Source organism: Carassius auratus, chromosome 13 (assembly GCF_003368295.1).
Source record: "Carassius auratus strain Wakin chromosome 13, ASM336829v1, whole genome shotgun sequence".
NCBI lineage: Eukaryota > Metazoa > Chordata > Actinopteri > Cypriniformes > Cyprinidae > Carassius > Carassius auratus.
Window position 1 is genome coordinate 16,769,915 of NC_039255.1, and position 72,089 is coordinate 16,842,003.

General features: G+C 39.1%; 1 protein-coding gene and 3 long non-coding RNA genes across 4 annotated transcripts; all 4 read right to left on the reverse strand.

Annotated features, from left to right (window-relative positions):
• Positions 1-8,912: 8,912 nt before the first annotated feature.
• LOC113113271 (NACHT, LRR and PYD domains-containing protein 12-like) lies at positions 8,913-57,225 on the reverse strand. Its single transcript, XM_026279413.1, has 8 exons — positions 57,143-57,225; positions 56,427-57,003; positions 43,093-44,285; positions 31,859-32,032; positions 27,681-27,854; positions 18,550-18,723; positions 16,581-16,745; positions 8,913-9,090 (listed from the first exon to the last, which is right to left on the reverse strand). The coding sequence occupies exons 2-8, from the start codon at positions 56,601-56,603 to the stop codon at positions 8,913-8,915; spliced, it is 2,235 nt and encodes a 744-aa protein (XP_026135198.1). The 5' UTR covers positions 56,604-57,003; positions 57,143-57,225.
• Positions 44,886-45,527, reverse strand: LOC113112881 (uncharacterized). Its single transcript, XR_003293505.1, has 3 exons — positions 45,410-45,527; positions 45,004-45,117; positions 44,886-44,896 (listed from the first exon to the last, which is right to left on the reverse strand). It is a non-coding gene; the product is annotated as an uncharacterized LOC113112881 (long non-coding RNA).
• On the reverse strand, positions 46,913-50,228 carry LOC113112883 (uncharacterized). The gene is made up of 3 exons (XR_003293507.1): positions 49,956-50,228; positions 47,140-47,235; positions 46,913-47,022 (listed from the first exon to the last, which is right to left on the reverse strand). It is a non-coding gene; the product is annotated as an uncharacterized LOC113112883 (long non-coding RNA).
• Positions 57,226-59,760: 2,535 nt separating the features above from the next.
• On the reverse strand, positions 59,761-62,145 carry LOC113112873 (uncharacterized). Its single transcript, XR_003293498.1, has 3 exons — positions 61,945-62,145; positions 59,987-60,089; positions 59,761-59,874 (listed from the first exon to the last, which is right to left on the reverse strand). It is a non-coding gene; the product is annotated as an uncharacterized LOC113112873 (long non-coding RNA).
• Between the last annotated feature and the right edge of the window lie 9,944 nt (positions 62,146-72,089).

Sequence of the window (72,089 nt, forward strand, 5' to 3'; positions counted from 1 at the left end):
AATTACGTTCAGTATTCAAACTGACATTCAGTTCTTTTTGCGTACTTGCTATAGAGTAACATGCAAGGTTGTGAAATATATATTATTTAATTTTGTACTCGAGGATTATGTTCGGTTATATATTGTTCCTATCTCAATTGAGAATTTTGTTTACTCAGATTTAAGAAGTGTAAGATTTGTTTTTGGGGTTTAATTGAGTTTAAATTTAACTCTTTTTCTGTTGTATCTTTAAATGTAAGGGGTTTACGTGATGCTGTAAAGAGGAAAGCTGTTTTTTTGTTCTGTAAAAGCAGTGAGTCTGATATCCTTCTTCAGGTAAATGTAAAATTTTGGAAAAATCAGTGGGGTAACAATATATATTGTAGCCACGGCTCTAATCACTCAGCTGGAGTTTTAATTCTTTTACACAAATTTAAAGGGCAAATACTTGGGGTAAGGTCATCTGACAAAGGGAGATGGATTATTTTGTCGCTTAAACAGGATAACTCAAACTTTGTTATTTGCAATATTTATGGTTGTAATTCTCGATCGGATAATAGGTCTCTCTTTGCTCAGATAACCTCTGAATTAAAAGAAACACTTGTTAAATACCCTGACTCTTTTGTGATTCTAGGTGGTGATTTTAATGAGTGTGTTGATGGCACTTTGAACAGATTTCCTCCTAGAGGTAACAATGGTCTTCATCTTAATAGCAATATTTTATTATTATGTGCAGAATTTTCTTTTTTTTCTTTTTTTGTTAAAAGGCAGGCACATTAATAATAACTTAAGACTTGTTTTAGATTTATTGGATTATGCTGACTTTGTGAAATCTGATGCTATCATACTTTTCTTAGACTTTTATAAGGCCTTTGACACCATTGAGCATTAATTTCTTCTGCAATCTCTTAAATTGTTTGGTTTCGGGTCTTCATTTGTTAATATAATTGAAATGTTTTATAAAGGAATTACCAGCTCTTTCATAGTTAATATGTTCACCTCACAAAGATTTTTTATAAGACGTGGTGTCCGACGGGGTTGCCCGATTTCCCCTTTTTTATTTGTTTTGGTTACTGAATTATTATCATTAAGTATTATGCATAATTTAAAAAAAAATTCCCCCTATCTTTGATAGGGAAGTTAAAATCTATCAGCTAGCTGATGACACCATTTAAAAAAAAAAAAAAAGATAAAAGTCAACTTTCTATAGCCATTCAGATAATTAAGCAATTCTCGTGTGCTTCTGGGTTAAAGCTAAATTTATCCAAATGTGAGGCCTTAAAATGTAATTATATGCATAATAAACTCCCAGTTAAATTAGCTAATTTTCATCAACAGGCACTTCTTGCGTGGACGTTGTGTTACGTTCACAACTTCTCACCGCATAAAACTCTCTTGTGGAATAATATGGATATAACTTGTAGGAACAAGTCTCTTTTTTCACTAATTGGTTTAACTGTCACGGATCCGCCAGGTCCTACCACACACATTCCTCATTTCTCAAGATCACATTCACCTGAATTCTGATTTACCACACCTGGCACTCCCAATCAAGACAGCACCATAAATATCAGACACTCTCACTCAGCCACCGTCCGGTCTCGTCTCTACTGGCATACTCTAATGCTTGCGACTTCTCCTGACCCATATCTATTTCTGTTTACACAGAACCGCTTGACCTTCATCTTCCTCGAGGAATCCACCATTGGCAAACCATCCATTGTGTGCACTGGACTCATATCCGTGATCGACTACCATTCATCTCACCTTCACTCTACTTTAAACATCACTTCAATAAACTTGTCATCTGTATTGCAGTTCTGTCTCCGTAGTCCTCTGTCCCTGACAGAAGACCGGACCAACACCGAAGATGTCTCAACAAGACACATTTCAACAACTTGTGGACACGCTACGGGCAGAACTGCTACAAACACTGTCCACATCAACTACCAACCAGGCTACCGCTACCGCAGTCCCAATGGCCAATCCTAAACCGTATTCTGGTGAGGCGAATGAGTGCAAAGGATTCCTTTTGCAATGTGAACTTATTTTTGAGATGCAACCTAACCGTTTCCCCACAGACCGCAGCAAAATAGCATTTATGCTTTCTTTACTTACCGGAAAGGCGCTACAGTGGGCTGTTTCAATCCGGGAACAGAATGGACCAGTTCTCCTCTCCTATCGCGCTTTTCATGAACATTTTCTGGAGGTATTTGGATATTCCGAAAGTGATAATTCAGTCTGTGATGAGCTGTATCATATTCAACAGGGGAAAACTTCGGCGGCAGAGTACTCGCTTCGATTCCGCACGCTAGCGGCTGCTAGTGGATGGGATGAACGGGCGCTCATTACCACCTACCGAAACGGTTTAAATGCAGAACTTCGTCTCCAATTATCAGCGTTTGATGATACCATCGGATTAGAACGATTCATCCAGAGAGCCATCCGCACTGAAAATAGAATGGTATCTTGCCGAACATCTCAACCTGCACTCACTCGCCCACCAGAACCGCTGTCTCCAGGACCAGAACCCATGCAGTTGGATTCCACCCGCATTCCACTGTCAGAGCGTCAACGTCGCATCACACAGGGACTCTGCCTATATTGTGCTAACCATGAACATCATATTACTGATTGTCCTGTCCGCCCATCACGAACCCTGGTGAGTACGATTCAACCAGAAAAGCACATTTATACACCCCTGTCTGCTAAAGTTAAACTGTCTCTTCACCGTATGTCGGTTATAGTCACGGCCCTCCTTGACTCAGGTTCGGCGGGTAATTTCATCTCCGCAAAACTCTGCAAACAATTTAACATCAAGAAGGAACCCATCACACCGAAACTAAGAGCACAATCCATCACTGGAACACCACTCAACCGGTCATACATCAAACATAAAACTTGTGAGTTCACTCTGACAGTGGGTGTCCTGCATCGAGAAACCATCAAACTACTGGTCCTGGAGAATTCCACCGCCGACGTAATTTTGGGAAGACCATGGTTAATGGAACATCACCCGGAGCTCTCTTGGGACACTGGAGAGGTGAAACGTTGGGGTGATAACTGCTTCCCACATTGCTTCCCTGACAGACCTCAACCCCATGCACGTCCAGTTAGTGTTAAACTTCACAGCACAACCATTGAAAGTCCTAAAGAAACTGTCTCTGTACAAATCCCTCAGGAGTACTCAGATTACAAGGATGTCTTCTGTCCCAAGAGAGCTTCACGGTTACCACCTCACCGGCCTTGGGACTGCGCGATTGACCTCCTTCCGGGTGAACCAGTGCCTAAAGGTAAAATCTATTCCCTCACTCTTCCAGAACAAGAAGCCATGAATAAATACATCTCCGAAGCCTTGGAACAAGGGTACATACGTCCATCGACATCCCCTGCTGCTTCTTCATTCTTCTTTGTGACGAAGAAGGATGGAGGTCTCCGCCCCTGTATAGACTATCGCAAACTTAACAACATCACCCGTAAGTTCCGGTATCCCCTTCCTCTCGTCCCATCAGCACTAGAACAGCTCCGTGGAGCAAGTATCTTCACAAAACTAGACTTACGTAGTGCATACAATTTGATCCGAATAAGAGCTGGAGATGAATGGAAAACTGCTTTTGTAACTCCTACTGGCCACTGGGAATATCTCGTAATGCCATATGGTCTAGTCAATGCTCCTTCAGTCTTCCAGGATTTCATGCACACAATATTCAGAGACTTGCTAAATGATTCAGTGATAGTGTACATCGATGATATCCTCATCTACTCTAAAGACTTTGAGACCCATGTGTTACAGGTTCGAGAAGTGCTGGAAAGATTAAGAGAACACTCACTCTTTGCCAAAGCAGAAAAATGCGAATTCCACAAATCTGAGATCAAGTTCCTTGGATACGATGTCTCCAACCACGGAGTGAGTATGGACGAGAGGAAGGTGGCAACAATCAAGACCTGGCCGAAACCCTCCACAGTCAAAGAGCTACAAAAATTTCTAGGATTTGCCAACTTCTACAGAAGGTTCATTCCGAATTACAGCGTGATTGTGGCTCCACTCACATCTGCTTTAAAGGGTGCTTCCAAACAGTTGAAATGGAGCGAAGAGGCTGAACAAGCATTCACTCAACTCAAATCCGCTTTCTGTCAAGCCCCCATACTTGTTCACCCAGACCCCAACAAACCATTCACCGTGGAGGTAGATGCATCTTCTACAGGGGTAGGAGCCGTCCTTTCCCAGCGGCAGGGGACCCCAGCTCGTCTCCATCCTTGTGCCTACTATTCTCACAAGTTCAACACGGCGGAGAAAAATTACAATATCGGCGACCGTGAACTACTGGCCATCAAATTGGCCTTAGAAGAATGGCGACATTGGCTCGAGGGTTCTCGCCACCCCTTTACAGTATTAACGGATCACAAAAACCTCCAGTACCTCCGAGAAGCAAAAAGACTGAACCCTCGACAAGCCAGGTGGGCCCTTTTCTTTACACGTTTCAATTTCACCATCTCATACCGTCCAGGGTCAAAAAATTGTAAAGCTGACGCACTGTCCAGAATTTTCTCACCAGAAGAAGATACCTCACCGCCTGAAACCATCCTTCCTGAGAAAATCTTTGTTTGCCCTATTGAGTGGCACGAAGACGACATCATCCCTGACACTGCCACCACTCCGCCGGGTTGCCCAGCAGGATTGACGTATGTACCCTTACAACACCGCACACCTCTCATCACCAAGGCCCACACCTCTCTGGGTACTGGTCATCCCGGCACACAGCAAACCCTCTCGCTGCTGAAACATCGCTTCTGGTGGCCCAACATGGCTGAAGACATCAGAAGGTTCGTGAGGGGGTGCAAGGACTGTGCCATGGCTAAAACACCCAAACATCTTCCTCATGGTAAATTACGACCTCTTCCTGTTCCACAACGACCATGGTCACATCTTGGAGTGGACTTTGCTACAGACCTCCCTGCATCACAAGGTAACACTTGCATTTTAGTTATAGTAGATCGATTTTCCAAAATGCTGAGACTGATACCTTTGAAAGGTTTACCCACAGCTATGGAAACTGCGGAATGTCTTTTCCAACACGTCTTCAGATACTTTGGCATCCCAGAGAATATAGTTTCGGACAGAGGAACACAATTTACCTCCAGAGTATGGAAAGCGTTCTTCAAACTCCTTGATGTGACTGTGAGTTTATCATCTGGGTATCATCCTCAAACAAACGGACAAACAGAACGCAAAGTCCAAGAGGTTTGTCGCTTCCTCCGAACCTTCTGCCACAGCCACCAGAACTCTTGGAGCCAGTTTTTACCATGGGCCGAGTACGCACAGAATTCCTTACGACAACTCACCACAGGTCTCACCCCTTTCCAGTGCGTACTCGGTTACCAACCACCCATGTTTCCATGGACCGAAGAACCATGTGAAGTCCCTTCCGTCCAGCACTGGTTCCAAGAGAGCGAGAGGGTCTGGGACTCAGCACACCATCATCTCCAAGCAGCCATCCGACGCCATCAACAACAGGCTGATGCCAGGCGAGCCCCAACGCCCAATTTCAAGGTTGGGGACAAGGTTTGGCTCTCCACACGATACATCCGTCTCCGTTTACCTTGTAAAAAGCTGAGTCCCAAATACATTGGACCATTTAAAATCATCAAGGAGGTCAATCCGGTAGCCTTTCAATTACGTCTCCCACCCCAAAACAGGATTCACCCAGTCTTCCACACATCCCAGTTAAAACCTTATTACTCACCTGTCTCTTCTGTTCCCCCCACAGGACCTGGTGAAGAGGCCCCCCCTCTGGATGAGGACAATAACATCTACACGGTCAAAGAAATCCTGGACTCCAGACGTCGAGGTGGGCGACTAGAATACCTTGTAGATTGGGAGGGATTTGGACCTGAAGAACGAGCCTGGGTACCTCGAGATGACATCTTGGATCCCGAACTTCTAAGGGTGGGGGGCTACTGTCACGGATCCGCCAGGTCCTACCACACACATTCCTCATTTCCCAAGATCACATTCACCTGAATTCTGATTTACCACACCTGGCACTCCCAATCAAGACAGCACCATAAATATCAGACACTCTCACTCAGCCACCGTCCGGTCTCGTCTCTACTGGCATACTCTAATGCTTGCGACTTCTCCTGACCCATATCTATTTCTGTTTACACAGAACCGCTTGACCTTCATCTTCCTCGAGGAATCCACCATTGGCAAACCATCCATTGTGTGCACTGGACTCATATCCGTGATCGACTACCATTCATCTCACCTTCACTCTACTTTAAACATCACTTCAATAAACTTGTCATCTGTATTGCAGTTCTGTCTCCGTAGTCCTCTGTCCCTGACATTAACAGAGGTTTAATTTATATTTTTTCTTTATTTGACAATTTTGGCAATGTCTTGTCTATGAACGCTTCATGACTGTCCATAACTTTTCTATTCCTTTCAAATAATATAATTATGTTCTTAGAGCTATTCCCTCAGGTTTAATGCATCTGACTCTGACAACAAATCTGACTCACTGCTCACATCTTTTTGTTTAACTAACAATAAAAAATGTGTCAGGTTTTTGGATTTATATGAAAAATGTATTTCTATTGACTGATTAAGCTTAGATTGCTTTCCTTCATTGGTTTAAAATTTGTATTTATTTATTTTATTATTATTATTATTATTATTATTTTCCTCTCTCTCTCTCTCTTGATTGTAAGCTATTTAACCCTTTTTTGTGTTTTATTTTTCCTCTTCTCCTATATCTTCATTTGTTAATGTTCTCCTGAAGGTGATTGTATATTTTCATCCAATTTCTTGAATAAAAAAAAAATAATAATCAGGCGGGGTTTAGCCACTTTTCAGGTAGGGAGGGGGAGCGTAGTTCTTGGTCATTATCAGCAGCAGGGTGCGGTGTCTGTCAAAAAAGTCGCTAGATTTGTCGCTAGTCACTTTTTTGGAAAAAAAGCAGGGGGGCAGGGTTTCATATTTTTTGAAGCACGTCTGGGCACCGCCATTGGCTAGCGGACCCCCACCTGCTGTTAGCATTCCATTTACTCCCATTCATTTTGGCGTCACTTTGACAGTGAATAACTTTACATCTGAGGCGTTAAAAGACTCCATTTGTCAATTCATTATTTCTAAAGAAACACGAAAATGTATAAAAGGCTCCATTACCTTGTATTTTACATTATGGTCCCGTAGAAGCAGTTTTTGTAAAAAATAGGCTAACGATTGCGTCATAACCAGCGACTCTCTGTTGCACAGTAGAGAAATTACCTTATGGACAGGAGGAGAAGCTCGCAGTGATTAGAAGACTTACAATTGTCAGACAGGTTGCTCACGTGACATCTACGTCATCAAGCTCAGTTTGAGTCTGTGCATTACGCTCGACTCCCAGGAAGTGCGAGCTTCTAATTGACTTCACTTGTCTCCATTGAATCTAATGGGGTCGCTGTGTCCATTTCTTTTACTGTCTATGGAAAAAAGGGGGCTAAGGGGGTCTGAAAAGTCGCTAAATCTAGTGACAAAGTCACAAAGTTGGCAACACTGATTAGACAACGTGAAAGGGGGCGTGTACTGTTTCAAGATACGCAATGGAGTAGACCAAACTAAACGGAGGGAGGGCAAATCACATGCAAACAAAACACACTCCTTGTCATCTCTAAAAAAGAGATGTCATATTATGATTTCCGTTATTTAAAAATATATTTGTGTACCGGGTGGGTCGGCCCACATTGGCCAGCGGCCCACCGGGAAAAGTCCTGGTGCTCCAGATGGCCAGTCCGCCCCTGGCTGATCTGACTACAGAATCGCCCTGTAGTGTTGTGTCACTTCCCTTAAATGCTCAGACCAGACAACAAAGAAATCTTCAAATCAGATGTAAAAACATAAAAGTCCTTTTGGTTCTTTAGGTTCCTGTGGTCACATTAGTGTCACACCTGGTTGGAGATCAATTCTCAAAGACCCCTAAAGGGGTGCAGCAGAACACAATTCTACAAAAGTTCTCAATCTTTCTTATAATACAAATGACTATTGTGAAATTAAGACCAATGTACTAATTGCAAAGATACCTTTAAAATTATACTAAACATGAAGTGGAAAAAACAACAGTTTTTATGACAGAAATATAAATATATATTTAAAAAAACTGGAGCAGAAATAAAATTATGTAATTATAATGTTAGTTTATAACTAACTTTATAACTAACAGACCAGATCACCTGTGCTCAATCAAACACAACAAGGGAGACTGATATAGAGGCAATTGTCAGATTTTGTGCCTTTGCCTTGGACAAGAATATTTTGTTCTGGAGGCTGACCCCACGCTCTGCTGCCACACTGGAGCACACACCAACTGGACGCAGTGGGGATTACAGTTACAAATTACAATAGTTCACCCTTAGTGTAATCTTTCAAAATGGTGGACAGCCTTCAGATTTTGCCATTATGGCTAAAAAAGCCCAATCAATTTAACCAATCATCCCAAAAAGAATCTGCAGTTTCAGGACCTCTGTTCGCTATCACCAAGTCACATTCTTTTGTAACCGTTTCTGGTATGGATGTTTGACTGAAAATCCTAAAATAAAAAACACAGTCATTTAAATCAGACATTCAACTGAAGTAATAAAAGTTTTAAATATGTCTTAGCTAATTGAGCACAGATCAATTATGAATGAGCCAAATTTCTCTGTGCATCACATTTGTAAAAAAGAAAAAAAAAAAGATGAAAATTAATGATTTCTTAATGGAATCCTAAAATTAGCACAAACCAAGCTGAAAGTCAATACCTGTCTATATTAATTTGCATGCCTTTGTTTGGAATAACTACCAATTCTACTAATGTTAATGTACAGTACATTAGGCGTACACCTAGATAAATGTTCTGCTTTATTAATTTAGAATGAAAACATTAGTATTTATTTGAAATTATTTGTACTTACAGCAATTTCTTTAGTTTATAATGTGAAGAATTCATTAGAGCCGTGAGCAGTTCACATCCTGAATCTCCTTGTTTGTTGTTAGACAGATCCATTTCTCTCAGGTGTGAGGGGTTAGATCTCAGAGCTAAAGCCAGAGCAGCACAACCTTCATCTGTGATGCCACAATCTCTCAACCTGTAAAGTACAATGACACAGTTGTTATGGACAGGGATGCATCGCACTGCTGCTGCTAGTTGGCACTGAAAATACTAGTCAACTAGTCAGTTAATATTGTATCCAATTACATGTTTCAAATAACTTAAACTAATATTTACTTTGTATGGAAACTAAATTGTTAGTTACTGAAGCATTAAAATATGCTGTCCTCTACAGGTTCTTGTCCGTGTTGTGTGTGTTCCGTGTGCTCTTTCTCTCTCTTTCTCTCATGCTTGCACACACGAGATAAGAAAAAGAGAAAGAAAATAAACTCATAGGCTTATGTACCTGACAATTGTCAAATTGATGTGGTCAGTTAATGACTCTTAAAATAAGGTGGATAGGGCTTATCAGTTTCTATATCTATATAAATGTGAAGCCTTCATTAAATTAAAGTGTGCAGAATGCTAGATACATTTCCAAAATAACTGTCTTGGCTCTATGTTGTTCATTGAAATTGTGTTATCGCCTTTCTGGAAAGACATTTCTATTCAATGTTGCACTGCCGAGCAAAGTGAATCTGAATTATCCAAAATATAAATTACAGAACGTTTAGCAAACACTTAGGACTAAAAAAAAAAAAAGTCTGGCTAAACCTGGATAAACCAAGCTCTACACTCGAAGCACTGCGCAATTGAAACAAGTTGTTGTTTGATGTTTCTCATATGCAACACAAATGGCAGCTGTTGTACATCTGTTGTACAATGCCGTGGTCACGACAGTGTGATTGCTCAAAAAATTTAGTAGCAATTATAATAGTAAATATAACCAAAACAGGTTATTATTTTTTATATGTACAAAAAAAAAAATATAAGGAAAACTAGCCCACTCGATTTTCGGCGGCCTCAGCTTTGCACCCGACACTGACTCAGAAAGCACTAGTTTATTAATTCACGAGTTCACGCTTACATTTAATTAGCTGAGGTATGGTATGTGTATTTGGTGTGCTGTCCAGGGAAGGGCTCTGAGCTCGGGAATGGCCCGAACCTAGACTACCCCCCCTTCCCCGTCTATTTATAAAGTGAACTTGAAGTGAGGAGATGGGGTGGAGGAGGGATGCTGATAAATCGTCAATGGATAGAGATAAGTCTGCGATATTTATACTATGATATTGATTACTTGATTGTGGTCCACCTGTGTTGATTAGGCTAAGTAACTGACGTGCTTCTTCCGAATCTTGTTAATAAAACATCATTAAATAATAAGTGATTCTTACTCTTCGCCCCCGACACGTTCATATCAATTTGCCGGTGCTTTGAGGCAATTGCTTTATACATGGAATGCCTATATATTAAAGTATGGTTACTATAATATATTAATCAACTTAATATAACGTGCGACTAATTGACTAGAAAAATCTTTAGTAGAGGGCAGGCCAACTTAGCAGAAGGAAGGGCTCCATTTTTAAAATAAGTTTTAAGAAAAGTGTGACAAAGTGTGAAAATCAGGTCATTATTGTACTGCACAAGTTATTCATGCGTAAGGAGTCAACCTTTTAATTTATTTATTACCCTAATTAGATTATGAAGAATAATTTGTTGATCTTGTCCCACCTGTCCCACCTGTCCCACCTGCAAATTACGCCTATGAATGAACTTGAGTTCCTTACCTGATGAATAAAAAATGAATTCAAACTGAATATGAAGAGATATGAAGACTGAAAAACATTAGATAATATATTTCTGAAGTTTAAGAACACATGGTGTGACCAGTACAATGAAGTATCTGAAAATGCAGATTTTTCTTTACTATACTATAACATTACATAAATACTGATAAGTATTAATATTAATAAGTAGTAAATAAATTGTGATAAATGGAGATGTTGAAGTGCCTTGTAGGTAATTTATGAGTGAACCTGTTAAATTAGCCTATTGAAGAGACCAGACATGAGCTACTCCCACAACTATGCCTACAGTGACAAGTATTTATTACAATAAAGGGAAATATGAGCAATATGAAATGCCTAAAATAGTCCAACAGACAACAAAGGCAACAAAATAAAGGCTCTATTTGGAATTTATTTGTACATGTTAGCCAGCTAGCTAGTTAGTCTAATTAGCATACCCATACCTTGCATTTCAATTTTGTGCATAGGTACAGTGGAAAATGATATACTTATACTTAAATATTTCATTTTATGAATCCTAGATTATAGTCCTAGTCATGGTATTTTTCAAAAGACAATTAGACACTTTTTGGTGAACTAAAGCATGCAGTATGTAACTGATATTAAAACAAAATTAAAGAAGCTTAAATTTATTTTAAAGAAAATAAAGTAAAATTAAATAAGCAGTTAACTCAAGCAAAAACATTCCATGGTGTCAGTGTTGCTGGTTAAGATGTTCAAAAAAGGCTATTTCAAAATACTACATAAACATCACGGGCAAATACACAGCCGTTAACTTGTGATTTTATCCCCATATTGAGATTTTTTTCTGCTCCTCTTATTTGCCCTGCATTCTGCCTTGTGCCCCTGATCATTTTTTTTGAAATTATATTTTAAGAGCATTTATGATAATATATTATAATCATGTCATGAAGCAGAAAGTTTTTAAATTAGTCCAACCTTGTCAAATTTTATGAATTTTCGTTGATGTCAATTTTTTTAATTTTATTTTAACATTATTTTAATCAGTTTGATTATTGATCCTTGCTAAAATTATGTTAACTGTCAGATATTATTTTGCTTTATATATGGGTATAGGAGCGCACAAATACAAAAAAACAAAAACAAAGAAAGAAAACTGTCCCCCAGTAATTTTGCGCCCTAGGGAACTGTCTATGGCTTCTATGCCACAGGCTCTGCATTATTGTTTTGTTCAAAAAGCTGAATGAAAAAAAAAAATCTTGCTTGCTTGTTCATATAATGGTATAGGTGGTGTCAAATTTTTATCTTTAAACTATAACAAAATTAACAATTTGTCTAACTCTCGCATGCTTTTTAAAACATTTTTCTCGCTCTTTTGTCCTCCTCCTCCCCCTCCTGCATCAGCTCTAATAGCTGATGACTTTGCCATGTTTTTCATTAATAAAATTTAAAACATCAGTACACAATTTTCCACAACACAATCCGTCAAGCACATCTTACCAGCAAACATACACTCATTCACATCAATCTCTTCACTCTCTGAGGCAGAAGTCTCCAAACTCACCTGTTCTAATCATCCTACTACTTGCCCGCTTTATCCTATTTCATCTCATCTCCTTCAAGCCATTTCTCCTGCAGTTGTACCTGCACTCACTCACATCATTTACACATCCCTCCACACTGTTTTTTTTTTCCCTCATCATTCAGACAGGCTCGTATAACTCCAAAACCCACCCTCAACCCATCTCTTTTAGAGAAATACAGACCAATTTTCCTTTTTTCCTTTCATTGCAAAAACACTTGAACAAGCTGTGTTCAACCAAGTCCTCTGCCTTTCTCACACAGAACAACCAGGAACCACACTTCAGTGGTTTGAGTTTTACCTATCTGATAGGTCTTTCAAAGTATCTCGGAGAGGTGAGGTGTCCACGTCGCAACATCTAACTACTGGGGTGCCTCAGGGCTCAGTTCTTGGACTACTTCTCTTCTCTGTCTACACGGCATCATTAGGTTCTATCTTTCAGAAACATGGCTTTTCATACCACTGCTATGCTGATGACACTCAACTCTACCTCTCATTCCATCCTGTTGATCCGACAGTAGCTGCTAGCATCTCAGTTGGTGTAACAGACATTTCTTGCTGGATGAAGGACCATCACCTTCGACTCAACCTTGCCAAGCAGTACTCTATGCACTAGTGCTGCAACGACTCGTCGACGTCATCGATTACATCGACTACAAAAATATGTAGACATGCGTGAAATGCGTCGACGCGTCACACTGTTTGTTTACATCTCACGTAATGGCATACTGGGAATGGAGAAAGTTGCACTCTATTACAAAAACAGAGACCACGGTTATCAAAAGTATGGGAATACTTTAAACAGAGGACAAATAAAATGGCCCTTTGTTCCCTTCACAAAACCGATATGGTGTACCACAGCACCTCAGAGGAAAACATCTTGGTGCTCTCTGGTGTTACGGTTTAACTGGTTACCGTGTGATCTGGTGACCAACTTCCTGGTTCAGGTCTGATATTCTTGCGCTTGCGGCATTGAGATGTTTTTAACTCGATGCGGTGCGGACACGCCTGGAAAAAACGAGCGCATCGCGACCACGTCGCTTCCATTATGAACGCGCTTATCGCGCGCCTACATAGGAAATGATGAACTTGAGCGCGCAAAAGACGTGATGTGTGAACAAAAAGACAGCGCGATGCTAGACAACAGTCACAAACCACCGAGCTACCCCGAATCAGCTCCAGATCTCTGGAAACCATGCTAAACCATAGCAGAACCCTGACTACATTTTATGGTTTGTGATGCTAAAGAACATTTCATGACATCTCAGACAACTGTACATGTATGGCTACTGTGGTTTAATTATAAACGCTATCATAAACTCATACTTACAATAGTAAAATAATTTTCTTTGCCTCATTATTTTATACTGTAAAAACTTCAACCACATAAGTTGAAAATTAATAAAGGTTGAAATATTATAAAGGTATAAAAATAATTGTTTATATTAACCTATATTAAAGGTTAAAAATAATTGTTAGATTAGTCGACTAATTGAAAAAATAATCGTTAGATTAGTCGACAGAAAAAATAATCGTTAGTTGCAGCGCTACTATGTACAGCTTGGCAATATAATCGCCATTGGCTAGTACATTTTCAGTTTACTCACCAGACTGATATACTATATTTCACACACACACACACACATATACTGTATATATATATATGATTCCAGTCAGCTTATCTTTGTAAGGTGGCACAACTTCTTAAATCTTAGCTTCTTAATCAGTCAGTCAAGCATTATATTATGGTATTAAGCACTATTTAATTAGAACATTAGTGATTAGAACTAAAACTTGGTAATCATGTATGAATGCATATTTTTCATTTTAACTGAACCTAAGATTGGTAGTGATGTTTAAAATATTGCTGGTCATTTAGGGTTTCTGTAAAAAAAAGTAATAGATCATAATTATTAAAAGATGACTACGACTAATTCTACTACCATGCTAACAATATACAATGCACTACGGATTGACGAGCTGCTGGGTTCATGAATATTAATCACGTTGTCTGTGTTCAGTCAATCTGATTTGCTAAAATCAAAACAGGGACAGTAAAATCAGCCCCAGGCAATGAAATTCCCATTTGCGCATTAGCTCTGCCCACTCCGCCCACTACCATATCTTCTGCTTGTTCTAAGAAGGTGAATAATTCTAAATAAACTCAGGAAAATTCAACATATAATAATGACAGGAAAATTCTACATATAATATAGTTTACATGTAGTACGTCCATTCAGCATAGTAAAACTTTCTCTCTTTGCATGTGTGAGAAACACGCTATCAGCAAAGCTACGCGAGTCATGCGCCTTCACAGAGAGTTTAAAGTTTGGCAAATACAGGTGCGCTGTGCGTCCATTAAGATGAATTGAAAAACTACAGATTGCTTGATGGAGAGCGATACTCTGAAATGCTCAGTCAGTGAAAATATATCTGTGCTAATCTTAAAATAGCCTCAAACACACACAATGGTGAGTTAAATCTAAGAATTTATTAGCCAATGGCTAATGATAGACATCATTTAGTTGCCCAGAGGGTTGCCAAGACAGAACTGCTTGTGGTTACAGCAAACAATAGACTGTATAAAAACATGGACGTACTGTCCGTGACGTCACCCGTAGACTCCTGAAGTGTGTTTTTGAAGCCTAAAATGTGCAGAGCGGGCCATCGCCATCTTGGCAGCGCATCACCGCGCAACTCTCCCGGACAATCAAAAATGGGCAAAAAGGCAGGGAATTACTTGTTGAATCCACGCCCACCTAGTGTGACAGCAGTGTCATTAGTGGCAATCCACCTGTCACTCAAGTGGCCACACCCTTAATTATGCAGAACTTTAAGTCTTAATATAATTTAAATGGATGAATTATGAAAAATTCACCCCCTCACAGTTGTCATGAAGTGCAAAATTAGTTATTTAGACCAAAATCATTTTTTGCACCAGGCTATAAAGATGTTTTTTTTCTGCTGTAAAGTTGGGCATTTTAACATGGGGAGTCTATGGGGCTGACTCCCTTTTGCAGCCAGCGTCAAGCGGCCAGTCGATGAATTGCAGTTTTAGTCACTTCCTTACTGGCCTCACCAGAGAGAGCGAGAGGTTGGCGCTCGCAGCAAACCTATCGTTTCATCATAATTGCCCATCCACTTAGGCACATCAACCATAACTCCTTCAAAAACAGCCAGAAGCTTTGAAATTATGTTTTATGATCAGCTGACTTTCTCAGGCCACATTGCTAAAACTGTACTCTCCTGCAGATTTGCTTTATTCAACATAAAGAAGATCAGGCCCTTTCTTTCGGAACATGCTGCACAACTCCTTGTTCAAGCTCTTGTTCTGTCCAGGCTGGACTATTGCAATGCTCTCTTTGCATCTTGGCAGGTCTTCCATTCAGTTCTAGCAAACCTTTATAATTAATCCAGAACAAGGCAGCAAGATTAAATTTTAATGAGAAGAAAAAAATACACGTCTCACCTCTGTTTATCAATTTGCACTGGCTACCAATAGCTTCTTGCATAAAATTCAAAGCATTGATGTTTGCCTACAAAACTACCACTGGCTCTGCACCCATTTACCTAAATTTATTACTTCAGACTCATGTGCAATCTAGAAGCTTGAACGTTGCTTGATGGTACCATCCTAATGAAGCACAAAGTCACTTTTACAGACTTTTAAATTAAATGCTCCCTCCCGGTGGAAGGACCTCCCCAACTTACTCCAAGCAGCTGAGTGCCTAGACATCTTCAATAATCAGCTTAAAACCCATCTATTCCATCTTTATTTGACCCTCTAACTTTAGCACTCACTATTCTAATTCTATTTCTTGAATATGATTATTCTTAAAAATTATTCTTTCTAATCTTTTTGTATTTTATCTTTCTTTTCATTTATTATACAATTAAGAAAAGCAAAAATAGTCCTCTAACATTAGCTTGCTCTATTCTTTTTCTATTCTATCTGTTTTCTTTGTATTTATTATATTATTTAAAAGCCCTATGTGTACTGTGTTAAAGCTAACTGAGACTTGTTCTAGCACTTGTATATCATTGCTCTTTTGTTGATTGTGATTGCTTCCATTGTCCTCATTTGTAAGTCGCTTTGTATAAAAGTGTCTGCTAAACGACTAAATGTAATGTAAATGTAAATGAAATAGAGACTCATGATTCATGCTGTTTTTCTGATGCTTTCTAACCCCTCTCTCTCTTCTACATTATTTCCTTAAATCATCCTTAAAAAAGAGAAAAGAGAACAAAAGAGAGAGAAAGATAATTTCTCAGTACCAGACCATGTGTGATTCTCACCTGAGTATCTCCAATTTACAGTGAGGATTCTTGAGTCCAGAACAAAGAAACCCCACACCAGAATCTCCTAGTTTATTCCATGATAGATCAAGTTCTCTCAGGTTTGATCTCAGAGCTGAAGCCAGAGCAGCACAACCTTCATCTGTGACACCACAATTACTCAACCTGTAGAGAACAATGACAAACTCACTCTCTGAGCTCAGATCATTCCTAGGCATGTAACATAATAATAGCAAAATATATACTAGGGGTGACCCCGAATAGTTGACTAATCGATGCTTTGATTCGAGGAGCCTGATTCGACAACCAATCTAAATGTTGAATATTAACATGGTGTTATTGATTATGCCATTTTGACTATATTGACTATATTCACGATATATATACACCGGCTGAAATGTTTTGAAATCACTTGTACCTTACCTGTTAGAAAAATCCAGTCTTTGCCTGTGTCAGTTTGAGTCTTGGTAAAGTTTTAAATCCCTGACGCCAAAATGATCCTCTTTCGGCCACGGATTATGGAAAGTGAAACATAAATCTATAGGGGTGGTTAGATTTATTTACGCACTTTAAAATATTAATTTGAAGCTTCTTTTTTTTCAGATTCTTACAGCTTTATCATAATAGGCTGTATATTAACTTATTGGGAGAAAACTGGTAGTTCTATGTGAAATCAGACGTTTGAGCTATCCCATATAGTCAAAATTGCATAATCAATAACACCCTGCTAATATTCGACTGTTAGATTGGTGGTCAAATCAGGCTCCTCTAATCCAAGCATTGATTAGTCGACTATTCGGGGTCACCCCTACATTCTATTTTCATTTGTCTAACTTCTTGAGCTATAGTAGCTCGTCTGTTGAATCGGACCACACAGGCCAGCCTTCGCTCCCCACATGCATCAATGAGTCTCGGCTGCCCATGATCCTGATATCGGTTCACTGCTGTTCCTGGACCATTTTGGGTAGATACTGACCACTGCAGACCAGGAACACCCCAAAATAGCTGCAGTTTTGGAGATGCTGCGTCCAAGTCGTCTAGCCATCGAAATTTGGCCCTTGTCAAACTTGCCAAATTTTTCCTCCTTCTAACTCATCAACTTTGAGGACAAAATGTGACCCTGGGCCACAAAACCAGTCTTAAGGAACTTGGGTATATTTTTCGCAATATCCCAAAAAAATTGTATGGGTCAGAATTATTGATTTTTTGTTTTATGCCAAGAATCATTAGGATATTAAGTAATGATGGTGTTCCATTAAGATATCTTGTAAATTTCCTAGAGTAATTATATCAAAAATTTTTGATTAGTAATATGCATTGCTAAGAACTTCATTTGGAAAATTTTTAAGGTGATTTTCTCAGTATTTAGATTTTTTTTTTGCACCACTCAAGTTTTCAGTTTTTCAAATCGTTCTTAGCCAAACATTGTCATATCCTACTAAACCATACATCAATGGAAAGATTATTTGTTCAGCTTTTAGATGAAACATAAATCTCAATTTCACAAAATGTACTCTTATTAAATTAAATTAAATTAATGCATTTAGCAGACGCTTTTATCCAAAGCGACTTATAGTGCATTCAGGCTATCAATTTTTACATATCATGTGTTCCCGGGGAATCGAACCCCCAACCTTGTGCCCCCAAGCCAAGTGCTCTACCAGTTGAGCTACAGGAACTCTTATGCCTGGTTATGTGGTCCACGGTCACAAATGTTCACTTGCTCTCTAATATATCCCACCCACTAACAGGTGCGGTTATGAAAAGATAATCAGTGTTATTCTCTTATTCTCTTCATAATGTTATACCTGATTAGTGTTTATATGTATATATGTGTTTGTATTCCGGCAGCCCCCGGTGCTTTCTGATCTTGACCCCTCTTTTTTTTCTTCATTACTTCCTTAAACCTTAAAAAATCTATATTTTTATCTTCAAAATGTATCTGCGTACCAGACCATGTGATTCTCACCTGAGTATCTCCAGTTTACAGTGAGGGTTCCTGAGTCCAGAAGAGAGATGCAACACACCAGAATCACCTAGTTGATTACCAGTCAGACTAATTTTTCTCAGGTTCGATGGTTTTGATGTCAGAGCTGAAGCCAGAGTAATACAACCTTTATCTGTGACACCACAATTACTCAACCTGTGGAGAACAATGAAACTCTTCACTCTCCCAGATCAGAGAGTGACATGGATCAGATAAACAAAAACAAGTCACAATGAAATGGAAGTATTAGATCTTTTTTTTCTTATTGTCATGTACATCTGAGTGAAAAAAAGAAAAAAATGTTGACTGGTAACTTGGTTTTATACATCTGTCGTTGATTATATTTTGACATGTGGGTGTTGCACTCAATCGTGGGGTCAGATGAATGTGAGTGTAACAAGTGGAACGGAGCTAAGACCTGTGGGAAATTGAGGCCAATGATGCGAGTGATAATGAGCATCACATGTGTGCCACACAAGGGTGCTGCTGGCCAAATGGGTGCCCTAAGCAGGATTTTATTGTTGTCAAGTCAAGTCTGCTTTATTGTCCCTTCTTCCACATGTACAGTACATACATACACAGATTTGAAATTGTGTTTCTCTAAGACCCTCGGTGCATACAGATAACACTAACAGTAGATCCTAAAAATCTAATATAAAGTATAAGATACGACTATACAATAAGGGCATGTAAAAAAGACATATTATAAAAATAAAAATAAAGTTAAATAAAACAGTGCAGGGCATGTGGCAGATACAGTTCAAACCAGTGAAGTGAACAAACAGTAAAGATAAAAAGATATTTAGTGCAAAAAAAGCCTATTCAGTCTGATTAAAGTGAAAAAGGGCTCAAGAGCAGTTATTTTATTTAAACTGACTGATGAGGTCGTAGAATTACATCAGTTCCATGCTGAATGAGGTAGTGAGCAGACCAATGCTGCAAAAAGTGACTGTGGCATGCCAACGTATGTTAGTGGGAGGAGGGGGTGGAAGGACCTGGGGATGTGGGATCTGGGGGTGGGGGGTTCATAGTTCTGGGGCAGAAGAGGGAAGCGTTGCAGAGTCTTCCGGCAGGACGCGTTGTAGGTGCCATTCAGATGCAGCTCAGGTGCACATGATGGGGGGCGGGGCTCTGGCTCTTCTCGGTTTTCGAAGTAGAGATGCTGCTGTGCTTTCTTGGCCAGTGCTGCGGTGTTGTCAGTCCAGGAGAGGTCTTCTGTGATGTGCACACCCAGGAACTTTGTGATGGTGCTGGATGTGTTGTTGCCTACCCTTACTGCCTGAGGTCTTCCAGTCAGAAAGTCCAACAGCCAGTTGTACTGCAAAGTGTTGAGTCCAAGCTGGACCAGTTTGTAAATGAGCTGTTGAGCTATGATTGTGTGAATGCTGAACTGAAGCATATAAATAGCATTCTGACGTATGAGTCCTTTTTGTCTATATGTGTGAGTGCTGAGTGGAGGGCAGTTGCGATGGCATCATCGATCGAGTGGCTGGACCGATATGCAAACTGGAAACGGTCTAGGGAGGGGGGGGGGCAGACTTGATGTGGTGCATGACTAGCCGTTCAAGCACTTCAAGAGGATAGGAGTAAGTACAACAGGACGGTAGTCATTGAAGCAGTATGGAGATGGCGTCTTAGGGACTGGAATGATGATGGTAGCTTTGAAACATGTGGGAACAACAGCCTGACTAAGTGAGATGTTGAAAATGTGTGTGAAGACATCAGTGAGTTCTGTTGCACAGTCTCTCAGTACACGCCCAGGGATGTTGTCAGGACCTGGAACATTGCATGCATTGATCCTGCTGAAGGATCTTCTCATGCTGTCTGGGGTCAGTTTCATCACCTGGTCGCTGGGAGGAGGTGGAGTCTTCTGTGCAGTGGATGAATTGATGGGCTATCCTCCTGGAGTGTTGACTCTTAGCCTCTCTGATGCCATGGGACAGGTTGGCCCTGGCTGTCCTCTCCAGCTCGGAAAGCAGCGTTCTGCATTTTCAGGAGTCTGTACATGTTACATCATCAATACACTTGTTGATGTATGCAGTGACAGTCTCCAAGTACTCTTGGAGGTCTGTGGTGTTTTTGTATGTAGCAGCCTGCTTAAACATGTTCCAGTCAGTTGAGTCAAAACAGTCCTGAAGAGCCTCCGACGACCCTTCCGGCCACAATGAATCTGTTTTTGAACTGGTTTGGCGACTTTAATGAGCGGTCCATATGCAGGCATTAGCATGACAGTGATGTGGTCTGAGGCACCGATGTGGGGGAAGGGGAGGGCTTTGTAGGCTCCTCTCTGTGTGGTGTAAACAACGTCTCAAATGTTATTACCTCTTAAAGGTTAATGTGTTGGTGTATTTTTGGAAACACACTCTTTAAGACTTTAAGTCTGCATGTTTGAAATCCCCAGCTATGGTGAGAAAAGCATCAGGGTGTGCTTTCTGCTGCTCACTGATGTGCTGGTACAGTTTATTTAGTCCATCATTCCTGTTGCTGTTGTTGTTGTTCGGAGGACTGTAAACAGAAACGAGCAGTATGGCAGTATATTCCCTTGGTAGATAGAACGGCCGACACTTAATAATCATAAACTCCACCAGGGGTGAGCAGTATTTGCAGATCACAACAGCATCGCGGCATAACGCATCATTGATGTAAACACAAAGCCCGCCAACCCAGGTTTTTCCTTCCACGAAGAGAGCTCTGTCTGCTCAATAGCACATCAGCTGGTCAAGCTGAATAGTGCCGCCTGGAACGTTGTTGCTAAGCCATGTTTCCATGAACACAAAAACACAACAGTCTCTTACAGTCCTCTAAGTTGAGCATAGTAATCAGATGTAGTCCGGTTTATTGTCCAAAGAACGAACGTTAGCCAGTACGATGCTTGGGATGGATGGCTTGTGTGGGTTAGCCATTAGCCTAGCCTGGATATCTCTGTGCTTAACCCTCTTCTGCTTCCACTCACATGGCTTGTGGCACCTACGCTGTGGGTGAGATGCAATAGTGGGGGTCGGTGATGGTGAAGGCTTCCGGAGAAGACCGAGATCCCACAGCAGTCCTGTGTGCATGGAGTTTAACTCTAAAAATGTGGTTCTGCTGACATCCAGCAGAAACTCACGACTGTACATTTGTGATACACACTACCTCCTCTGCAGCTCTCACTTCAGTGTGATGGCTTTCAGGAGAAGGGCTTTGAGCAAATGCTGCCACTCGACGAGGACGTGGCTGCCCACCTCTGCCTCCCCATGTCTGTGGGGTGGAAAAGCAAGTGTGCTCTTCCTTCTAAGCCCTGCAGGACAACCTCCGCCATGGCTGACAGAGCCTATATTTCTGCAGGCCAAGCTGCTTCAGCACTGCACACCATGGCCATTCTTCCAGTGTTCCAGGCAAAGCTTCTCCATTCACCACTGGATGAGACTAGCTGAGGACTACCTCCGCCATGGCTGGCAGAGCCTATATTTTTGTGGGCCAAGCTGCTTCAGCACTGCACACCATGGCCGTTCTTCAAGTGATCCAGGCAAAGCTTCTCCATTCCCTGAATGAGTCTAGTCTCTTCGTGCCAGCTGTAGAGGGATTCACTGAGTGTTTCACTGCAGCTCAGAAGTCATCCCAGTCCATGCGACACTTCCTGCCTAAATGCTCCAGCTCTGCCTCGAATCTCCCCAGGACTGCACTGACCCAGCATGGGCTCAGAAGCCTGCCCCTTCTACCTACCAGGCGGCACCCCCTAAGGAGTAGCATCAGCAAGCTCGCCCCGCTAAGAGCGCTAAACTGCTGAGACATCAGGGCCCCGGCCAAGGATTGTGCTGGACCTGACGTCCTCAAAATCTTCTTGACCATTGGGGAAGGAAGAGGAAGGAGCAAAGTCCCGCCACGGTCGGACCACCCCAATGTTCTCTCGTCTGCCTGCTCTGCGACCTGAGCCCATTGTTGTTCACCCCCGCAAAGCACCATTATAATGGCGAACACAATAAATATTTCACATTGTCAAGAGCGTTTTCCCTCTTCCACACTCATCAGTGTTCGGGGTTCTACAGCCATTATTTCCTTGTCACCAGAGCCGTGCTCCTGAGCCACTTAGAGTGCCTAGGACTCAGGGTAAATTTTGCCAAGAACTCACTGCTCCCCAGCCAAAGTATCACATCCCTGGTTGCAGTCTTCGATTTAGTCCATATGAGGACAGTCATATCATCAGAGCATGGTCTGGTAATACAGCAGCTTGCAGCTTCCGCCAGGAACAAATCCTGTTTCCCTCTGAAGTTCTTTCAGGGGATGCTAGTGTCTAGCTAACTCTCGAGCGCAGTTGTGCGAGCACAGGGAACTGGTGCTCAGACACCGTAACCGGCTGGGTCTTCAGGTCAACTGGGAAAAAAAACAAACTCCCCTGTGCAAAGGATCTCTTTTCTCGCTTCTGGGCAGCAGAGGCCAACCTGGGAGACTGGGGAGTTGAGTCCGATCAGACTCCCTCATGTCTGCCAGATTCAGCCATAGTTGACGCTTCTGGACCACCAAAGTGGACATCACCTGACCCAAGGTGCACACAGAAACCTTCGTCACCCGGAGAGCGAGGTCGGTAGCAGTGCATGCCACCTGCAAAACCCCTGGGTCAGCACTGCCCGCGTGCAGCTCTTGAGCAGCATGGCCTCGTAGACCTGAAGGGTGGCCATGGCGTGCAGGACAGAAGAAAAAGTTGCTGGCGATCAGCATGAGCAGCCCCCAGGAACCAATCATCCAGCCTTGAGCACTCGGGGCTGGGTGGAGGATTCCAGTCAAGCCTGATGCCCTCAACTGCCCAGGAAAGCACAGCTGTCAGCTCGGGATCGGACTTGGGCAACGCTGGCACTCCCGAGGGAGGTAACGCAGCTGAATATATATATATATATATATATATATATATATATATATATATATAATATTTTATATCATCATCTCACACATGGATCGGCATTTTCTAAAATGTCTAAATTCTAAATCAAAATACATATCTGATACGTCTTAAACAATGAATGTCTTGAGTCTAAACCAGGAACATACTCTGAGTAAAATTAACTTAAAGGTGCTTCTCAATAAATTAAAATGTCGAGGAAAATTTAATTTATTTCAGTAATTAGACTCTATTGTGGAACTTGTGTATTAAATAAATTCAATGCACACAGACTGAAGTAGTTTAGGTCTTCGGTTATTTTACTGTAATTGTGATGGTTTTGGCTCACATTTAACAAAAACCCACCAATTCAACAAATTAGAATACTTCAAAAGACCAATAAGAATATATTTAAGTGAACTGTTGGCCTTCTGGAAACTATGTTTATTTACTTTACATGTACTCAATACTTGGTAGGGGCTCATTTTGCTGTAATTACTGCTTCAATTCCATGTGGCATGGAGGTGATCAGTTTGTGGCACTGCTGAGGTGGTATGGAAGCCCAGGTTTCTTTGACAATGGCCTTCAGCTCATTTGCCCATAGATTCTCTCTGGGGTTCTGGTCTGGTCAGTTTCCTGGCCAGTCAAGCACACCAACACCATGGTCATTTAACCAACTTTTGGCAGTGTGGGCAGGTGCCAAATCCTGCTGTAAAATGAAATCCGCATCTTCAAAAAGCTGGTCAGCAGAAGGAAGCATGAAGTGCTCCAATATTTATTCGTAAACGGGTGGACCAACACCAGCAGATGAAATGGCACCCCAAATCATCACAGACTGTGGAAACTTAACACTGAACATCAAGCAACTTGGGCTATGAGCTTCTCCACCCTTCCTCCAGACTCTAGGACCTTGGTTTCCAAATGAAATACAAAACCTGCTCCCATCTGAAAACAGGACTTTGGACCAGTGGGCAAAGGTCCAGTTCTTCTTCTACTTAGCACAGGTAAGACGCTGATGATGTTGTCTGTGGTTCAGCAAATTCCTTGACACTTCTGTGTGTGGTGGCTCTTGATACCTTGATCTCAGCCTTGCATTGTCTTGAGCCTTCACTTTGCCAATTATAATCTATATTGTTAGTAGCCTGAAAAGCCCACAGTCATTATGCTCCATATCGCACTTGACTGGATGTGCAATGCTCTGCAGTACATTTTGACATTTTAGAATGTTAAGTTCTACTTCTGTTATATTTTAGTGAAAGTCACTCAAAAGTAATACAGGAGCCACGTAGCACATTACAATTCTGAGAGATTAATATTGTGAGGTAAGGAACCACTTTTAAATGACAGTAACAAGTAATCTATAATGTATTACAGTTTGGAAGTAACTTGCACAACATTGATAACAAAACATTCAAGATTAGATAATATCTTTTGTCATTAATTTCAGTCTTCAACTTGTGTGTGTATGTGTGTGTGTGTGTATGTATTTATATATATATATATATATATATATATATTAGGGCTGTCAAATGATTAAAATTTTAAATCAAATTAATCAGAATTTTCAGTGGATTAATCATGATTAATCACTATTTGCAACTACACCTGAATCCTAACCATTTTTTTTCTGAAATGCATACCAAAAGATAAATAACAGGACACAGATACATAATTTTCATGTATTGATTCATCAATATGTGGTTCTTTTTTTCTGAATTTCAAAAGTTTAACATTTACTTAGATCAAATTTACCTGAGCACTATATCAAACCATGCCATTTAACTACAGATAATGTAAGAGTTTTAGGTGAACCAGTGGTTAAATATAGCCACATATCTATGAAATTATGCATAGAGAAACTCGAAAGAATGCACTCAGAAACACAAACATGCGCCACAATCACATAAGCAGCACTCTGGGCACTCTTGTTTTTGGGAGGTGTTCATTTGCTCTGCCACAATACTTTAGGATCGATATTTTCACGTTCTGAAGGCTTCAAGTGCCAGTAAAACCAAGTAAAAATGCATATGCTTTTCCAAACAGCTGTAATTTTCGCTGCATTGCATGTAGGCGTTCTGCGCATGCGCAGTGTGAAACACAGGACGCTATAACACAGTGATCCTCAAATCTGGCTCGCGAGATCCACTTTCCTGTGAAGTTTAGCTCTAACCCTAATCAAACACGCACGAGTTTGCTAATCAGTGTCTTTAGGATCATTAGTAAATCACAGGCAGGTGTGTTTAATTGGAGTCTGCGCTAAACTCTGCATGAAACTCGCGAGCCAGATTTGAGGATCACTGCTATAACAGGAAGAAGAAGCTCCAGCGTATCAACTACCAAAGTCGTCTCTGTTTATCGAGCTTGGCATGAATGTATTTGAGAGTAAATGGGGTAAAACCTTAAGCTTCTTCGGTGTTTTCGTCACGGCGCTCGCCGCTGTTTTATACTATCTTGAGAATTCAGAGATCGACGAGACTTTCCTAACCTGAATAATTTGTCACACTGCGCATGCGTGAAATGCGTTAAAAAATTTGATGTAATTAACGACAACCAACTAATTAACGCCGTTAACGCGCTATTTTTGACAGCCCTAATATATATATATATATATATATATATATATATATATATATATATATATATATATATACACACATACTCACCTTAAGGATTATTAGGAACACCATACTAATACTGTGTTTGACCCGCTTTCGCCTTCAGAACTGCCTTAATTCTACATGGCATTGATTCAACAAGGTGCTGAAAGCATTCTTTAGAAATGTTTGCCCAAGTAATCTATAATTGATAGGATAGCATCTTGCAGTTGATGGAGATTTGTGGGATGCACATCCAGGGCATGAAGCTCCCGTTCCACCACATCCCAAAGATGCTCTATTTGGTTGAGATCTGGTGACTGTGGGGGCCATTTTAGTACAGTGAACTCATTGTCATGTTCAAGAAACCAATTTGAAATGATTCAAGCTTTGTGACATGGTGCATTATCCTGCTGGAAGTAACCATCAGAGGATGGGTACATGGCGGTCATAAAGGGATGGACATGGTCAGAAACAATGCTCAGGTAGGCAGTGGCATTTAAATGATGCCCAATTGGAACTAAGGGGCCTTTAGTGTGTCAAGAAAAAATCCCCCACACAATTACACCACCACCACCAGCCTGCACAGTGGTAACAAGGCATGATGGATCCATGTTCTCTGTTTACGCCAAATTCTGACTATACCATCTGAATGTCTCAACAGAAATCGAGACTCATCAGACCAGGTAACATTTTTCCAGTCTTCAACTGTCCAATTTTGGTGAGCTTGTTTAAATTGTAGCCTATTTTACCTATTTGTAGTGGAAATGAGTGGTACCCGGTGAGGTCTTCTGCTGTTGTAGCCCATCTGCCTCAAGGTTGTGCGTGTTGTGGCTTCACAAATGCTTTGCTCCATACCTCGGATGTAACGAGTGGGTATATCAGTCAAAGTTTCTCTTCTATCAGCTTGAATCAGTCGGCCCATTCTCCTTTGACCTCTAGCATCAACAAGGCATTTTCACCCACAGGACCAACACATACTGGATGTTTTTCCCTTTTCACACCATTCTTTGTAAACACTAGAAATGCTTGTGCGTGAAAATCCCAGTAACTGAGCCAATTGTGAAATACTCAGACCAGTCCGTCTGGCACCAACAACCATGCCACACTCAAAATTGCTTAAATGACTTTTCTTTCCCATTCTGACATTCAGTTTGGAGTTCAGGAGATTGTCTTGACCAGGACCACACCCCTAATGTATTGAAGCAACTGCCATGAGACTGGTTGATTAGATAATTGCATTAATGAGAAGTTGAACAGATGTTCCTAATAATCCTTTAGGATATATATATATATTATATATATATATATATATATTATATATAAATAAAAAACATTTTATTTTATTTAATTTTTTCAATTTAAAGGCTTTATTCAGACATACGAACGTTTGAGCCAAATGTGTCCCAGTACAGCCCTATATGTGCAATACATTCAAGCTTGAAGGTTTTCCCCAGTCACTGCTATTATATAAAGAAGTGCGAATGGAACATCTATTTCTAAAAAGAAAGAGAGGTTCATGCTGTGTTTGAATTCAACTACTTAAACTATTTCAGGCAGCTTGTGGTGATTTCTGATTGCAACCCCTCTGTTTCTCCTACACTGCTTTTATAAATCTTAAAAACAGAGAGAGAATTTATCTGAGAACCAGACCATGTGATTCTCACCTGAGTATCTCCAGTTTACAGTGAGGATTCTCGAGGACAGAAGAGAGACACACCACACCAGAATCTCCTAGTCGATTCCCAGACACATCCAGTTCTCTCAGGTGTGAGGGGTTTGATCTCAGAGCTGATGTCAGTGCAGCACAACCTTCATCTGTGACACCACACTTACTCAACCTGTAGAGAACAATGAAACTCTTCACTCTCTCAGCTCAGATCATTCCAAAAATAATAATATCAATATATACTGTAAACATCACGGTGTGATATTCTGTGATTGCATTTGTTTTTGTTAAACTTTTGTCAAATTTGGTCACCTTCCATCTTCCCCCATCACTTAAAAAAAATCTGATCTGCAAACATTTTAACAATGTATTTTGGATTTGGAACAGTGAGTTTCTAAGAAAGATGAGTTTGCAGCACTAACTTGTCATCTTTTATAACATATTTTGTTTATTATCCAACATATTCTGCTTCTCTTGCACTAAAAAATTTTCATCTTTGGGGGCAGCATTCATGCACACAGACACCTAAGTTTGTATCCCTAGCAGCACCTGGTGCCTAATTTATAATCTCTCTGTAGATTTCATCCTAAAAAGAGGACTTTGCCTCCCACTGCTAATAGGTTACATTCCTGAGACAGGATAACAACTGCCTACATTAAAACAGAGGAGAGAGAAAATGCCTCCTGTTGGATCGCGTTGTTGCATGAACTGCTGCAAACTTCTACAAAGGATTGTGATTCTTGAAACAAAGTTACTTTCTGGACTTCCAAAACAGACGGAACACTCAACAGACCGTAGTCAAGGACCCCCTCAGCATACAACCGGTGAGTCCAATGAATCTTCTGAATCTCAACAGTTTATACCAAGTGTAGAGGAACAAGCCGAAACTGATCGCCACATTAATCGATGGCACAAACGGAGCGAGACCCAAAGGAACACAAGATATCAGATTGTCACAAGTTTCTCGTATTGCTGCCATAGCTTCCTCTACCCCACATTCGACTATGACAAGGCTTGTAAATACTGGTATTCAACCATCCCCTATACATCTTGAGAACAGATTTCAAGCATTTATGAATGCGGGTGAGGAACCCCCATATGTGATTAAACATGGATTGGATAAGCCAGCAGCTAACACCTCTACTAACAGGCGCTCAAGTTCGAGCAAACAGCGGCATTCAGCTCAGAGCCCAGCCGAGCCCAGGACTCTGCTAGTGGGTGACTCTGTTATCAGAATCATTAGTAGCAGGACTACAACAACATGCTGCCTTCCTCAAGCAACGGTCTCTGATGTGAACAAGGAACATCAGAACATTCTGATGAAGCACAACACTGCAAATCGAATCATTATCCATGTGGGAAAGAATGATATTCGGAAAGTGCAGTCAGAACTCAGAACTAAGGACTTAAGTGAACTCTCTGAAACACTTCGAAGACTCAAAGTTCAGTCGTTCATCAGTGGACCACTCCCAGTAAGGCGAAAAAATATATGTTTTCACCGATGCTTGGGCTGAATACATAACTACAAAGATCTTGCAGTATAAAAGGAGTGAATTTCTTCTACAAATTCAATCTTTTCTGGGGGCATAGACAACAGTTTAAAGCGGATGGCCTCCACCCAACCAAACTTGGTGCTAGAATGCTTAAGGAAAATATCTACGTCTCCCTCCGTCATCCTTCAGCAGAGTGTGTCAATCCATTCAGCATCAAAACACACACCAGGTCAGAGTCATCATGTGGTTGATTTATCCCACAAGGACACTGATAACACCATGCAGCCAAAACAAGCACTGTGGACGGACACTATCCCAGCTGAGCCCTGTCCACAGAGCTCCTCACAGACAGACTGTGATATATCAAAACAGCTACAAGATTCACCACACAAGGACGACTTTCTGGAAAACAGCCAGGGTAGCCAGGACAACATATCACAGCCACCGGAAACACCTGAGACACAGCCTTATACACATAATCCCTCTCTGAAGCATCTCCATTTCTGTGCTTCACACAGAAAATGGAGGAATTGGTGTATGCTGGGACTAAACTCTCTCACTCATTCGCTGCTAGCCCTCAGATATCAACAAAAAACGGCGGGCCCCCGAACCACCAAAGCCTGTGGGCCCTGTTCCTATGAGAGCTCTCTGACCGCTGCCACAAAGCCAGGGCCCAAACCCTCTATCCCTCTCGTACTCTTTTTGCCACTGTTGTGAGACTGACAAACCCTCTAAGTCAGATTCCCAGTGAAATGCTATCAGAAAGCAAATGCAATGAGTTTGCGTCCTTCTTTTCTGAGAAGATCATCAATATCAGGAAGGCGATTAGCACATCCTCAAATAATGCAGAGGTCAGACAAATTCGGCCACAATATCAAAAAGATACTCTGTCTATTTTTGAAACAATTAATAGCAAAATTCTGGAAGACATAGTGCAGTAACTAAAATCGTCAACCTGCTGTCTTGACACACTTCCCACATCTTTTTTTCCCAGTTAAGTGTGCTTAACTGCTTAGAAGCAGATCTTTGGAAGTGGTGAATGCCTCACTTCTTTCTGGGACATTTCCAAACTCCCTAAAAATTGCAGTTCTTAAAACCCCTCCTGAAAAACAGCAATCTTCATAACACCATTTTGAGCAATTTTATACCAATATCTAATCTTCCTTTTATAGGCAAAATTATAGAAAAGGTAGTTTTTAATCAGCTGAAAAAATACTTAAAACTCAAATGGATACCTGGACAATTTTCATTCTGGTTTTCGACCGCATCACAGCACAGAGACAGCACTCATTAAGATAACAAATGCTATTCGCTTAAATTGTGACTCTGGCAGAATATCGGTGCTGGTATTGCTAGATCTCAGTGCTGCGTTTGACACTGTCGATCACAACATACTACTAGAGAGACTGGAAAACTGGGTCGGGCTTTCTGGGATGGTACTCAAATGGTTCAGGTCATACTTAGAAGGGAGAAGCTATGATGTGGGTCTAGGAGAGCACAAGTCTCAGTGGACGTCCATGACATGTGGAGTCCCACAATGCTCAATTCTTGCACCGCTCTTGTTTAGCCTGTACTGTATATGCTTCCACGAAGTCAAATAATGAGAAAGAACCAATTTGCCTATCAATAAGATGTTTTGTTTCCAGTCAAGACTTGGAGAAACTTGTTCATGCCTGTATCACCAGCAGGGTGGACTATTGTAATGGGCTCCTCACCGGCCTTCACAAGAAGACCATTAGACAGCTGCAGCTCATCGAGAACACTGCTGCCAGGATTCTGACTAGAACCAGAAAATCTGAGCATATCACACCAGTCCTCAGGTCCTTACACTGGCTTCCAGTTACATTTAGGATTGATTTTAAAGTACTTTTACTCGTATATAAGTCACTAAATGACCTAGGACGGAAATATATTGCAGATATGTTCACTGAATATAAACCTAACAGAGCACTCAGATCACTAGGATCGAGTCAGTTAGAAATACCAGTTCACCAGAAATAGAGTTCACACAAAACAAGGGGAGTCTGCCTTAAGTTACTATGCTGCCTGCAGCTGGAATCAGCTTCCAGAAGAGATCAGATGTGCTAAAACACTAGTCACCATTAAATCTAGACTTAATACTCATCTGATTAGCTGTGCATTTATGAGCACTGTGCAATGTCCGAACTGATTGCACTATATTTCACTTTTATCATGTAAAATCATTTTCTGTTTTTAAATTCATTTTAAGTAAATGTTTTAATCATTTTAAAAGTTTTAAAATTGCTTGTTTTATTTTTGTTATTATTTTCACTTTATAAAACCATGCAAACGCCAGAAACCTGTGCAAAAAGACATTGAGGAAATATGGACTATAAATGCTGTTTGTCCCATACAAATTTTTTATTAATAAAAATCATCCAGTATCCTTTTGTTTTACAATAAATATATAAAAATATCCATAAAAACAAGATTGTTCAAAATAGTTCTCAGATAAATATTAATGCATGGTCTAGAATGTGTGTATGGTTTATTTTTTATAAATCCTGATATGTAGAAAATTGCGTACACATATTTCTATGGCCATTTTTTTGTGTACGCAATGATTAGAAATGAGACCCCTGGTGATTCCTGATCCCAACCACTTTCTCTTCTACATTACATCCTTAAATCTTTAAAAGAACTTATCTGAGTATCTTCTCACCTGAGTATCTCCAATTTACAGTGAGGATTCTTTAGTCCTAAAGAGACGCACATCACACCAGATTCTTCTAGTTTATTGCCAGTCAGATTCAGTTTTCTCAGGTGTGAAGGGTTTGATGTCAGAGCTGAAGCCAGAACATCACATCCTTGATCTGTGACACCACAATCATTTAACCTGTAGAGAATAATAACACACTCTTCAGACTTAGATCGGAACACACAAGTCAGATTAACAAAAACATAATGTTGTGATGAAACAGAAGTAGCAAAATATCTTTTTTTCTTCTTTTTTTATATTGTGATGTACATCTGAGTGAAACAGGTTAGCAAAGGTTTCTTTTGTGCTCAAAAAGTATTCTTGTATCTTCATATAATTGTGTATGAGCCACTGATGTCACATTACATATTTTACATATATTAAATATATTTTGATTCCATCAAAAATATCTTAATTTGTGTTCCAAAGATAAACGAAAGTGTTACAGGTTTGAAATGACATGAAGGTAATTAATGACAGAATTTTCATTTTTGGGTGAACTACCTTTTAATTGCTGTCAACAGAGGTGAGGGTGGCAGAATTAGAAAAGCGGACATGCGCCGAATAGAAGAAAGCCATGTTTTGGTGAGTTCACCGTGAACGTCGGGGAAAAATGGCATGAATCTCTAGCGGGAGCATAGTTGACAACAGCCCAGCGAGCATCATTCGTCTAAGCAACTGCAGGCAGGCTCTTCCAGAGCCAACGATTCTAAACCGAGATTCTCCACAGCCTGGTGAGAATGTGAATCAGTCCACTCTGCCAACCCGTAATAACCCATTGGGGGTAAGGGTGTCAGGATCCTCTCCGGAGCATGCCCAATCCTCCAAATCTGAAGCTGTCAGTGATATGGAATCCTCAGTGACAGCATTCTTCTCTTCTTCTTCCCTCCACAGAGGTTGGGAATAAGTCACACATGCAAGTCACAAGTCTCAAGTCTTACCCTTCAAGTCTCAAGCAAGTCCAAGTAAATTTTTATGAGAATCAAACAAGTCAAGTCAAGTAACTGGTTATGTCAAGCAAGTCAAGTCGTAGCTCGGGTCAAGCAAGTCACTGTCAAGTCATACACATTTTTTATGATTTAACTGAAAATATATAATAAAATAAGTTAAAATACAATAGTTATGGACTATGGGAGATTTATTTGCAACAATAAAAATTCCAATATGCAATTGTCCACATACAGCTGAGTTGTTAATAAAATAAAAATCTTTAAATAAAAACAAATTTTAACTACATAGCCTAAAATGTAATGAGTCCAACATAAACGCATGAAAAGTATTTGGGAACAGCTGTTTCAGAATGCCTTCTTTTTAACAAAAGAATAACAACTAGAAGAAATATTATTAGTAATTGAATCACACTTATTTGCACCTGTTTATCAGTTGTATTGGCTGTAGTACATTATTAATCTGTGTGTGTGTGTGTGTGTGTGTGTGAGAGAGTGACTGAGTTAGTGAGAATGATTTGCAAGTCTGTATATACTTTTTGTCTTTGTGTGTGTGTTTGTCTATAATATATATATATATATATATATATATATATATATATATATATATATATATATATATATATATATATGTGCATCCCCAAAAACTATTCACAGGCTTTTCTCTCAAATCTAACACTGAAGACCAATTTTTAGACACTGTAAACATGCAAATACTAAGAGCAATTGCTAAAAATAGCTGACAAAATAAGCAAAAAATTGTGTATTTTAATGGAGCCAAATTCTCAATAAAGCCGTTTTCACTGGTATATTTGTCAGTTTCTGAAAAAGTGACTAAAAAGCAGCCCATTAAGACTACATAACCAGCTCACTACTTTCTTTTTCAAATTTTTTCCTGGAATTGCCAGTCTGCTGTAAAAAAAGCAAATTTCATTACTTCTATTATTACTCATTCAAAGCTAAATCTCATGGCTTTGACAGAGACCTGGATCAAACCAGAGGACACTGCTACACCTGCAGCACTCTCCAATAATTTTCTCATTTTCCCACTTCCCCCATTTGATTGGAAGAGGTGGATGTACTGGTCTGCTTATCTCTAATGTTTGGAAATTTGCACATGCACTTGTTAAAATTACAAATGACCTGCTCCTTGCATCAGACCAAGGCTGCATCTCATTTCTAGTCTTACTTGATCTTAGTGCTGCGTTCGACACCATAGATCATGACATACTCATTGATCGATTACAAAACTATACAGGTATTCAAGGGCAGGCTCTAAGATGGTTTAGATCCTACCTGTCCGATCGCTACCATTTTGTTTATTTAAATGGGGAGTCATCTCATTTATCATCAGTAAAATATGGAGTGCCAAAAGGATCCGTCCTAGGTCCCCTTCTATTTTCAATATACATGTTGCCCCTTGGTAATATTATTAGAAATACGGAATTAGCTTCCACTGTTATGCTGATGATACTCAGCTATATATCTCAACGAGACCAGATGAAACTTCCCAATTATCTAAGCTAACAGAGTGTTTTAAAAATGTAAAAGATTGGATGACAAATAATTTTCTCCAATTAAATTCGGATAAGACAGAGATACTAATTATTGGACCAAAAAAAACACTACACAGAATCTTGTAGATTACAATCTGCAACTAGACGGATGTACTGTTACTTCCTCTACAGTCAGAAATCTGGGTGTTATAATAGACAGCAATTTGTCTTTTGAAAATCATATTTCCAATGTTACAAAAACTGCATTCTTCCATCTTAGAAACAATGCCAAGCTACGAAACATGTTATCTGTTTCTGATGCAGAAAAGCTAGTTCATGCATTCATGACCTCTAGACTGGACTATTGTAATGCACTTCTAGGTGGTTGTCCTGCTTCGTCAATAAACAAGCTACAGGTAGTCCAAAATGCAGCAGCTAGAGTCCTTACGAGGTCAAGAAAATATTATCATATTACCCCAATTTTACAGTCTCTGCACTGGCTACCTATTAAGTTCCGTATCAGTTACAATTATCATTACTTACCTATAAGGCCCTAAATGGTTTAGCTCCTGCGTACCTAACTAGCCTTCTACCACGTTACAACCCATCACGCACCCTAAGGTCACAAAACGCTGGACTTTTGGTCGTTCCTAGGATAGCAAAGTCCACTAAACGAGGTAGAGCTTTCTCACATTTGGCTCCCAAACTCTGGAATAGCCTTCCTGATAATGTTCGGGGTTCAGACACACTCTCTCTGTTTAAATCTAGATTAAAAACACATCTCTTTCGCCAAGCATTCGAATAATGTATCTTTTTAATTGTGAGTGTAGTTGCATCTGATCAAAGGTGCATTTTTATTCATTAGCTTGGGTTAAACTAATTTTACTTTGTTGGATCAGCAGCTATGCTAATGATGTCTGTATTTTGTTTCTATGTTTCGCCACGGTATTTTACATCCCGTGGTAACTAGGATTTACACAAGCTCCAGTCTGGATCCAGAACACCTGAGAAGAGATGATGCTGACCCTCAGAGGACCTCAGATGATGCTAACCCTGAATCAACAAACAGAACGAACAATTATTGCTGAATGTGTGACTGAATCATATAATAACTTGATTAATAATATTGATAGTTCATCGTCTAGCTGACTACGTCTTGTATTATTATTATTATTTTCATTTTTTCTAAAATCCTGTCAAATGTGCACAAACTACTAGCTACTACTAAATATTGTAGAAACATAATTTTCTGTAAAGTTGCTTTGTAACAATTTGTTTTGTAAAAAGCGCTATACAAATAAACTTGAATTTAATCCTTTACCATCTTTAGGTTTCAACAGCTCCACTGAATCTCATTCAGTTACTATTACCCTCTTAAAATCCATTTTGTAGTTATTTATCTACCCCCAGGACCAGTAGGTAACTTTTAGAATGAATTAGATGTGCTGCTCTCAGCCTTTCCTGAGGATGTTACTTCCCTTAGTTATGCTTAGAGACTTTAACATCCACCTAGATAAACCTATATCTGCAGACTTCCAGACTCTGGTTGCCTCTTTTGATCTCAACCAAGTGTCAACTACAGCTACTCACAAATCAGGAAACCAACTGGACCTTATTTACACACAGCACTGTTCCACTGATCATGTACTGGTTACACCTCAGATCACTTCCTCTTCACTCTTAACCTCAACATGGTCCCTGATACATCACTTACCCCTCCACATGTCATCTTTCAATGTAACCTGTGCTCACTCTCACCCTCCCGGCTATCTGCTATGGTTTCATCTTCACTTCCTTTCGATAATCTGTTAGCATCTTTTGATGCTAACAGTGCTACTGATACATTCTGCTCCACTCTTACATCTTGTTTAGACACTGTTTGCCCCTTATTTTCCAGGCCAGCCCGTACCACCCCTTCTGCCCCTTGGTTATCTGATGTTTTACGTGAACATCGTTCTAAGCTTAGAGTTGCTGAAAGGGTGTGTGGCGCAATTCCAATAATACTACTGACCTTAATGTGTATCAGTCACTCCTCTCTTCCTTCTCTAATAACGTCTCCACTGCTTAAATGACATACTATCATAACAAAAATAACAATTCATCTAACTCTTGCATGCTTTTTAAAATATTTTCCTCGCTCCTTTGTCCTCACCACCCCCCCCCCCCCAACAGCTCTAATAGCTGACGACTTTGGCATGTTTTTCATTAATAAAATTAAAAACATCAGTGCACAATTTTCCACAACACAATCCGTAAAGCACATCTGTCTTGCTCTTAGTTGTTGAAGCCCTAAGACTGGCAAGAGTGGAATGCAAAATGTTCAATACTTATCTTTCTTGATCTTTTTAAATGGTTAACCACCAGATCCTCCTGTCAACCCAACTGGCAAAGGGCATCTCAGGAACCGCACTTTGAGGTCCTCAAAGTATCTTGGAAAAGTAAGGTGTCAAAGTCCCAACATCTAACTACTGGGGTGCCTCAGGGCTCAGTTCTTGGACCACTTCTCTTCTCTGTCTACATGACTTCATTAGTTTCTGTCATTCAGAAACATGGCTTTTCATACCACTGCTATGCTGATGACAATCATCTCTACCTCTCATTCCATCCTGATGATCCGACGGTAGCTGCTCGCATCTCAGCTTTTCTAACATTTCTTGCTGGATGAAGGACTAGGGGTGCATGATATATATCGGCTGATGATTAATGTGCATCTACTCAGTAAAGCCGGTTATCTAATCAGCGGTAAATACCATCAGGTGCGAAATAACCAGCTTTACTGATTAGATGCGCATTAATCATTGGCCGCTATATATCGTGCACCGCTATGAAGGACCATCACCTTCAACTCAGACTTGCCAAGACAGAACTGCTTGTGGTTCCAGCAAACCCATCATTTCATCAGTTTCACAATCCAGTTTCCAATAGGCGCTCACATAAAATTCAAGGCAATAATGTTTGCCTACAAATCCAACACTGGCTCTGCACCTCCCCTAAATTCATTACTTCAGAATTATATGCCCTCTATAAGGAAGCATGCCAGAAAGCTAACGTCGCGAGGTCGCCTCAATGAGCGTTATTTTTCTGACCATAGCCCTCCAGCCCAGGTGAGCCTTCCATTCTTGCCTGACTTACATGCAGAAGTCGAAAAGGAATGAACGTTTTCCTCTCGCATCCATCGGTTTAAGCATACAAGTTATGCTAATATCGAGGGCATGCACGAAAATGGCTATGAGAGGATGCGCCCTGTAGAAGAGACGCTGGCTAGCTATCTCTCTGTGGGGGAAACATCCTCTCTTAAATCTCCCTCTTTGCCATCTAAGCCCTTCCAGGATACATCCCACTTAAATGGTAAATCATACGCAGCAGCAGGTCAGGCTGTGGCTTCATTGCATACGATGGCAGTGCTTCCGAGCTGTGCCGCACCACAGACCTCTCTCTCCGGGCTACCAAGCAGGCCGCCTCCACCATGGGTAGGTCTATGGCGGCCATGGTGGTAGCGGAGAGACATCTGTGGGTGAACCTGGCAGACATCGGGAGGGAAGAAAGGGGGTTTCTTCTCGATGCTCTGGTCTCGCCTTCTGAGCTTTTCGGTACCTCCGTCGATATGGTGGTCGAAAAGTTCAGGGAGGCAAGGGCGTGCTCAGCTGCCTTTAAATCCTTCATTCCACAAAGGTCCAGGTCCGAGCCCAAACAACAAAGGGGTCCTGGCCCATCTCGATCTGAGGATCTATTTAGCAGTGCTCCACTTTTCCAAAAGAAAAAGGGTAGCCTATGAGCGTGCTACTATGAGCTCGGAGTCCTCCTCTCATATGAGACTGAATTCATGTTTTTTTTAACCAGAGCGCTCCAGTACTACATACTGTTTTTGAGATGTACTGTGAGAGCAGACATCCTGTTGAGGCAGGGGCTGAGGCTAGGGGAATGGCGCATTCGCACCAAGGTGATGAAGCAGAGTTGGAGAGGTTGGTCAGACTTGGGTGGATCGGTTTTGCAACTTGAGAGAGCATCACACTATCCCCTCTGGCTTCCTCTGACTCATCCAGCTCCACTGGGGCTGGATGCCATGGTAAAGGCGTGGCTGAGGCTTCATCTGTACATTTCTTCCTCCAATTGCTCTTCTCCCGGGCCATTCCATCTACGAACTGCTCTATCAGAGTGCCACGAGAGCCCCTCCTTAGAACAGTATTTGTAAATCCATGCTATGGTAAGTGTGCACGTGAAGTCTTTGCACACTTTCTGAAATCCACACTGTGGTAAGTTCGCAAGCTAGTATTCTGCGTTCTTTCTAATATCCTATATGGTGAGGGCTTCACGCAGATGCTTCGTGCCCTTTCTTGAGTCAGTTAAAGCCCCATTCATCTTGGGTGCCACTCCACCCAGGTATCCTCTGATACCTATCTAGAACAGGGCATTGCTACTAGAAAACTGTTGGGACAGCCTTTCGGCAAGTTTTTTGCGAAAGCTAGTGGTAGCCCTTGTGTGACAGGCAAGACTTGGTAGAAGACATGCTAGGTTCTTAGCTGTATCCCTGTAAAGGAATGGGTATTCTGTTCCCCAAAGTGTCCCCTAAGAGGACGCAGTTCAAAGTTCCCTTGACAGGGAATGTCTCAGGTTACGAATGTAACCATGGTTCCCTGAAAGGGAATGAGACACTGCGTCCTCTAGCTCCCTGCCATGCTTCAGGATGCAAGCTTCACGAAGAAGATAAGTGACGGTCCTACGGGTGCGTATTAATAGTCGTGCCGGTAGTGACTTCAGAGGCTGTCGCTGGCCAACACGTTGGCGTTTTTCAAAGTATGCTTCAGACACGGGTCACGACGAGGTGTTCCCCAAAGTGTCCCCTAAGAGGACGCAGTGTCTCGTTCCCTCTCAGGGAACCATGGTTACATTCGTAACCTGAGACGTTTACATTTATGTGTGAGTGTTTAATAGGTGTATATGCACGGATCAAGTTTAATTGTATATGCGAGTATGTGCAGGTGTGTTTGTATGCAGCGAGTTTATATGTATGCGCGAGTGTGTAGGTGTATATGCATGGATCAAGCTTATACATATACGCGAGTGGTAACAAGGCATGATGGATCCATGTTCTCATTCTGTTTATGCCAAATTCTGACTCATTTGACCATCTGAATGTCTCAACAGAAATTGAGACTCATCAGACCAGGCAACATTTTTCCAGTCTTCAAATGTCCAATTTTGGAGAGCTTGTGCAAATTGTAGCCTCTTTTTCCTATTTGTAGTGGAGATGAGTGGTACCCGGTGGGGTCTTCTGCTGTTGTAGCCCATCCGCCCCAAGGTTGTGCATTTCGTGGCTTCACAAATGCTTCGCTGCATACCTCGGTTGTAACGAGTGGTTATTTAGCTCAAAGTTGCTCTTCTATCAGCTTGAATCAGTCGGCCCATTCTCCTATGACCTCTTGCATCAACAACGCATTTTCGCCCACAGGACTGCCGCATACTGGATGTTTTTCCCTTTTCACACCATTCTTTGTTAACCCTAGAAATGGTTGTGCGTGAAAATCTTAGTAACTGATCAGATTGTGAAATAAAAAATTCCCATTCTTACATTCAGTTTGGAGTTTTTTCTTGACCAGGACCACACCCCTAAATGCATTGAAGCAACTGCTATGTGATTGGTTGATTAGATAATTGCATTAATGAGAAATTGAACAGGTGTTCCTTATAATACTTTAGGTGAGTGTATATATATATATATATATATATATATATATATATATATATATATTTAAAAGTGTATAATAAATGAAAAGAAAATAGAATACAAAAAGATTATAAAGGTAGTTCGATTTTAAGAATAGAATTAGAATAGTGAGTGCTAAAGTTAGCGGGTCAAATAAAGATGGAAGAGATGGGTTTTAAGCTGATTCTTGAAGATGGCTAAGCACTCAGCTGCTTGGATTGAGTGGGGCAGATCATTCCACCAAGAGGGAACATTTAATTTAAAAGTCCGTAAAAGTGACTTTGTGCTTCTTTGGGATGGCACAATTAAGCAACGATCACTTGCAGAATGCAAGCTTCTAGAAGGCACATAAGTCTGAAGTATTACATTTAGGTAAATGGGTGCAGAGCCAGTTGTGGTTTTGTAGGCAAACATCAATGCCTTGAATTTTATGCGAGCAGCTATTGGTAGCCAGTTTAAATTGATAAACAGAGGTGTGACGTGTATTATTTTCGGCTCATTAAAAATTAATCTTGCTGCCGTGTTCTGGATTAATTATAAAGGTTTGATAGAACTGACTGGAAGACCTGCCAAGATGCCAAGAGAGCACTGCAATAGTCCAGCCTGGACAGAACAAGAGCTTGAACAAGGAGTTGTGCAGCATGTTCCGAAAGAAAGTGAAGGTGACGTGACATTCAGCCAAGTATGGTGACCCATACTCAGAATTCGTGCTCTGCATTTAACCAATCCGAAGTGCACACACACAGAGCAGTGAACACACACACACTGTGAATACACACCCAGAGCAGTGGGCAGCCATTTATGCTGCGGCACCCGGGGAGCAGTTGGGGGTTCGATGCCCTGCTCAAGGGCACCTAAGTCATGGTATTGAAGGTGGAGAGAGAACTGTACATGCACTCCCCCCAACCACAATTCCTGCCGGCCCAAGATTCGAACTCACAACCCTTCGATTGGGAGTCCGACTCTCTAACCATTAGGCCACAACTTCCCGGGCCTGATCTTCTTGATGTTGAATAAAGCAAATCTGCAGAACCTGACAGTTTTAGCAATGTGGTCTGAGAAAGTCAGCTGATCATCAATCAGAACTCCAAGGCTTCTGGCGGTTTTTGAAGGAGTTATGGTTGATGTGCCTAACTTGATGGTGAAATTGTGATGAAACGATGGGTTTGCTGGAACCACAAGCAGTTCTGTCTTGGCAAGGTTGAGTTGGAGGTGACGGTCCTTCATGTCTGTTAAACAAGCTGAGATGCGAGTAGCTACCGTCGGATCATCAGAATGGAATGAGAGGTAGAGCTGAGTGTCATCAGCATAGCAGTGGTATGAAAAGCCCTGTTTTTGAATGACAGAACCTAATGATGCCATGTAGACAGTAAAGAGAAGTGGTCCAAGAACTGAGTCACCCCAGTAGTTAGATGTTGTGACTTGGACACCTCACCTGTTCAAGATACTTTGAAGGACCTATTTGATAGGTAAGACTCAAATCACTGAAGTGAGGTTCCTGAGATGCCCTTTGCCAGTAGGGTTGATAGGAGGATCTGGTGGTTAACCATGTAAAACAAAGCAACAGACAGATCTAGCAGGATAAGTACTGAAGATTTGGATTCTACTTTTGCCAGTCTTAGGGCTTCAACTCTCAGTTGAATGTCCACTTCTGAAGCCAGATTGGTTGCTGTCAAGGAGGTTGTTCTGTGTGAGAAATGCAGAGACTTGGTTGAACACAGCTCATTCAAGTGTTTTTGCAATGAAAGGAAGAAGAGAAACTGATCTGTAGTTCTGTAAAAGAGATGGGTTGAGGGTGGGTTTCGTAAGTAGTGGAGGTATACGATCCTGTCTAAATGATGAGTTAAGCTCTAAACGCTGATATTCATGTGTATGAATTTATTCATGTGTATGAATTTATCTCTGGTTTAATATCTTCTAGATGTTTCATTCTTGTTATCAAAATTATCTGCTCTTTATTCCTCAAACAATGATGTACAATATAAGATTGAGAAATACATCATACTATTTGTACTATATTTGGGATAAAACTGCACCAATCCTCCAGACTGACCATAAACACGCTAATGGAACATAAAGGGAGACAAAGAAAACTTCTCCCGCTCAAAAATTCATGCCTGGTTTCATGACAGAAATATTTCTCTTTTGAGCTAATTTGCTACAGGAGAAACAAGAGGGCAAGGTTGCCCTCACTGAAGAAGGCGATCCACGAGTGGAGAAGGGTGATGAGACTTATGCTCTCAATGAGAGAATTCTGTTCTGGTAAGCGCAGTCTCACACTCACCATCCCTGCATGAGCCACAATCTCACTTGCAACAATGTTGCTGGGAAATTTGTTCAGAAATTTGCTTTTATAGATGCCGGACAGCTGCAGGGGAAGGCCTCTAGCAATGTTCTGCTGCTGAGGCTTCTTCTCACAGCAGCAAGCAGCAGGCTTAGCTTCTTGTTTCAGAGTTCCGCGAGAAGATGACCTTTGTCACTGAAGGAGAAAAATTCTGACAAATGCCACTCAGTATTGACTTATTTAGCAGTCGGCTCCACCCTGGGTTGAAGCGCCATTGGTTCTGGCAGCTACACTAAGGTGTACAAATCAGGTTTCCGTATCAGAATAAACACGAGTATCCCCATAAACATCAGCGATGCAACAGGAGAGAACACTCGAAAGGGAATAGATTTAACAAAAAACCAGTTTAATTTTAATAAACTAAATAAATTAGTTTATGTTCTGCAGTATTTACACATTTGTATTTGCAAATACAAATATGATTTAGATGAGGAAAAACAACAGGAAAAAATGTTTTTTTTTTTTTTTTGCTACAACACCTGGGGAGCAGTTGGGTTTTTTTTTTTCTTGCTCAAGTGTCTCACCTCAGTCATGGTATTAAAGGTGGAAGAAAGCACTGTTCATTCACTCTCCCACCTACAATCTCTGCCAGTACAAAGAGTCAAACTCGTGACCTTTGGGTTACAAGTCTGACTCAATAATCATTAGGCCATGACTACTCACTTTCATAACAAAAAGTCTAGTGATTGTTTCTAAGTGATACTTACTCAGCTCTTCTGGATTCTTTAATCACAGGCAACAGCATCTGAAGAATGTGATCAGCTTTGTTTTCTGCTCCAACATATTCTTTTAGCTTAAACTCATCCAGCTTCTCCTCTGATGTCAATAATACAAAAACTACAGCTGACCACTGAGATGAAGAGAGTTTGGCTTCCTTTATTGTTCCAAATGTCAGATACTGTTGTATTTCCTCCACCAGTGAACGATCACCCAGTTCATTCAGACAGTGGAACAGATTGATGGATTTCTCTGGAGAGTCAATGGTCCTGATCTTCATCTTGATGTACTCAATTGTTTTCTCATTCCTGTCAGAGCTGCTTCTTGGCTGTTTCATTAGTCCTTGTAGGAGAATCTGATTATTCTTCACTGACAGACCCAGAAGAAACCGCAGGAAAAGATCCAGATGTCCATTTGCACTCTGTAAAGCCTCATCCACAGCTTTCTGATGAACATCAGAAGTAGTATACGTGAAAAACAATGACAATTCAGAGGACACACTAGAGAAAAACTGTGAGCGGTTGATTTCATAGAAGAGGTGCACATATAAAGCTGCTAGATGTTCCTGAATGCTCAGATGAACAAAGCTGAAGACTTTTCCTTGATACAAGCCAAACTCCTCTCTGAAGATCTGAGTGCACAATCCTGAGTACACTGATGCTTCTGTCACATCAATGCCACACTCTCTCAGGTCTTCCTCATAGAAGATCACATTGCCTTTCATAAGCTGCTGAAAAGCCAGTCTCCCCAGTTTGAGGATCATGTCTTCATCTTTCACCTTCTTCTCATAGTCCTTCTCACGTTTGATGTTGGTCTGAAGGAGCAGGAAGTGTGTGTACATCTGAGTGAGAGTCTTGGGAATCTCTCCACTCTCTGCTCGACTCAACATCTTCTCCAGAACAGCGGCTGAGATCCAGCAGAACACTGGGATGTGGCACATGATGAAGAGGCTCCTTGATGACTTCAGGTGTGAGAATATTTTTTTTGCCAAACTCTTTTTTCTGATTCTCTTCCTGAAGTATTCCTCCTTCTGTGGATCATTGAAGCCTCGTACCTCTGTCACTCGATGGACACACTCAGAGGGGACGAGATCAGCTGCTGCTGGTCTGGAGGTGATCCAGATGAGAGCAGAGGGAAGCAGATTCCCCACAATGAGGTTCGTCAGCAGCACATCCACTGATGTCTCTTTGGTCAAACCACCCACAGTCTTACTGCTGTGAAAGTTTAAAGGAAAACGACACTCATCCAGACCATCAAAGATAAACAACACTTTATATTTGTCACAAGATATTTTCATTTCTTTTGTTTCAGGAAAAAAGTAATGAAGAAGATCTGAAAGACTGAGTGTTTTGTCCTTCATCAGATTGATCTCTCTGAAAGGAAGAGGAAATATGAGCTGGACGTCCTGATTCTCTTTCCCTTCAGCCCAGTCCAGGATGAACTTCTGCACAGAGACTGTTTTTCCAATGCCAGCGACTCCCTTTGTCAGCACAGTTCTGATGGGTTTGTCTTGTCCAGGTAAAGGTCTAAAGATGTCTCTACATTTGATCGGTGTGTCCTCTGTCGCTGCTCTCCTGGATTGTGTCTCAATCTGTCTCACCTCGTGTTCATTACTGATCTCTCCACTCTCGCTCTCTGTGATGTAGAGCTCTGTGTAGATCTCATTCAGGAGTGTTGGGTTTCCTTGCTTTGCTATTCCTTCATAAAGACACTGAAACCTCTTCTTCAGATTTAACCTGAATGTTTTGAGGACTTCATGGCTGGAAAATTAAAATATCACATTATTACAGGAGTCTAAGTGGTACATTTATAAAAACAGTACAAGTCTAATGAAGGAAAACCTTTGAATTATTTATAAACTATATGATGAATCTTTGCATTCTAAAAATCTGGAATATTACCTGTCATCAGGACCCATGCTTTCATTAAAGTCTAGTTGTTGATTCATAGACTCATCATATTTCATTTTTTTACAGATGGGTTCTATTTCATCTGATCTGGATTGCAGGATTCGCCTTAAACAGCATGAAATAAATAAACAGTTAGATATTTCAATATTTTGACTTGGTAGTTTACTTGCTGTTAATACATTAGAAATATAAAATTGATTGTTTCAAGAGGTGAAAAAAATTATGTGCCCAGTTTCTATGTACCTTTGCTATAAACCATTGATACAGTAAGGTTGATGAAATAAATAACTTGATGAAATCTGTTTATAATGACTCAATAAATAATAGGTAATAAATTAATAAACCACAATGTACATAATGTTACACTATTAGTATATACTAAAATGAAAAGTAACACCTGAGATTCGGCCGTGTGTCTTCACCCTTGAATACAAGTGGATGATCCATAGACCAGTCACTCTTCATGGAACCACAGCTGGGTTCTGCTGAATCGGAGCTCTTCTGCTGGAGTGAACTGTAATACAGTAAACAAGATTTTGGTGACATCAACCGAAAAGTTGTTTCAAAAGCAAATCAACTTTTTACATTTTGATGTCATGCAGAAAAAAAAATATATGTTTATATTTACAAATGTTTATAAGTGAGATTTTTCGGAGCCCACTGACAGATATTAGTTATTTTTTTTATAATAGATGCACTTTATTTTGACCAGTTTCACAGCAAATAAACTCTGAAAATGAACGTGGATGTGCGCAGCTTCTCAGTTAATAACGGCTCTGTGTAGTACCAGCTGCTCTGTGAAATCACGCACCTGATGGAATTAACCGCTGATTAGTGTTTAGAGAACCGGCTTTACTGACGAGATGCGCATAACGATCGGCCGATCGTGATCGGAGCACCCGTAATTTAAACATTCTTGGAAACATTTGGGATAATTTAAGTACACAAGTCAGCAGTGGTTTTTGGATATTTTAATAAACAAATCTTACATATTGTGCCTTTAAATATACTTTAATTTAACTTTATAAAATGTATTAATAAAAGCAATACTCAAATTACACAGTGTAACATGTTTAGTACATTCTAAAATTAAAAAAGTAACACCTGAGATTCGGCCGTGTGTCTTCACCCTTGAATACAAGTGGATGATCCATAGACCAGTCACTCTTCATGGACACACAGCTGGGCTCTGGTGAATCTGAGCTCTCCAGCTGCATTGAACTGTAATACAGCAAACATGGGCTTGGTGACATCAACTGGAATGTTGTTTCAAAAGTAAATCAACTTTTTACATTTTGATGTTTATACTTATTAAATGTTTATGAGTGAGATTTTTCAGAGCCCACTGACAGATATTTGTTCATTTTTAATCATACATTCACTTTATTTTGATCAGTTTCACAAAAAACAAGACTTCATATCTTATGCATTTTACTTCTGAAGTAAATGTGTCTTAATTTAAAGGGGTCATATGATGCAATTTCATGTTCAAAAAATCAATGCATTTCAGAAAGGCGGGGCATAGAGGAGCAACAATAATATACAGTATGTGGAAGATAAAGTTTTTTAACATATTGCATTACACCAAATACGCAAAATAATTATTTTTTAGTAACATCATATGACCCCTTTAATGAATCATTAGACATCTGCACTGGAAAATGACTAAAATACTGATGATGAATGTTACTTTTTTGCAGTGTTATTAGAAGGTACACTAAAAATTATTTTTCATATTCTAATGGTTGTGAGCAGAGCTATAAAAACTTTAACCTATTTTTTAGAAAATGAATTAAAAAGTTATGGAGATTGGTTACAAGTTGTGCTTTGCAACTTTAAAGTGTTGCTGATACAACAGATTGTGTTTTTTACATTTCCTTTATTTGGTCTTAAAAACGATTCAGCTGCATGTCTCCACACTTTAATTTGGGAGGAGGATCCATAGAGCAGTCACTCTTCATGGACACACAGCTGGGTTCTGCTGAATCTGATCTATCCCGTTGCATTGAACTGTAATACAGCAAACATGGGCTTGGTGACATCAACAGAAAAGTTGTTTCAAAAGCAAATCAACTTTTTACATTTTGATGTTGAGTCTTTTTTTATTTCATGTTGTCTTAAGAGTACCTGTATCCTGAAGAAGAATTCCCATCTTCATTTTTTTGTACATCCATTTTGTCCTTATGGAGCTGCACTGGTGCATCTGATTAGCCTCTTTACTGACTATGATTGCAAATGACAAAAACAATCGTTCAGAAACACAGTAATTAATTACAAGGCATGGGGAAAATCTATTAAGTAAAACACATTTTTATTAGTCAAGTGGATTCCACTTACGATTGTAACTGCATGTAAAAAGTATTAGTTTCTACCATTTTCTGTTTTTTGCCTCATTTAATTTTTTTTTTTTACTAAGGGCAGAGGACTCGCTCCTCCCCCACCACTAGGACTTACTTGGTATGATCCATTTCACAGGTGGTTTGCACACGACGTCATTGCTGTGGCGCGAAATGCCGTTTGAACTAGGCAGGAAGTGGTTTTCCTAGGAACAGTCTGAGCTCTTTGGCTTTGAAATTCGAAAACAGAAACTCATCATGCCTATATTTTGCGTTGTTTATGGAAGCTCAAATCGTTCGATCGCGGTTAATGTGTAGACTATTTGTATTGTAACATGTAGTATGAAAACATATATTTTTTAAGCCACAGATTAATGTCAGTAAATAAATCCATAGATACCTATTCCTAAACAGTCTAATGGTAGATTTTTGTTAGTGGTCTGGTGTCAAGAGACAAATGTTTCATGTGCATTAGGTAACGTTACGTCCGTCTCGAGATGTTTCAAAAGGAGTACCGTTAGGCATAATATCGATCCTGGCAGGTGGGGACATGACCCACCTGTAAATAACACCTATCTAACCAAATATAAACACCATGGTATTTTATGTATTAAATAAAGACATGTAATACTCACTTGCTATGCAACGAGACGCAGTTACTTTTAGGGAAAAATGGCTCCTACAAAACTTTTTCTTGGTAACATAGGCTACAAAATGACTCCCAACGAAGCTGTGATCAATTCAAAATTACAGTGGATTAAACCATTGCACTCTCAGAGGGGCGCTTAGTATTAAATCAAAGTAAGGTTTCGCATTGATGAAAAATAATATGATAATGAAAAATATATATATATTAATAATAATATAGGGCTGCAACAACTAACTCAAAAAGTAACTGAAAAGAAATTAATGGAAGCAAAATCAATAGTTTTTTTTCCTTAAAATGTCACTTTGTTCAGATGGACAAATGTTTACATATTATTGCCAATATGTACGGAAGTTCTAAGCGGCTATGTATTATCATTTTTTCCTTCTCGTTTTCTCGTTATGACTTAATTTTCTCGTTATAACGACATAATGAAAGTTTTTTTTCTCGTTATAACGGCTTAATTTTCTCGAAGAAGTTACCAAACTGCACCAGCAGGTGGCACTGTAGAACTGAGTATAACTGATGGGGTGTTGTACACCGTTCACTTTACTGTACGCGGACCTTCCTCGTGATCGCTATAATTTGTGCAGTCTTGTTCATTACTGACATTTAATTAATTCATAAATGTTAAATGCTTGAATCAATATGATTATTTTGTGTATTAAGTTCTTGCTAGATGCATGAGTTTCACCTGTGTCACAAACTGCTTATCAAAACCAAGGTTGACGTCATTGTATTCTGTTTAAATTAAAATTAAATTTAATTGTACCAATATCTTTATTTGTGCTTCTTTGAGGCACATGATTAGGTTTAATAAGCGGAGATGTTCTGTTTATCTACAGTAGTAGGAAGGGATTGAACGATGAAGGCTATTTGTGATGTGCTTCTTTTCCTTATTATTAATCTTTATTGTTAATCAAATTGATGAGAAGTGTGATGTATATGTTAATTGCATAGGATAATTTAATTCATAAATAATAATTGTTCTATAATCTTTTTTTCTACACACACACATACACTGCACATGAACGCCCTTTTCAAACAGAAGCTTGTAACGCACATGATATCTGTCACAGAAAATGACAAATTATATACAATTTTATTTCAAATAAAGGGAAAATTAAAAGTGAGTTTAATCCAAGCAGCTCTAAAAGATCTTAGAATAGTTCTGCATCCTTCTGTAGCCGCTCCGCCTGTGTTTGAAGTGTTGTTTTGAAATGTTAATTACAAAAACAAAACGTTTGGTGTACTGTCTCTGGAAAAATCAACAGTAATTGATCCGCCTTTATTTATGTATTGTAGACGTTATTACCTAGGCAAAGCAAAATTTGCTGAAATATCGGCTACGCTAAGAGCACCTGCATGGTTGTCCATCAGATGCGTGTCAAAGTTGAGTTTGTTACTATAACAGTACAAAACCGTAGAAATTATCATGTCTGATAACGAGAAAACAAGAAGGAAAAATAATAATGCATGGCTTATTTAACTTCAGTAAATATGTATAAATTTTAATTTTATTCATTTAAGATTTTGACATTTAATGTAGGCCTACATCTAATTATGTTGGGCTGAATATGTAATTTGTAATTGTAATTTCATATATTACTAATTGTCATTTAAACTATTTTTGTTATTTCATATTTTAAATAGATACAATCATTGACACACAAGGAGGGGAAGCACAAACATTCACTGCCAAATAAACTGGCTGTTCACAGAGTGCTGTATCCAAGCATGTTAACAGAAAGTTGATTGGAAGGAAAAGGTGTGGAAGAAATAGATACACAACCAACCGAGAGAACAGCAGCCTTATGAGGATTGTCAAGCAAAATCGATTCAAGAATTTGAGTGAACTTCACAAGGAATGGACTGAGGCTGGGGTCAAGGCATCAAGAGCCATCACACACAGACGTGTCGAGGAGTTTGCTGAACCACAGACAACATCAGAGGCATCTTACCTGGACTAAGAGAAGAAGAACTGGATTTTTGCCATTGGTCCAATTTCCAAAAGTACTCTTTTCGGATGAGAGCAAGTTTTGTATTTCATTTGGAAACTAAGGTCCTAGAGTCTGGAGGAAGGGTGGAGAAGCTCATAGCCCATGTTGCTTGAAGTCCAGAGTTAAGTTTCCACAGTCTGTGATGATTTGGGTGCAATGTTTTCTGCTGGTGTGGGTCCATTGTGTTTTTTGAAAGTCACTGCACCTGTTTACCAAAAAATCTTGGAGCACTTCATGCTTCCTTCTGCTGACCAAATTTTTGAAGATGCTGATTTCATTTTCCAGAAGGATTTAGCACCTGCCCACACTGCCAAAAGTTGGTTAAATGACCATGGTGTTGGTGTGCTTGACTGGTCAGCAAACTCACCAGACCTGAACCCCAGAGAGAATCTATGGGCTATTGTCAAGAGGAAGATGAGAAACAAGAGACCAAACAATGCAGATGAGCTGAAGGCCACTGTCAAAGAAACCTCCATGCCACTCCGAATTGAGGCAGTAAATAAAGCAAAAGGAGCCCCCTACCAAGTACAGTAAATGAACATAATATCCAGAAGGCCAACAATTCATTAAAAGTGTTTTTTATTCGTCTTGAATTGGTTGGTTTTTGTTAAATGTGAGCCATCATCACAATTAAAAGAACCAAAGACTTCACCCTGTGTGCACTGAATTTATTTAATACACGTGTTTCATGATTTGAGTTGAACTACTGAAATAAATGAACTTTTCCACAACATTTTAAATTGAGATGTACCTGTAAATCAACATGTTATCTTATAAGTCAAATGGTCGAATTTCCCACCCTTGCAGGGTATAATTTAGACATTTGATTTCTATAACAAGAATATGTTACAAAGATTTGATTGATAGAAAGTTTTAAGGAAATATTTTCAAACTCATACATATACCAAACATGAGTATAAACCTATAAACTATTCAATAGTTATTCAAAAAGACATAATGAGTGATTATTGATATGAGAGTGAAATGTGTGGGTTACATACATGATTACATACACCCCAAATATTACAGGCTCTTTCTGGAGATGGAATCATCAATAAATGTATTAATAAATACGGTATTAATAATATTTAAAATATGAAATGATAATACTAATCGTGGGGAATTTTATCATTATTTATCATCAAACCGGTAATCGTTCCATCCATAGCTTGAAATTCAATCCAAAAAGGTCAATTTTGTTTTCATCAGATCATAGCATCTTTTGCCAGAAGGTATCAGACTCTTCTAAATTTGTTTTTTGCATAGTGCAAACAAACTCTGTAAGAACAATCACAAATACACCACAAAGCCTGTTATTTATAACACACACACATATATACATATATATATGTCTGTAGCATCTCTCTAGCAGCTCTTATTCACCATCAGCTGATCTGGAGAAAACTGGAGTGATGTCTAAATACCAAGAGACCTAGAATAAAACACAGACAGTCACATTTAAGAACTGCTGTCACATCACATCTGCAGATATACTTCAGAAACATTAACTCATTACAAACTGCCGAACACCATTAAAAAAGTAACATGTAAAATCTTAGTTTAAAAATAAAATGGCCTACTAATATTCTCAGTCTAATCAATAAAAGCAGAAATAAATTAAAGTGAATTTCTTTATTTACATAAGAAGTCTGTTTATAAGTTTGGTTTTGCTCTAAACAAATGTTATATTTTCAGCATATCTAGAAAGTACAGTTTTGTACTTTATAAACATTTATTTAACATGTATGACTCACAGCAGATTATTCAGTATTTCCAGTATACACTGTAGAGTAGAGACTCTGGCTCCTCGATCTAGTTTATTAAAAGTCAGATCTAGATGTCTCAAGTGTAAGGGGTTTGATCTTAGAGCTGAAGCCAGAACAGCACTACCTTCACTTGTGACACCACAACTCATCAACCTGCAACAGACAAACACACAGTTTAACTGCAATGAACAAACTCACTGTTTAGCAATATCTTCATTACAGAAAATAACATTGGTGTCTCATGTCATCCAAATCATTATACCCCAGTTTCTCTAATTTGCAATGAGGATTTTTCAGTCCAGTAGAGAGAGCAGTCGCTCCAGAGTCTCCTAAATTATTCTGAGACAGATCCAGCTCTCTCAGGTGTTCAGGGTTTGATCTCAGAGCTGAAGTCAGAGCACCACAACCTTCATCTGTGATTCCACACCGACACAACCTACAGAGAACAGTGACAATTTTCACGCTCATACCTTTTGTAAAAACAAATGTCATAAAGATATTATGAAAGAATCTTTGATAATTAAATTTTTTACAATCAAGTTGATTTCTAGTAAATTTACTAACACTATTATTGTGTTTCTTTGGCACTTTTATGGAGATTATTTTTTACGAAAACAAATCAGATTTTGAAATGTTTACTTTTTGTTATACTGTATGAAGATCAATAATAAACTTTGAAAATGCATCATAAAGTACTAAATTTCAAAACTATGACATAAAGCATCTCAAAATGTATTGTGTGACAATAATTTACCTATATTTCACATCCACTATAATACAAATGTTTTGTTTTTTTAAAACTTGGAAAGAGTCCCTTATGCAAAACTATAAAAATACAGTAAAAACAGTAATATTGTGAAATGTTATTACAATTTAAAGGAAGTGTTTTTTATGTGACTACATTTTAAAATGTAATGTATTCCTGTGATCAAAGTTGTATTTTCAGCATCATTACTCCAGTCTTCAGTGTCACATGATCTTCAGAAATCATTCTAATATGATGATCTGCTGTTCAAGAAACATTTCTGATTATTATCAATGTTGGCCACAGTTGTGCTGCTACACATTTTTGTGGAAACAGTGAATATTTCTTTTCAAATAAACAGCATTTATTTGAAACAGAAATCCGTTTTGAAATTATAAATATCTTAACTGTAACTTCTGATGAAATTAATACATCTTTGCTGAGTAGAAGAACAAAAATACCTTGTTGATTTGTCTTTTTATTGACATGAACAGAAAATGAATTTAAGCTCTTGATTATGATCTTACCTCAGTCTCTCCAGTTTACAGAGAGGTTCTTTCAGTGCATCAGAAAGGTGCTTGAGTCCCAAATCTCCTATCTTATTTTCAGTGAAATCCAGCTCTCTCAGCTGTTCAGGGTTCAATCTCAGAGCTGAAGCCAGAGCAGCACAACCTTCAGCCGTGATGCCACAATGGTACAGACTGCCAGAAGAAAAATAACAATCTTTCTGTAGTTTTTACTGATGTTATGTCTTTTTAATTATAATGAATGATAATATGAATATGTCTGTAAATATAATGGGATTATTTATGTGCTAGTGTAATAGTTATTTCTTGTTTGCAACATGTTTGTGTGTAATAAAACAGGTGCTGATATAGCAAATCACATCAAGTATATAACATTACAAATTATTATTATTAGTAAAAATATGAAACTAACTACAGATCAATGTCAAATGATGTTATAATTGGACGTTGTTTGGACGTTGCCATTATGACGTCTAGAAAACGTGGGATTTTGGTTGCCATACCTGATGACAAAATATCAGTGTTTGATGTCAATCTAACGTTGGCTTGAGATGTTGGCTCAACGTTGGATTTTGGTTAGTTAATGCCACAACCTAAAACTAACTACAGATTAACATCAAATTATGTTTTAATTTGACGTTGCTTGAACGTTGCCATTATGACGTCTAGATAATGTTGGATTATGGTTGCCATACCTGATGACTAAACATCAGTTTTTGATGTCAATGTGACGTTGGCTTGAGACGTTGGCTCGACGGTGGATTTTGGTTAGTTAATGCCACAACCTAAAACTAACTACAGATCAACGTCAAATGATGTTTTAATTTGACGTTGCTTGAACGTTGCCATTATGACGTCTAGATAATGTTGGATTATGGTTGCCATACCTGATGACTAAACATCAGTTTTTGATGTCAATGTGACGTTGGCTTGAGACGTTGGCTCGACGGTGGATTTTGGTTCGTTAATGCCACAACCTAAAACTAACTACAGATCAACGTCAAATGATGTTTTAATTTGACGTTGTTTGGACGTTGCCATTATGACGTCTAGAAAATGTGGGATTTTGGTTGCCATACCTGACGACTAAATATCAGTATTTGATGTCAATCTAACGTTGGCTTGAGACGTTGGCTCGACGTTGTGTTTTGGTTAGTTAATGCCACAACCTAAAACTAACTACAGATCAACATCAAGTTATGTTATAATTTGTTGTTGTTTGGACGTTGCCGTTATGATGTCTAGAAAACGTTGGATTTTGGTTGCCATACCTGACGACTTAATATCAGTATTTGATGTCAATCTGACGTTGGCTTGAGACGTTGGCTCAACGTTGGATTTTGGTTAGTTATTGCCACATCCTAAAACGAACTACAGATTAACATCAAATTATGTTATAATTTGAGGTTGTTTGTACGTTGCCATTATGACGTCTAGAAAATCGTTGGATTTAGGTTTCCATACCTGACGACTTAATATCAGTATTTGATGTCAGTGTGACATTGGCTTGAGACGTTGGCTCGACGTTGGATTTTGGTTAGTTAATGTCACAACATAAAACTAACTACAGATCAACATCAAATGATGAAGTTCTGACTATAACAAACGCTTTAGTGTTTTTTTTTATTTTTTACAAATAATAAAATAAGTAATAAATACAATTTCATAGTTTTTGTATGTGAAAGCCATATCTCACAGAGGCATGAACACATTGAAGAAACGATCTTACTTAAGTTTCTGCAGTTTACAGTGAGAATCCTTAAGTCCTTCAGATAGATGTTTGATTCCCAAATTGTGTAGTTTATTCTCAGACAGATCCAATTCTCTCAGGTGTGAGGGGTTTGATCTCAGAGCTGAAGCCAGAGCAGCACAACCTTCTCCTGTGATATTACAGTCATCCAAACTGTAGAGAAATTGAAAACTTAAATAAATAATGTACCAGTTAAAAAGAAGATAGCACTTAAACATGTATCTTGCTGTGATTAAAACATTTTATTTTACAGAACAACAGTAATATTAACAGTAAAAAAAACAATACAATATTAGAGGTTATAGATTATGCCACTATGCGCTTCTCAAACAGGATCATTACTAACAGAAATTCATAGATCACTCCAGCTCTGTCTGTAAAATGTTGTAATTGTGTAGTGATCATCTGTGCCACTTACTGTGCATATCTGGATTCTTTAATCACAGGAAGCAACTTCTGAAGAATTTTATTTGAAGTATTTTTATTTCCAATAAATTTATTTAGCTCAAACACATCCAGTACTTGCTCTGACGTCAACAATACAAACAGTAAAGCTGACCACTGAGATGAAGAGAGTTTGACTTCAGCTATTGTTCCAGATCTCAGATATTGTTGTATTTCCTCAACTAGTAAAATATCACCCAGTTCATTCAGACAGTGGAACAGATTGATGGATTTCTCTGGAGAGCATGTGATCTTTATCTTCTCCTTAATGTACTCAATTGTTTCCTCATTGCTGTCAGAGCTGCTTATTGTCTGTTTTATTAATTCTTGTAGAATACTCTGATTATTCTTCAGTGACAGACCCAGAAGAAACCGCAGGAAAATATCCAGATGTCCATTTTTACTCTGTAGAGCCTCATCCACAGCTCTCTGATGCAGAGCAGATAATGAAACATGTTCTGATGAACTGAGCTGAAACCTGTCCTTAACATTAGACTGCAAACTCTGTTTGTTGATTTGGTCAAACACATTTATATTGTGGTTATTAGAGGAGAGGTGCACATATAGAGCCGCTAGATGTTCCTGAATGCTCAGATGAACGAAACAGAAGACTTTTCCCTGATACAAGCCAGACTCCTCTCTGAAGATCTGAGTGCACAATCCTGAGTACACTGATGCTTCGGTCTCATCAATGCCACACTCTCTCAGATCTTCCTCATAGAAGATCACACTGCCTTTCACAAGCTGCTGAAAAGCCAGTTTCCCCAGTTTGAGGATCATGTCTTCATCGGTCACGTTCTTCTCATAGTCCTTCTCATGTTTGATGTTGGTCTGAAGGATCAGGAAGTGTGTATACATCTGAGTGAGAGTCTTGGGAATCTCTCCACTCTCTGCTCGACTCAACATCTTCTCCAGAACAGCGGCTGAGATCCAGCAGAACACTGGGATGTGGCACATGATGAAGAGACTCCTTGATGACTTCAGGTGTGAGATGATCCTCTCGGCCAGACTCTGATCACTGACTCTCTTCCTGAAGTATTCCTCTTTCTGAGGATCACTGAAGCCTCGTACCTCTGTCACTCGATGGACACACTCAGACGGGACGAGATCAGCTGCTGCTGGTCTGGAGGTGATCCAGATGAGAGCAGAGGGAAGCAGATTCCCCACAATGAGGTTCGTCAGGAGCACGTCCACTGAGACTGATTCACTTACATCACACAACCTTACATCACTCTGAAAATCCAGAGACATACGACACTCGTCCAGACCATCAAAGATGAACAACACTTTATATTCATCACTGGATATTTCCATTTCTTTTATTTCAGGGAAAAAGACCTGAACGAGATCTGAAAGACTGAGTGTTTTGTCCTTCATCAGATTGATCTCTCTGAAAGGAAGAGGAAATATGAGCTGGACGTCCTGATTCTCTTTCCCTTCAGCCCAGTCCAGGATGAACTTCTGCACTGAGACTGTTTTTCCAATGCCAGCGACTCCCTTTGTCAGCACAGTTCTGATGGGTTTGTCTTGTCCAGGTAAAGCTCTAAAGATGTCCCTACATTTGATCGGTGTGTCCTCTGCTGTTGCTCTCCTGGATTGTGTCTCAATCTGTCTCACCTCGTGTTCATTACTGATCTCTCCACTCTCACTCTCTGTGATGTACAGCTCTGTGTAGATCTCATTCAGGAGTGTTGGGTTTCTCTGCGTCGCTGTTCCCTCATACAGATACTCAAACTTCTTCTTCAGATTTGATCTAAATGTGTTGAGGACTTCATGTCTGTAAAATTAAAATAATACATTATTATATGAATAAAAACAGTATAAGTCTCATGAAGCGAATCCTTACAATAATTGATCATGTCATTGATTATGAACTACATTATGAATCTTGGCAGCATCAAAACCTTGTATTTTACCTGTCAGCAGGACACAAGCTTTCATTAAAGTCCTGTGGTTGATTCACAGACTCATCATATTTGATTTTCTTACAGGGTGGTTCTGTTACAGATACTTTGACTATGAAATGTTATACTTACTGAATAATTCTATAAACAGTTCAGTTGCTGTGAGCAATTGTATTAGAAATATATGAAATGGATAGTTTCGAATGGTGATAGAATGCTGTACTTCTATTGGCCCAACCGCTTATACAGTGAGGATAATGAACTAGATTACTTGATGGATTTTTTTATAAAAAATGTTATTATTAATAAATGTAACTAATTATTATTGAGTTCTAGTGGGGAGATTATATTGCTGTTGCTGTCATTTTATAAAATCAGGCAACATGAGAGGTCAATACCGTGAGTGATCATGTACATATTGACTTCTATCTCCACCCTTCATTGCTGGTGGAGGATCTATAGACCAGTCACTCTTCATGGACACACAGCTGGGCTCTGGTGAATCTGATTTCATCTGCTGGGCTAAACTGTAACAGAACAGAGGTTACAATTAATTCTTATATCGGCAGATATTTTACATTTTTCAAATATCGGCATCGGCCAATACTTTTTTCTTCTTGCCTGATGAGTTTGAGACGGGACTTTTATTTTGACGGCGCTGAGAGCGGTACCACAAGTGCGCACAGTCCTCACATTCTCTCTCTTGCTTACTATCGTGGTTAACAGTTCTTTCTAAAACGGATAGAAGTCTAGCTAATAATTAGATAGAACGGTTAATGGAATTAATGTATACAGAAAGTATTATAACGATTGCTTTTATATAAGGCCTATTAATAACAAAAGGGCAAACATTATAATACTTTGTCGTTTGCCTTCAGCATTAAGCAAATACACATTTATATAATTTAAACAAATCTTTGAATGACTAATGAACATTTAATTTCACAAACCTTGCAAACTTAGTCAAATCCAGCTGTGAGATCTTGTGAAGTGTGTATGTGTATCCAGCATGATCAAATGTTCTCTGTGTGATGGTCAGTCCATGTGAATTGAATGCTTTAAACTTTAACTCGTGATTTCAAATTATGCTGCGCTTAATGCATTTGCCCACTGTCATATTCGTGTCATTTTCACTGTATGCTGTTTGTAAAATGAGGGTTACCCTGGCTTCATTTGAAAAATATTATTCCCAGTGCAAACAAGCTTCCCGGAATACTGAGTGCCCCATTGATTACAGTGTTTACTTCTTTTTTTACTATATTTTAATTAGATATTTATTTATTTGTGAAAAATACCTTGTCATCTAAAGTATAAGAATGTTTATTTTACACATTTATTTTGTAATCCACTGTCAAAGGATTTTAAATTTCTTAAATATTAATAATAATAATTAAAAAAATCATATCAGCTTTATATTGGCTATCGGCCCCCTGCTTTCCAAGATATCGGCATCAGCTGTCAAAAAAACACATATTGGTCGACCACTAATTGGAACATTATGAAATGATGCATATTACCCACCCCCTACAGGTTTATTTATTAATTATTGTGACTAATTTCATAATGCTTTTCTCAAATTCCACAATTTATTGAATATTGGTGGTGATTTTCATATTACTGTTGCTGTCATGTTATCAAAACATTAAGAAACTGGGAGAGACCACAAGAGGTCAATACCATGAGTAATTGTGTACCTGACACTATACCTGTCTCCACCCTTCATTGCTGGAGGAGGATCTATAGACCAGTCACTCTTCATGGACACACAGCTGGGCTCTGGTGAATCTGAGCTCTTCTGCTGAGCTAAACTGTAACAGAACCGAGGTTACTTTTAGTTCTTAATGTTTCAGTAGATGCAGCCTTTTTGATGTGAATCCTCTGCAGAATTGGAACTAGTGGTTGACTGATATATTGCCAAGTCTGATTTATCGGCCGATATTTTAAATTTTTCAAATATCGCAACGGCCGATATGTTTTCAGCTTGGCTGATGAGTTTGAGACGGGACTTTTATTTTGATGGCGCTGAGAGCGGTACCACAAGTGCGCACAGTGCTCACACTCTCTCTCTTGCTTACTATCGTTGTAAACAGTTCTTTCTAATATGGATAGAAATCTAGCTAATAATCAGATAGAATGGTTAAACAAAGGAATTAATATATACAGAAAGTATTATAATGATTGTTTTATATTAGGCCTATTAATAACAGAAAGGCAAAATTTATAATACTTCGTTGTTTGCCTTCAGCATTATAATGATTGTTTTATATTAGGCCTATTAATAACAGAAAGGCAAAATTTATAATACTTCGTTGTTTGCCTTCAGCATTAAGCAAATACACATTTATATTATTTAAACAATTTGCCCACTGTCATATTCGTGTCATTTTCACTGTGCTGTTTGTAAAATGAGGGTTACCCTGGCTTCATTTGAAAAATATTATTCCCAGTGCAAACAAGCTTCCCAGAATACTGAGTGCCCCACTGATTAGTGTTTACTTCTTTTTTACTATATTTTTATTACATATTTATTTATTTGTGAAAAATACCTTGTCATCTAAAGTATAAGAACATCAAAACATTAAGAAACTGGGAGAGACCACAAGAGGTCAATACCATGAGTAATTGTGTACCTGACACTATGCCTGTCTCCACCCTTCATTGCTGGTGGAGGATCTATAGACCAGTCACTCTTCATGGACACACAGCTGGGCTCTGCTGAATCTGAGCTCTTCTGCTGGAGTGAACTGTAATACAGCAAACAAGAGGACTTGGTGACATCTACTGCAAAGTAGTTTCTGTAGTGTATCAAAGTAAAAGTGGTCAGTTTTTATTTCATGTTGTATTGAATGAGAGTACCTGCATCCCGGAGAAAAATCTCCATCTTTGGTTTTTTGAACTTGACTCATTCTTTCCTCACAGAGCTGTACTGGTCCGTCTGATTATCTCCTCTACTGAATGACTGGAAATAACAGAAATGCTGATTCAGACACATTAAACACTATCACAGTAAATAAACTAGAAATTTAGCTACATGTAAAGTTGAACCTGAATGTATTTATAAATGTTTTTATTGAGTAAAATGAATTTAGTCAGAACACACCAATTTATGTAATTTGAGTAAACACCAAAGACAGAAAGCAAGGGTTAAGGCTATTAATTTTGTTCTTGAACAAGTCAAGTTCACCTATGATTGGAGCTGGTCTGAACAAAGATGCTCACAAGTAGTTTCTACCATTTCCTGGTTTTGACTCCTATAATCTTGCTCCCCTACCACTAGGGTTAACTTGGTATGATCCACTTTGCTTTCGTTGACTTTGTCAACTAGGCAAAGAATTAGGTCACACCCACATTTTTTTTTTTTTTACAAAGGGAACACTGGTGCTCTCGGTTATTCTTTCTAAATTTGAATGCTGTGTAGTGTATGCCTATTCTTGTTTTTTTTTTTTTTTTTTTACAGAGGAGTTATATTCTAGTGTTTTAGTTATAAATATTGTTGTATTTTTCATATTATTGTTTTATTTACTTTAAAGGATTCCTTTTTTTATTTTAATTTTTTCACGATGATTATTTAATTAGCATCGAGGTTGGGTGAGGTTATACTGCAGGATAGATGGCGTCAGCAACATTCGATCGAAAACCACAATAACAACAACAACAACAACAAAAACTTAAAAGGTGATTGAACGATAATAATAGTCTATAGAGCTGTAATCGGGCCTTAAAAGTTAGGCCCGACAGGACCCGAGCCCGACAGGTTTCTGCCCGAGCCCGACAAGTACATTTTGATTGACAGCTTTTTTAAAGCCCGAACCCGTTTACAGCCCGACATTATTCAAATGTGCGCACGCACACAGCTCTTTTGCCTTTTGTCAACAATGAGTAATTTATTCATGTTTTAACAGAAATTTACTCATAACTTACGTAGACTAGACCACTTGGAAGTTGGAATAAAGAAATAAAATAAGTCCTCTGTGACATCGTAACATCTCAGCATTCTAGACAGGCTCATTTAACCTATAAATAGACCAACGCACCAATAAAAACGAGTCATTTAAAAAAAAAAAGTAAGATCAATTTTAAATTAGGATGGGTATTTGGCAATAACGAAATTAAGATAAAGGCTCCGCCGGATTTGCTTTATTTAATAAAATAATAATGCCAACATTAGCGTAAATACTCTGTCAACATTATGCATTTAAGACTCAATGAATATTTAGTTATCATTTGAAAAACCTTTACTCACAGAGATTAGGCTAGGTCTACATGTTTTTGTGGAGGGAAATGAAAGAATCCACTGTATATGTCTTCAGCGCGCTCCTGCGCTCACTGATGGTGCGTCATTATTCACTCATTATTCTCATTATAAGCATGGTCAAAACTTTTCCACACCTCAGAGTTTGCTTTAGTTGCTGGTGCAACCAAAACGTTATCACCAGAGGCAAGCCTCCGTTACACCTGCTCAGCATTCATTTTCGCATCTTTCTCGCGCTAATCGAAACACATCACATGACCGCGCGTTTACCTCGCAAACCGGAGCGCAAGCCCGAGCCCGGCCCGAGCCCGCGTAAGATGATAGAAATTAAGCCCGAACCCGACCGAACCCGGTCGTAGTTAGTAGTTTTAGTGATAATATTAAGGCGCGTAACCGTAAATCATCGCGACGTCGTAACGGACTCCTAACGTTACATTAACGCACAGCTGCTCTCGCGTCGATTTTATCTGAGAAGCTTACAACGTTTTGTAAAATGTGTTTATTTGCCAAATATAAACAGCACGCAAGCATATGCGTATCAAAAAGGACCTTTTATACTCACTTTTTGTGCTAGGATAATGTGACGCAGTTATTTTGAGGGAAATATGCCTCCTTTAACTGTTACTTTCACTTTGCTGGAAGAAACCATTTTAGTGCCAGAGGGCTTTTTTCATGTCAGCATGTATGTGATGTTTTGGATGAGACTAAAGCGATATTGACGCTTCTCATAAATACAAACCGATGGGGATAACAATGTACGATTGCAATCTGGCTCTATTATTGTACATGTGGCTAACTGTGAACAGAACAAACAGCGGATACCTGGCTTATTAATATTAATTAGCAACGTCCCCAGAACACGTATCTGATTGGCTGTAAGTCCGTGTGGTTTGACAGTGATCTTATCAAATCCCTACTGTTGTTGCGTTTTCTCGTTTCCTCATTTTAGTATTTTTTTAAGATTCTCGGAAGAAAAACATCTGAAGAAAAGAGTCTCCACAGTCGTAATAATGTTTTTTTTAGTTTAGGTGACCACCTGTGTGTCTTAAAAGTAGACATGAAAATGGCACTTCAAAAATGTTTCAACAATATAAAAAATGACATGATATAGAGATTTGAGACAATTCATAATGTCTGGTGCTGTGCATTTTAGAGAGTTTTATAAGTTATTGACTGTAAAAAATACAAAATAATATAAAATAAAATGGAATAATGTTTCTGAACAAATTAGCTACTTATTGGTTTTGTAAAGACGAAATGATTGTACTGTAGATGGGGAAGTATTGACAATAAAGCAGACTTGACTTGAGAACTGTCACTGTTGACTGTCACTATCTCTTCTATCACTGAAACGATCCGTTTCCAAGATTATAGTTTCCATTTTAACAAAATAGAGACCATTTTGAAAATAAATACATAAATAAACCATGCATGAAATACATGTTTTTGTCCATCACGTTCTCATTATAACCAGCAGAGGGCGTTATTGATCTATCAAATAATTTATCAGGATTTTGCAGAATGTGAAATGAAAATGAAAGCCTGTGGTAAATGATTAAACATTAGTTGTACGTGCTTTTTCAACTTCATTTCAATAAGAGCAACTTAAAGGAATACCCCGAAATGAAAATGACCGATTTCTCCCCCTCATGCCATGTGACTTTTCTTTCTTCTGCAGAACACAGAATAAGATATTTTGAAGAACACTGGACTTCACTGACACTGTATAATGCTTTTCTTTAAAATATTATCTCATGTGTCCAACATAAGAAAGAAATGCATTCAGGTTTGGAACATTAATTACATATGCAACTGTATAAGTGACTGTACAGTAGCAACGGAGAAATAAAATACAATTTTCTTTATCTAGTTGTCATTTATACCAAGTGTACGGCTTTTAGCTATTTCAGTAAAAGTTGTTCAGAATCCGAGAATCGAGAAAGCATCAGGATTTTTTTTTAATTTTCATTATTGAATATACAGTTAAGAAAATTATCTCTAATATCATAACATTTCATAATATTACATTTCAGTATTAGAGCTTGAGTATTAAATAGACAGCCATACAGATAGATGGAGAGATGGATGGATGGATAGATTGTAAACTTTGCCAGTATGCATGTCAGTTGAGTTCATCATTTTCCTTCATGTCTGTCAACTTTTAGATGAAACAATGCGCGCTCTCGTGTTTAGTTGCATGCGCGTTCGCGTATCACCCTCCCCACCCAGGACGCGCGAGGCTGCGTGGAGTGAGCGCTCGAGAGTATTGCCACTGCACGAGAGAGTGATATACTACAGACTAAAACCTCTGTGAGAGAGAAACGCATATCAGCACAAGCGGAGCAGTTTTTCAGTGAATTACCCATCAGCAACATGCGCGTCACCGCCACGCCTGTCTTGAACAACACAGCAAACTAGGATTCAAGGTATGACAACAAATCAAACTGTTCGATCACGCAAAACGTGAAACGCGGCTTTATCTGAGATGCGTTTTCATGCTTCAGCTCTCAGGATGATGATGCTTTCTTCTGTTTGAGATTGAGAAGTGAACGAGCACGAGTCAAAGAGCAGGTGCAAACTGGAATAACATGAAGCCTTCAACTTATTTTGCTTTTAAATGTCAGAACATGTTTTTCAGTGGTCCTTAACATGCACAATGATTGTTATTTTTCTTAAAGTGTTGTTATGCATGTTTGTGTGCAGACTCTCACAGTTGCGTTGCGTTTGGTCATGATGTAGGGATGTACCCTGCGTTTATACAGGATTTTTGGATATATACTGTATGTGTGTGCATGTATATAACCATATGGCTGCTGCAGAACTGTTATAGCCTAGTTATTGTTTAGTTGTGGCTTGCATATATATGCTTATGTGGGCTTCCCTTTGTTGTCTGTGGCCACATGTTTGTGTTTTTTTATCAGTGTGTTCGCTTTAATGAAAGCAGTGCGCACAGGGGTTGATGTCATCTTTAGTTTCTTCAATCCATCACAAAGCCAGTTTTTTGATGGCTGTAAATGCTTGGTTACATAAACGGCACTCTTACTGTGTAACCTTATATCACAATTGTGTTATTTGTTGAATCTGATATTTATGAGGGAGTGTGGTGGACAGATGTTTAAACGGTCATAATGTCACTAATGTGATAAAGGGGGCTTTATTGCTCGGGACCTGACGGGATGCTCCATGCAGGCGGGGTTTGCTCGGTTTTTCTGCAGATGGGGGTTTCCTTCTCCTCCCCTCCGAGCATTCATCGTTAGTTCAGTGTGGAATACTAGCCTACTATATGCATCCTTTTTGTATTAATACCATGCATTAAATGGCACCATTACCTGACATAAATGTATTCTGCATTATGAGAAGTCACACCTGACTCTGTGACAGAACGGGCTCTAAACAGCTGAGAGAGTCAGGGAGCTGCCAGCCATTGACAAACGCTGTTTGTCATCTTAACTGCTCATCATCGTTTTTGCTGACATCAGGTTGGCTGATGTGTGGAGAGGGCGAGGTCAGCGAAATTGCAGTGCCATTAAAAATGTGAAATAAAATTCAGTATGCAATTCTAAAAAGTTTGAAGCAGTGGAATGACACAGCTGTTTATTTATTTATTTATTTTTTTGAAAGTGCCATTCATATATCATCTTGTAAATTATATATATTTTTTAATTTTGTGTACAATTGTTGACAGTCTGAATTATGTCCCTGATAGCACATGTACATGTCTATTTGACGTCTGCATATACAACACAGACGTGGTTGCTCATCTGCAATACAGTACGTCTATAGGACGTTTCCTATTAGATGTCAAATAGATTATTTTAAGATGTTGATTATTACGATGTTATTAAAACATCTTAAAGACTTCTGTCAGATGTCTGTGCTATCTGGGGACAGACAGACAGACGGATTCCAAAAAGTGGAAAATCCAAGTTGATAGACCTTAATCTAGTTCATTAATAATATAATGGGACATAACGGGATTGTTGGAACATCCCGATTTACCTGAATTCACCCTACTGTTTGCCATATTTAATAATTTAGGAATTGTATGCATATTGCAGTAAGGCTTCCTAAAACTGTGGCAAACCTGGAACCGTTTAATGGGAACGTTTAATAAAAGTTTAATGGGAAATTGTAATCATTAATGGTGATTTTTATAGCAAATATACATTAGGCCTATTTCATTTTCACCAGCTAGAAATTGCCCTGAAGCCATATGCATCAATTAGTGAAAAGGGGTGAAAACCTTTATACTTTCATTATTTGTTATAATATTCAAAACATAGCAACAACTTCTTCTAATTAATCTACAGCTTGTCATGTATATGCACCTGCTTGCCTCTTGATTTCTAGATTAATATGACAGAGTCACGAGGCATGGAGGGAAATCTTGAGGCATCTCTAGAGTCATTATGCAATCACTCTAATGCTTCAGAAAACATGCAAGCATAAAAAGACAGTATGTTAGGAGAAGTTGGAGGGCAGGCCGAGAGCTTCTCCTGTATGTCCCTCATGTAGCCTTCATCAGTGTTTGAGGTCTCTGAAGAGGTGATGCTCAGACACGGAGGCAGAGCATGTGTGCGCTTGAGCTGTTTGACATTCTTATCATGTTCACTCATCAGTCATCCTCATTTGGAGAATGGAGCAGTCTGTCCTCTCCTCTGATTTCTTCCTTCTCCTGCTTTCCTGCTTGACTGCACTATTGAAAATAAAATTGTCCCAGGACTGTGGGACTGTAATGGCTGGCTGCTAGTAACTGCTCTGAGTGTGCGTTCAGCATTGAGACGTGAGTGAGAGTTTAAGTCAGTAACTGCTGCAGTGTTCACACAAACGCACACACGCACCTAGGAATTCCTCTTCTGCACGCTCTGAGTGTGTGTGTGTGTGTGTGTGTGTCGACAACATAACATGCCTCGAGGCAATTCCTGCTGAATGAAAGCAAAGCGAATGCTTTAATGTAAAATTTCAAACTCCACTGTGCTGATTCTCCTCATATTTATTTCCCTAATGAACGTACAAATAATTATTCTAATAATTTTAACATTATAAGAAAGTATCTATCTATCTATCTATCTATCTATCTATCTATCTATCTATCTATCTATCTATCTATCTATCTATCTATCTATCTATCTATCTATCTATCTATCTATCTATCACACTGAATCATTGTAACTATTGTTCTATAGTTGTCATTCTATATAATTAATTTATAATTTAGTTTTGTGTATTAATTACATTAATGCAAAAAATATAAATAGTACACTAAAATGGTGTAAGACTTACTTGGCAAATTTAACAAATGATTACAAATAAATGACGAGTAACACTGAATTTTTATTGAATTTTTAAATTAATAGAACGAAACAGTATTTTCTAGTAAGATGTACTTTTATTTACAACTTTGTACAATATTTTTTTTTTCCATTCTAGGAGTGCTCTTGAAATTGAATTTCAATCTATTTTGAAATCCTTCCACCATGTTTTCTCTGCCTGTTTTAAACTCTTTAGATATTTATGAACATTAAAGGGGGGAGGGGGTGAAATGCTATTTCATGCATACTGAGTTTTTTACACTGTTAAAGAGTTGGATTCCCATGCTAAACATGGACAAAGTTTCAAAAATTAAGTTGTACGTTTGAAGGAGTATTTCTGTTCCAAAAATACTCCTTCCGATTTGTCACAAGTTTCGAAGATGCTTGTTCGAAGATGCTTGTTTTACAAACAAGGCCCAGTTTGACGACGGATTTGAACATTGTTTATTTCTTAAGGATAATGCAGTCGCAACGAAAAAGGGTCACGATCGTGTGTTGGAACCGCAGGCGGTGAGTAAAACTGCTTCAAATATCTCTGTGTTGTGAACTTAGCTATCAGCGCGTAAGCACATCAAGTAAACAACATGCGATGTTGTCATCAAACTGCACTTTCCACAAGTACAGCTTAAAAAAAAAAAAAAAAAAAAAAAAAGACGACATAAAGTGGAACTTGGTCATTTTCCAAAACCGCTAAGCAAATATATACAGTTTCAGTACATACCACATAGAGACGCATTTGCTGATGCTGCTCTTGTTAAATTTCAGCCTCTGGATCTGTGTCACAGCTTCCAAACGCTCTCAACGCAAAAGCCTACTGGCGCTCGTGATTCTTTAGCTCCGCCCACACGTCACGCCTCCAGCCGCTCGTGTTTTTCCGGGAAAAATCGGTACAGACTATCTTTCTCTTATAAATATAATAAAAATAAAGACTTTTTGGAGTTATGAAGGGTGCAGTACTACTCTATAGGTACTCAAGATTAACAGGATATTGAGTGAAAACGAGCTTTTCACCCCCCCTTTAAATTGTCAGAATACAGCTGCCTCAGAATATATGATCATGTAGAGCTGAAAAGAAGCGTAGAGACACCGGTGAAATCTCTGCTCCTATACTGTACCACAATATCCTGTTCCTTTACCTTATTACCTGGTAGTGCTTGGTCATTTTATGCAACACCAGAATGAAGAACAGGAAGAGACTCACATCCTGCTGAGACGGCAGGCACTACACACACTTATACATATGCATGTGTACAGTCAGCCAGGACCCCGCTGTGCCCACCCACTCGCTCTCTTTGGCCACCGGCCCGTCTCTGTGGGAGCAGGTGTCATGCAGTGGGCAGATTCATCTGTCGTCATGACGGGGGCTCCTCTCTCTCTTCTTCTGAGATCACTGTGTCCCCTTCCAACTCCTCGCATCTCTTAACCAAACTCAAGAGATTTGCTGGTTCAGGGAAGATGGAAGCATCCGGAAGACTAATAATCCAGAGCAGTGACCTGCAAAATTAGAGGCCAGGAGTAGAAAGCTGAGTCTTTCCAGATCGTGAACAAAACTTGCTGATAAACATGTTTAACTTTGACAGAACGGATGCTGCTTCAGGCAGAGGATGCCAGGAAGGATCTTTTGAGTTTAGTGATTCAGATTTGGGCTGGACTCCCACAGGATGCAAGATTACCTCATTAACACCAGTTGTTTTAGATTCCAGTAAAGTGAAATGAGTATTGCGTTTAGTGGGTGGCCACAATCCTGTGTGTTTGTGTATGGATGAGGTTTTGCTGCAGTTGTTCTGTGAGAGCTGTGCTGTTATAAGTGATTCGATTTAAGGGAAAGAAAGGCCAGTACATTAGCAGGAAATGGTTAGTGGGCCATATTTAGAGCTGGGCATGGACTCTTCTGAATTAGGCCAATAAGCAACCACAGAACAATCTATTTGAAAGTGACGTGACATTCAGCCAAGTATGGTGACCCATACTCAGAATAGGTGCTCTGTATTTAACCCAGCAGTGAACACACACACACACACACACACACGGAGCAGTGGGCAGCCATTTATACTGCAGCACACAGGGAGTCATGGTATTGCCGGCCCGAGGCTCAAACCCACAACCCTAGGGTTAGTAGTCAAACTCTCTAACCACTAGGCCACGACTTCCCTGAAATCAGGGTTGCAAGGTCTGCGAGTCAAAACCAGCCCAATTGCATTTAGCAGATGCTTTTATCCAAAGCAACTTAGAGTGAATTCAGGATATACTTTTTACCTGTACATGTGTTTCCTGGGAATCGAACCCACAACCTTTTGCGCTGCTAACACAATTCTCTACCACTGAGTCACAGGAACATTTACACTTACATTTGCTATTCAAAACTAGTCCAATATTAGCCTAATTACATTTTTTTCTGTGGTTTTCCTCTCTTTCAAATTTGTACCGGAGGCTTGGCTGAGATGGACTTGACTACACTGTTTGAAACACCTATCAATGTTATATCTATCTTTCTGCCGTTCTTTCTGTCTATCCATTCATGTATTGTTCTATCAATCCATCCATTCATCTATCAGTCTGTCCAGCACTCCATGCATAAAAGTGTCTGTCGTTCCATCCATCCATTAGTTTTATCTATCCATCAAATCATTCCATCCATCCATCCTTGTCATAATGTCTGCCGTTCTTCCTATCCATCCATGCCTTGAAAATAAAAACAAATATATATGTGTTAAAAAATAAACAGCATGTTAAATTACTGTAGGATGCTATTTAAAAATAAAATAAAAGTTAAGTTAAGTGGGTAACTGCATTGCATGTTTTATTCAGTGCGTAGGTTCTGTCATATCATAAATGAAATGATTATTTAGGATTTACATTTTTGTATCATCCATAATAATCAACACACTGGAAACTATATAACAAACCATATGGAGCACTTGACATCATGACGATTGGTTTGCATCTTTTCGTATAAAATATATCTTAGGATACAGCAAATAAAACAGTTTAAAAATCAATAGAAGTCAAAGGGAAGTCTTCTCATGATATAAAGCACACGCTGCAGGGGTCATCTCGAGGTTGGACAGTGTGATGATTGCTCTCTCTCATTCTCACTCTCACATTAAATAAAGGCTGTAGGCTTTCCTAGGGTCACTATGACAGAGCAAGACCTGGACACGTGCTCAAACAGCATGCCTCGCATGTTTTCTCTCTTGTTTTGTTCTCTCCTCGCCGAGAGTAATGCGTGCGGCGCTTCTGTTGTGTTGTGAAGCTCTCTGCACGTTTAACTCTTTACAGCCCATCAGACAGATGCCAGTCAAAGAGCGTGACCTGTCTCTCCTCTGCCCTCTCTCTTGCTCCTCTCTATTTTTGTGTGATGGAGTGAGTTAAATGCAGAAAAGGAAAAGGAGGGGAGGAGAAAGTATGAAAGTACACAGTCATGGATCCATTAGCCTTGGTCGCTCCAGTCAGACTGACTGTGATGTGGAAACGTTCGCTCACCTTGAGATTGTCTTGAGAGAACATCATGCTTGAGCTTCATGCTGTTTCTCTCTCTCTCTCCCTCTTGGGAGGATGAATCCGACTCTTTTAGCTCAGCACAAATGCTCTAGAATGTAGTTGCATGTTTTTTCTCATGTTGTGAATAATGAAATGTTTCAAATTAAAGTTTTATACAACAATAAATAAACCTAACAATCCAATAATTAAATGTATTATTGTTTATGTTTTGTTCAATATAATGTAACTTCTGTAATTTATATGTATCTGTTTAGTTAAGTAATTATTTGTTTAGGAAAGTTCAACAGTTTAGTTGTTGCAGTGAGAATTTACAAAAAGATTATTGTTTTGAATAAAAAAAAACATGCTACTTTATATGTTACTATAACAATATGTTACTATACACTATACCATTCTTGGGGTCAGTACCATATATATTTTTTATTATATTGTTAAATTATTTAACAAAGATGCATTAACTTGATCAAAATTGACAGGTTAATATTAAGTTAATATTAATTAGATTAGATTAAGTTTCTCAGCAATCCTGAGAAAAGTATCACATTTTCACAAAAATAAAATTAAGCAGCACAACATTTGCATCATATTGTTAATAATCAGAAATGTTTCTCATGCATCAAATCATGATATTAGAATGATTTCTGAAGATCAAGTGACACTGAAGACTGGAGGATTATTATTATTTTATTTTAATAATATATCTTAGTATTACAGTATTTTTTTATTCATTGGAAAATAATATTGTATTATTATTATTTATTTTTTTGGTATTTTAAAAAGTAACAATGTAAGTTACTTTCATTAGTGTAATGCAACAATGTAACAAAATATTTTTAAAATTAACATTCCACTGAAAAAGGCTCCATGTAGCCTTAGAGATGAATGAATTATTGTTCCATTATTCCAGCTGCAATTCATGCATCATATCCCAAACTTTCACCTCCATCACCTGCAGAGTAGATATAAACCGGCATGTACCTGAAATGTCAGAATAACCGACCGACCGCAGAACAGTGAGGTAGCAGCGTTTGTGATTGTGATGGAGACATGTCTCACAGTCCGGTGGAGTGTAAAGATGGGAAGAGTCAGCTGTTCCAACCACAGATCTTTCATTTACTTTTGCTCTGTAACAGAAAACTCAGTGAGGTGTGTTGACAGGTAAAGAGAGAGAGAGAGAGAGGAAGAGGAGAATGACAACATGCAATCCAGCGTAAAAAATGGAGAATAGAAAATGGGTTATTATAGGACCAAAGGCAGTGTCAGACAGAGGAAGTGCAGGTGAGGGACACAGAGAGGAGAGATGCTGCTTTCTCCAGGGACAAAGCCCAAGACACAGCCTGCTCTCTCTCTCTCTCTCTCTCTCTCTCACTCTATCATGTTTATGACCTCATATTGTGGCTGAACTGTATTTGTGTCAGAAAGACAGACAAATTCACTGCTGTGTGTTTAGAAAGAAGAAATGAATATAAATCCATGACATCTGTGTGTGTTTGTTCAATGTATGATAGAACATGATACATGGAAATGAGCTGTTTTCAAGATTTTAGGTGAAAATTTTTAGAAATCTAAACGTGAATGCAGATGTCTCAGATGGTAACTCTCAACATATCCAGGCCAGGATTCACCCCAAAAATAAAAAAATAATAATTAATAAACTAATCAATTACAATGCAATGTATAGGCTATTTAATATTTTATATAATAATATACTTTGAATTAGATAAGTTTTTTTCTATATTTTCTGTTTCCACTTTGAATTTAGTCATTTGTCACCCTGGAGCAGAAAACCTTAAGTCGCTGGGGTATATTTGTATATTTATTTTTCTTTAGGATATTAAGTAAAAATCAAGTTCTATGAAGATATTTTGTATCATAAAAGTATCAAAACTTAATT

What these genes read in the sequence shown, in the direction of transcription:
- LOC113113271 (XM_026279413.1), bottom strand. Translation starts at nt 56,603, where the DNA reads ATGAAGGACAAAACACTCAGTCTTTCAGATCTCGTTCAGGTCTTTTTC. An exon ending in TGTGTGATGTAAGTGAATCA is followed by an intron (nt 44,286 to 56,426) that starts GTCTCAGTGGAC and finishes TTGACCAAAGAG; the next exon opens with ACATCAGTGGATGTGCTGCT. An exon ending in TGTAAACTGGAGATACTCAG is followed by an intron (nt 16,746 to 18,549) that starts GTGAGAATCACA and finishes TGTTCTCTACAG; the next exon opens with GTTGAGTAATTGTGGTGTCA.